Here is a 72,089-nt window from a genome sequence, read left to right as displayed (position 1 = left end):
GTGGACCTAAAGTCAGTTGGTGAGGTTCACACATAAGTGGCAATAACTCCCCATCCGTTAAATGGTAGATAATATTACTTTCCTACCTCACAAGGTTGTTGTGAGGATGAATACATTAAAATATTGTGAAGTGCTCAGATAATACAGAATGAGGGCCATATAAGTACTTACTATAGATAGACACAAATATTAGTATTGGGGCCTACAGTTTTTTCTTAATTACCACTTTACTTTGAAGATTTGAGAGTGCAAAAAGGACTTTTCTCTACAGAGCTCTCTAGTGTGGGTTTATGCATCAAAGAAAACTTAATACAGAGATGAAAGGACAGGCTCTAACAAGAGCTAAATAATCCTTTTTAGACTCTGCCTGAGTAAAACATTTATTTAATTTAAACTTCTTTTAAGGTTAAAGTAGTTTTTTTTCCCTGTCCCACTGGGTAGAACTATAAATCCCTGAATGCAGTCACATTTATACAAAGGAAACACACATAATTGTAGCTTTGTGATAAATATTTAAACAATTGTCATAATGTTAGTTGTCAAAATTCCTTACTCATATACTTCATTAACAGTTCCTTCTTTTTAAGCTTTACCTTTAGATTTCCAGCTGTCTGCATTCTATAAATATTTTAAACAAAAGCACACACAAATTCTAATATATTTTATAGCTGTCCACTAAACCCAAACACTTTCCTTCTATGGCCATTTACAAATGGTGTCCATATGAGTTCACTGGTCTTCACACCAAAACATTGCCAAAGACAGCTTTTAGAGGCAACATTAAACAGAGCAATATAATAAAGGTCTTAGTCCAGACATCTTGTTATCCTTTATGATTTACCTACAGCTTTATATAAAGCATAATATTTTCAATGAAACCATTTGAATGTATAATAGTCTTACCTTTTGGTTTTTCACTTTATCCAGTTTTACATAAATTGGGGTTGTCTATAAAATATTTAAAGACACGAACTGATAAGAACTAGCATATCATAAATTAGCTATAAAACAGTCTAAATTTGTTTGTTAAGAGTAATGACTATCTGAGTGTTGAGAATTAAGGCTCTGCAGATATTTACCATGCACTTTACTACTCATGCAAGTAGTACCACTGACTTCAAGGAACTCAAGATCATGACTCAAAGAATCATTCTTTTCAGGTTGAAAATTCTAGTAATTTAATACTTTGTTCTTTAATTTAGCACTAATCTGTCCTATTCTTTTCAAATTTAGATGTTTAACATTAAGCAACTAGGGCAAAATTTTCAGAAGTATCTAAGTGATTAAGTAGTTTAAGTTGTGTTTTCAAAAGTGATATAGGGTTAGATTTTCAAAGACATCTAAAGATGCACACAGGCACTTACTGGAATGTCCAAAAGTGTCTAAAGCAGTTTAGGCACCTGAATACCTTTGAAAATCTGACCCTATATCACTTTTGAAATTGGGAGTTAGGTTCCTAAGTCAGTCAGGTGCTTCTGAATTTTTTCCCCCTATATTGGGATTTTCAAAACTGAGTTGGGATTTAGCTAGACAGTTCCCATCAATTTCTGTAGGAGCTGTGTGCCTAAATCTCATAGTCATCTTTGAAAATATCAGACTTATTTCCTTATGTAGGCACCTAAATTAAAGTCTCTTGGTTTTCAGAGATGTTGAGCACCTGTCACTCTCATTGAACCAAACAGGGAGTCAGTAGGCTCAGTGCTTTTGAACTTCAGAGAGGTAAAGCAGCTCTGTAGAAAAAGTAGTACAGTCAGGGCTGTATTACCTTTCCCTAGTGTCTGCAAAGGATGGGTGAGTCCCATACTAAACCCACCAAGTTTCTCTATGCCCCAGTCTCACCCACTCTCCAGATCCTGACACCTTGAAGAGTCCTCCATTTGGGCCCAAGAAGATAAGTGATGGTGCCATGGAGGCAGCTGACCCCATTTCCCTTCCACTTGAAGTAAAGATGACCCAGGCGTAGAGTGACCTCTTTGCATGTGGATCTTATCCCATAGCATGACTCTTGACCAAGTACGTATATAAGCCTCAATTCAGGAAAGCATCCCTCTTCCTTGAGTTCCAGCACATGCTTGAAGTTACGCATGTATTAAATGCCTTTCATCAGTATGGGTGGAGTTAAGCACACACACAAGTGTTTTTGGAATTGGAGCCATAGCTAATGGGCCAAACTCTACTCTTAGTTAAACTTGTGCAACCCCATTGAAGACAACAGGCTTGCACTGGTGCAATTGAGAATAGAATTTGGCACAGTCCCTTTAAAGCTAGATCAAATTATTGCTGTTGGCCTACCCTTTGTGCTGTTTGCAATCTGTATGTGAGTTATTTTTCTTCTCTATCCCATATACTACACTAGTTCCATGAATGGAACTTTTACTAGCATAAATAGAAGCTCCACACACAGAAAATAAGCAATACAGTTCAGCAATAAGGCTCCAAGAAGAGAATTTTATCCATAATATATAAAATACACATTTATATATACAGATATATATCTATCTACCACTCTCCCATCTCCATTCTCCTACTTTGCCTGTTTAAACTCTTCCAAGATTTCACAAAAGAAACCAGTACCATTACACAAGGCAATAAGCCTAAACTAGTCCAGATGTTATCATCAGTTCATTAAGAAAAGACTGTATGAACTGTAATAGCGATTAAAGAGCTTTGTATGGCTTGTGTCAGATACAAAAAATAGGCTTTCCCCTGGATTTCTAACAGGTATTAGAAATCAAATGCATGGAAGTACAAGATAAATGAGTGTTGAGAATTTGTTGCATTCCTATTAGTTATGAGCCCAGATTCAAACTGTAGAATCAAGCATTACTAAACTTGTAAGAGTTCCAGATCCAAATCTTGGTCAGAACTTTGCAGGTACCCCCTATTTCTGTAACAGGCCAAATCAAAACCCTGATTATGACCTTTGCTACTCAGGATAACATCTAAGTCTTATGAAGAAAGAGACATGTCTTAAACTAACCAATGCTCAGTTCCTAATGTTTTCAATACAAGAGTTGTAGAAATCCATTGGCAGGGCATTTCCTTTGTTAAGCAGTCTCTACTTCTGATAAATAGCTAAATATCAGACAGGCCATATATTACAGTGATGAATTGCAAAATGAAGTCAGTATGGACATCCATGGGAAGAATTAGGGTAAAGTGGGATAGAACTGGAGGCTTCCACAATGAACTCTTTATCTCTGGCCCTCATAACTAATTCAATGCACCTAATGCAGCTCCGGTAACAGAATTACATTGGGAATATATTTGGCTGTGTGTAGGCAATAAGAAAAATGCAAGTCTATGTTGCAATTCCTTTTGTGTACTGGCCACTTAAAGACACATACATTAGTACTGATAGTTGTAGAATAGGATTCTTGTTTTGTGCTGTATTGGATTAGATTAACCATTATTAAGGATGATCACAATTACTTGTGTGATGACTCTGAATCAGAGGCAGTGCTAGTCCAATGGGGAATATTTTTGCCCACCCACACAACACATACTAAAAAATCGACTGGGGGGCCCCCTTGAGCTACTCGGGACCGTAAGCAATTGCTTAGTCTGTTTATGCCCAGTGCCGGCACTGACTCTGATAAGCAACGAATGAACATCGCATGAATGAATCATCCCATCGACTCCTGTCCCACTGACCTATGACTTTCTAGAGTGGAAGAGCAGACCCAGACCCTTTCCCCCATCAATACAGGCAGTAACTCTTTAAAAGGGACAGACCCAGGAAGGGGCCTCTTTCTGTCTCTGGGAAGACAGCAGTGGAGCAGGGTATGCTGTAGTTGAGCCATGTGGCAAGCAGGAAGGTGAGTAGGGAATTGAAGAGCCACAGGAGGGGCCGCCTCATCCATGGCAAGCTGGGAGCAGAGAGGGGAAGCTGTCATAGATGTGAGGCATGCAGAGCAGGAAGCCGACCAAGGGAGCAGAAGCTGAAAAGTCTTGTGCAGAGCAGGCTGTGACTGGCAGACACAGCAACAGGGTTCAGGCCTCTACAGAACTTGTGGGAAGGAGCAGAGACTGAGCAGGGGCCCAGCAGCCACTGGGCTCCTAGTGAGGGACCAGAAGGGGACTCTCTGGGTACATTTACACTGCATCTGAGACCTAGTCTCAAAGATTGGGTTCATAGACTTGTTTTAGTGAGGGTTTGCACTGGTTCTCTAAAAAGAAGTCATGTAGATGTTGTGACTCAAGCTGAAGCTTGAGATCTTAAGTCTGAGGGGTGGGGGAAAGGGGAACTGTGAGCCTGAGCCATAACGTCTACACAGCTATTTTTACCTCACTAGTGCAAGCGCCACTAGCCCAAATCTATGGACCCAGGTTGGGAGGCTCACCTCCAGTGCAGTGCACACATACTATCAGGGACACAGCCAGGGGCTAGCCCAGTCTTTAAAGGGGCATGAGACTGAAGACGGCTATTGCAAAGAAAGTGACCTACACACTGGAGATTAGCCTGGGAAGTGCTCTGACTGGACGTTGGACTCAAGAGGAGGGGTTACTGTCCTTGCAGAGATTATACTCAGCCAGGGACTGTTGGGTGGCCTTCCAGCCTAGCTGTCACTACAGTTGAAGCAGACTGCAAGCAGGAACCCTTCAAGAAGCACTGCCCTAACAGCTGGGGGATAACACAGAGGTCAGGCTGGATTGGAGAGTGTATCCCAGGCACTAATCAGTAGGGTTGCCAATTTTGGTTGGATGTAATCCTGGAGGTTTTATCACATGACATAATCTTTAATTAAAGATTAATCTTTAATTCCTGGAGACTCCAGGACAATCCTGGAAGGTTGGCAACCCTACTAATCAGTGGAGGAACTGCTGTTTTTTACCATGAATTGTAACTGCTTAAGCCAGTGGTTCCCAAACTTGTTCTGCCGCTTGTTCGGCCCGCGCCACTCCCAGCATCTCCCATTGGCCTGGAGCAGCGAACCACGGCCAGTGGGAGCCATGATCAGCTGAACCTGCGGACATGGCAGGTAAACAAACTGGCCCGGCCCGCCAGGGGCTTTCCCTGCACAAACGGCGGAACAAGTTTGGGAACCACTGGCTTAAGCCACTGTACCTGGGGTACTTATAACCTTCCCCTTCTTGGTAGACCTAGTGACAATGCCACGACCCAGTATCACAGCACTGAGAAACTGTAATAATTACACCTGAAAGAAATATATAGATTACGTCAATTCAGTATTATGGCACACTTCTGTTTGAAAAATAGCAGCTGTGGAAGGTCAAAGTTGCCTAAAGAAGGATTCCAACCTCTTGTGTGAAGGGAACGGAAAAAGTGTACATTGAGCAGTGCATCTACCCCAGGGGAAATCATCAGTACGAGTAACAGGAAGACACCCTACTTAGAGTAAAACCAGAACTTCATGATTATTAAAACTATAGGACACTTTGTCCTTAATTTAGATTCAAGATCCAAAAGCCAAGGATTATAAATGATTACGTTTCGCTCTGTTAGGGAATAACACCAAAGGGATCGATACAACATGGTACTGCAGATGAAATAATAAATTATATTTTAGTTTTATTCCCATTAAGTGATGCCAGTAGGAGTTTGCTCATTCTTCACAGTGGGAGTCCCTGGAGGTGCTATTTTCAGCTTTCCTGAGACAAAATGCCTCCAAGAGCTTCCTGTGTAGCATTGTAACTCCATCCCGGACTACTGGCTGTCCTAAATGGCACAACTGAACTCTAGTTAAAACCTTCAGGATTTGGCCCTGAGACATTATTTAGTAATAAGGAAAATTAAGAACTGAAGCCAGAGACTGGTCACCGTATCTGACAAAAAGTGTTTTATGGTTGTTTTTTATTTAAAGACGGGCTTTCCTGGCTAATATTTATGGTGTATTTAATCTGTATCCAGAAGGTGTATCAAGAATTATGAACATACGTGATGACCAGTATGTTGAATAATATTTACAATGTCATAACCAATATGTTGACTAATATTTATCATCTTCTTATAGTGTGTAATTTAATTCAGATAAAAGGAAGCAGTAATTTTCCCCCTAAGATTTTAGAGATTGCTTGTCTTCATGATTCATATCCACAGTCCCTAAGAGCTGTAAAAAAAAAAAAGAAAATGTAAGGTCCTTTTGAGAATACAACCAGCACCTGTCCATGCTTATGTATGTGAGAAAGTAAGGGGGACTTTACACTCTAAATAAAAAAATATTTAAATTGGAAAAAAGTTCCCTCTATGGCTGGATGAATACTAGGAAAAAATTATCTGCAAGAAAGAATTGTAAATCACGTTAGTTTTGGTTTTGTTCAAACGCCTTGTAACATTTGTGCATGTGAAGGCTGTTTCCATGTGAACGTTTGGGAAACGTGTATATTCGCACTGTTAGTTGTCTCCTCAGCTGGAAGCAATTCAAATAATGAATGCATAAATAAACCTCACCATTTCTTTGGGGACAATTCATGAACAGAAATACAGACTAAACTGACAGAAATTATTTGCTACTAAGAAGTCACCCAGCCCTATTTATTACTATTATTTTCCTGGCAATATTTCCATCAATACCATTTTCCTTTCTTGAGCACAGCCTAAGAGGCCAGTAGAATAATCTTTCAGAAAGATCATTTGGATGGAACATAAAACTAAAGTCTCTTGATCACTTGTGGTCATTAAAACTCCTATGGCATGTTACTTATTATCTGTAGTACTGTAATGCCTAGAGGTCCCAACTGACATGGAGTCCTTATTTTGCTAACACTGAATAAATACATCATAACAGACAGTCCCAGCTTCAAAGATGTTATGATCCATAACACCATCGATTTCAGCTAAGGGATAATTCTGGCACAAAAACAAAAAAAAATGACCATGAATAAACATAGGGGTGGAAATTAGAAGAAGGTTCCTAACCATCAGAAGAGTGAGATTCTGGAAAAGCCTCCCAATAGAAGTAGTGGGGGCAAACAAAACTAGATGGAGCTAGATAGGTTATGAACAGGTTTATATGATAGGGTTGCCTGTGATAGCAGGGGACTGGACTCAATGACCCAAGAGGCCTCTTACAGTTTTATGTCCTATCTTCCTATGTCCCTACTGATTCTAGTTTTAGATTGCCTAAAAGTGTCCTTGAATATATAAACATATTCTGCTTGATTATATAGTGAAAAAGGAATGTTGCCAAGGAATTAGTGGGTGTACGGTTTGGCTAATGCACTGATATTTTCACACATGCTATCTTGGGCTCAAAGCAAAAATAAACATGCCCAGTTTTTATTCACTTATCTTATAGTAATTCCTTCAAGACCATAGACATTTCCCGAGTTTGCTTATGAGAATGTCATGTGGGAGTGTATCAAAAACCTTACTGAAAATCAAGATATATTTGCAGGTGGCACTAAACTGGGAGGAGTGGTAGATACACTGGAGGGTAGGGATAGGATACAGAGGAACATAGACAAATTAAAGGATTGGGCCACAAGAAACCTGATGAGGTTCAACAAGGACAAGTGCAGAGTCCTGCACTTAGGACAGAAGAATCCCATTCACTGTTACAGACAAGGGACCAAATGGCTAGAAAGCAGTTCTGCAGAAAAGGACCTAGGGGTTACAGTGGACGAGAAGCTGGATATGAGTCAACAGTGTGCCCTTGTTGCCAAGAAGGTTAACGGCATTTTGGGCTGTATAAGTAGGAGCACTGACAGCAGATCGAGGGATGTGATCGTTCCCCTCTATTCGACATTGGTGAGGCCTCATCTGAAGTACTGTGTCCAGTTTTGGGCCCCACACTACAAGAAGGATGTGGAAAAATTGGGAAGAGTCCAGCAGAGGGCAACAAAAATTATTAGGGGGCTGGAACACATGACTTATGAGGAGATGCTGAAGGAACTGGGATTATTGTGTGCAGAAGAGAAGAATGAGGGGGGATTTGATAGCTGCTTTCAACTACCTGAAAGGGGGTTCCAAAGAGGATGGATCTAGACTGTTCTCAGTGGTACCAGATGCAGAATAAGGAGTAATGGTCTCAAGTTGCAGTGGGGGAGGTTTAGGTTGGGAAGCACTATTAGTGAAAAACTTTTTCACTAGGAGGGTGGTGAAGCGCTGGAATGGGTTACCTAGGGAGGTGGTGGGATCTCCTTCCTTAAAAACCTCAAAGGTCAGGCTTGACAAAGCCCTGGCTGGGAAGATTTAGTTGGAAATTGGTCCTGTTTTGAGCAGGGGGTTGGACTAGATAACCTCCTGAGGTCCCTTCCAACCCTGATATTCTACAATTCTATGATCTCTATAACTCCCCCCCCCCCGCCACCATCTATCAGGCCAGTAACCCTGTCAAAGAAGGAAATCAGCTAGTTCCTTAAGTACCATAGGAGGAATTTCATCAGGCTTAGCTAACTTGAATACATCTACCTTATCTAAGGGTATGTCTACACTACAAAATTAGGTCGAATTTATACAAGTCAATTTTTAGGAAGCAATTTTATACAGTCAATTGTGTGTGTCCCCACTAAGCGCATTAAGTCGGCTGAGTGTGTCCACAGTACCATGGCTAGCATCGACTTTTGGAGCTTTGCACTGTGGGTAGCTATCCCACAGTTCCTGCAGTCTCTGCTGCCCATTGGAATTCTGGGTTGAACTCCCAATGCCTGATGGGGCAAAAACATTGTTGTGGGTGGTTTGGGGTTCATGTCATCAGTCGCCCCTCCCTCTGTGAAAGCAAAGTCAGACAACCGTTTCATGCCTTTTTTCCATGCAGATGCCATACTGCTTTCAGCAGATGGTGCAGTAGGACTGCTAACCATCATTATCAAGCCACCACTTCCGCTGCAGTTCTGCTCTCCTGGTGCCATGAATCCACCTTGCAGATCCTCTCATCGTTCGGCATAAAGATCTATTCTCGTGGCATCCGTCATCATCCACCGCTTCCACTGCAACTCTGCTCTCCTGCAGATGCCATACCACGGCAAGAATGGAGCCCACTCAGCTCACCGCTGCTGTTGTGAGCATTGTAAACATCTCGCACATTATCTTGCAGTATGTGCAGAACCAGAACCTGCAAAAGCAGGCGACAAGGTGAAGACAGCACGATCATGATAGTGATGAGGACATGGACACAGAATTCTCTCAAAGCACAGGCCCTGGCAATTTGGACATCATGGTGGTAATGGGGCAGATTCATGCCATGGAATGCCGATTCTGGGCCCGGGAAATGCACAGACTGGTGGGACCACGTAGTGTTGCAGGTCTGGGATGATTCCCAGTGACAGCGAAACTTTCGCATGCATAAGGGCACTTTCATGGAACTTTCTGACTTGCTTTCCCCTGCCCTGAAGCGCAAGAATACCAAGATGAGAGCAGCCCTCACAGTTGAGATTTGTCTCAACCAAACAGGGATCAGATGCAGTACCTCCAGATCAGATCCAGTACCTTCCGTTCAGTCCATGATGGACCTCTTTTGCAATTCTAGAAATGCATGGTCACCTGTGCTGATGAGCTCTGCATGGTCACCTGTGCTGAGCAGCTTGCGACGCTGGTCAAACAGGAAATTAAATTCAAAAGTTCGCAGGGCTTTTCCTGTCTACCTGGCCAGTGCATCTGAGTTGAGAGTGCTGTCCAGAGTGGTCACAATGGAGCACTCTGGGATAGCTCCCAGAGGCCAATACCATCGAATTGCGTCCACACTATCCCAAATTTGACCTGGCGATGTTGATTTCAGCACTAATCCCCTCGTCGGGGGAGGAGTACAGAAATCAATTTTAAGAGCCCTTTAAGTCAACAAAAATGGCTTTGTCGTGTTGACGGGTGCAGGATTAAATCGATCTAATGCTGCTAAATTCAACCTAAACTTTTAGTGTAGACCAAGGCTAAATGTTCTTTAACCTGTTTTTTCTCTATTTTGGCTTGTGTTCCTTCCCCCTTGTTAATACTAATTGTATTAAACAACTGGTCATGATTAACTTTTTTAGTGAAGACGGAAACAAAATAGATAGTAAAAACCCTTGCTTTTTTGATGTCATCTGTTATTAGCTCTCTTCCCTACTAAGTGTAGGACATACACTTTCATTCTTCTTTTTCTTGCTCCTAATGTCTTTATAAAATCTCTTCTTATTTCTTTTTATGCCCCTTGCTAGGTGTAACTCATTTTGTGCCTTAGCCTTTCTGACTTTGTTCCTACATACTTGTGCTATTCTTTTGTACTCATTCACAATTAGTCCATGTTTCCACTTTTTGTAAGATTCCTTTTAGGTTTTCAGATAGTTAAAGAGATCCTGATGAAGCCATATTGGTCTATTACCATTCTTTCTATCTTTCCTTTGTGTTGGAATAGTTTGTTATTGTGCCTTTAATGCTTGACAAACTGCCCACTTTCCTGAACTCCTTTTTCCCCTTAAATTTTCTTCACATTGGAACTTACCTACATGTTGCCTGACTTAATCAAAGTGTGCTTATTCGAAGTCCTGTGTCTTTATTCTGCTGCTCTTATGCCTTCCTTTCCTTAGAGTCATTAAATCTATCATCTTATGATCACTTTCACCCAAATGGCCCCCAGCCTTCAGATTTGCAAATAATTCCTCCAACTTAGTCTAAAATGACTGTCCCCCAGTTACTTCCTCCACTTTCTGAATAAGAAAGTTGTCCCCAACACATTCCAAGAACTTACTGGACATTTTGTGGTTTGCTGCATTATTCTTCCAACAGACGTTTGGGTAGTTAAAGTTCCTCATTACTACCAGGTCTTGTGTTTTGGATATTTCTCTGATTCAGTCTAGAAATGCCTGATCCACCTTGTCCTCTAGATTTGGTGGTCTATTATAGACCGCCACCATAACATCACCCCTGATTTTTCCTCCTTTTGTCTATACCCAAAGATGTTCATCTGGTCTGCCTCTCACCTCTTTCTTGATCTCAGAACAAGTGCATTTATTCTTGGCATAAAATGCAACACCTCCTCCCTTTTTTCCCCTTGGCTTTTCTTCCTAAACAAGCTATACCCCAATATTGCAATCATGAGATTTATCTCACCAAGTCTCTTTGATGCCAATTAATTTAGTTTATGTATTAATACTTCCAGTTCTTGCATTTGTGTATAGACATCTAAGATGTTGAGCAGATTCCCCCACTGTTATCCCTCTTCTTGCTCTAATGATATTATTGTAACTTTCATTCATCACCAAGCTCACCAGCTAGCACCATGTCATGATTTAGCAATGGCATCCCAGTGTGAGAAGATGAGACAATTGTTCTAGTTAATGGACATGACATTCAGTTTACATGCCACAAGTGTTACCAAACTCATCACATCAAAAATCATGTCAGGTTCAAGGTTGGCCTTGCAACACTTTGTGTCTATATCTTGAACCACAACTTCTCTGAGATCACCCACCTATAAAACACACATGTGCATCAGACTATGTTAGCACTAGCACTAGCCAGTATGTTGTGTTTATCCTGAGTGCATAAAGATATTATTATACTGAATAATCTGTCAGTCAGTGCTCACTGGAACAACAACATATCTTTTGTAAATAGGTGACTAGCCCAGATGTGACTAATAGGGCTGGGGTTCTTCCACATACTGCTTTCTTATGGAAAAGTTCTATAGAATTTAGTAAGAATCCAGACTTCTTGGTTTCATAGAAATTACTCTAAAAACCTTGAGAAGATGAAACACTGAATTATACAGAGAAAGCCAATGAGTAACCCAACCAAGACAGTGTCCAGTGATAACAAAAGACACTACAAATAAAGTGTTTTGTTCAGAATCTAACTAACGGTAGTAAATAACTATCATGGAAGATTAGTGAGGTTCAAAGGTCAGTTTTTCTTATTTGACTGAATAACAGCAGCCACTACACTAGCTAGAACAAAAAAAACATATAAAGGTATCAGTTCTTGTGCTTCAGGACATAAAGTGATGGTTGCCTATAGTGAGGAAGTAAAGTTCTCCCAATGGTAGAATAACGAATAATGAGTTGCATTATGGAAGAGGTTCAATTTGTCATGGAGTATCTGGCACTGACCATTTTTCAAGATAGGTAACCAGACTGGAGCACCAATGGTAAGTTTGATTATAGTAATTCCTAGAATCTAACTCCAGGGAAGATTGTTATGGTCCAGTGACTAATTATAAATTATTTTGTAATTATACCAGTGATCGAATTTTCTCTCATAGTAACTAAGATCCCACAGCAATGGAACATAGTACAAAATTCTAAGGCAGAATTCTCCGATTCTATCCTGAAAGCAAAGCTAAATCTCAAGAATATTGTTATGCCTTGCTATTCTTTCCTGGTTTGCCACCTTCAGTTCCTTGTGTTTTGACTCCTGCATTCTTGAAGCAGCTTAAATTCCCATAGGAGTCAGTACAACTTTTAATTCAGAGAATGATGCTACATAAAGTGGAGAGCTGCCAAGACTGCACAGGGGAAAGGATTGGGCCCAGACTAGGAAGGAATCTAGTGTGTGAAAGAAGCTTATTGGAATGTCTCTGAGGGTGAGATATTACCTGTAATCAGTTTTTTAATGTATTAGGCTTACACTTGTGTGTTTTCTTTGTTCTGGCTGTTATTACTTGAAACCACTTAAACCCTACTTTTTATACTTAATAAAATCACTTTTGTTTATTAATAAACCCAGAGTAAGTGATTAATACCTGGGGAGCAAACAGCTGTGCCTACCTCTCTATCAGTGATATAGAGGCTGAACAATTCATGAATTTACCCTGTATAAGCTTTATACAGAGTAAAACTAATTTATTTGGGGTTTGGATCCCATTGGGAGCTGGGTGACTGGGTGCTGGAGACAGGTAACCTGCTGAGCTGTTTTTAGTTAAAGTCTGCAGTTTTGGGGGCGTGGCCCAGACCCTGGGTCTGTGTTGCCACACTAGCATGTCTGGCTCAACAAGACAGGGTTCTGGAGTCCCAAACTGGCAGGGAAAATGGGCTCAGAGGTCATTTCAGCACATCAGGTGACAATCCCAAGGGGGTCTCTGTGACCAACCTGTCACAAGCCCCTTAACTCCCAATACCAGGGGAGGGCACTGGGTTCCCAGCAATTATCCGGGGACCTATAGTGGAGGGCTGGGGGATGGGGTGATGGCAGGCCTGCACCAGGTGGAAATGATTAAGGATGGACTGATGACTTGCACTGTATGAGTTACTACTGGACCATTTTCAGCTGAGTTAAGTTAATAAAAGTTGTGACCTAATTAAACCACATCCCTTGCATCCTGTCTCTCTCTCCATTTGTCTGGAATGATGAGTGCAGACTGTCTCAGAGCTAGGGTAACAACATTTCTAGCTTTGTCTGTGAGATGGACACCTTTCACGTGTTTGGAAGCAAAAACACTATTCTGTGACTGTTCTTCATTTGAAAAAAAAAAAAAGAAAAGAAAAAAGAAAACCACTGACAATTGGATCTTGAGACTTGGACACACGGCCATGGCCATTTGTCATAATGTTAAATGTTCTTCACCCTGTTTCTGCTGTCTGTCTCTCCCTCTTGCTGTTTGAATCAGCTCCAGTGGGAGATGCTTCTCCCAAGTTTTGCTTTCAATAGGGCAATTTGCACAGTGCCTGGCATCTGTTCATGGCCTGCATAGTGGTTTCAGCAATTGTTAAAACAATTTAAAATGAGAAAAAATTCAGGGGGAGAAGAGATTGATCAGGGTCACAGATGTGAACAGCTGCTTTAAAAAAATTGGAGGAGGGAGGGAGAAGGGTTTAAAATATGTAGAACTTTGGAGTTCCGTAGAAACGTTCAGAATCACAGAATAGTTTAAAGTTTTCTAGGCTTTGGCTTGTATTTTTGTTTATATTGTAGCCTGGAAGTTAGATGCTATTTAGTTTGGAGTTTCCCTGTAACGTCTGCATTGACTGTACCTACAGGATAGATGCTGTTTTGTTTGCAGATAGTCCACTGTGCAGACATAACACTTACTCTGGATCCTAGAGATGTTAAATTGTCCTTTTACCAAGAAATGGAAACCTGTGTCCTGCTAAACACTGCACTACAGCAGGTACCATAGGGACTGACTCTCAGTTATGTGAAGGATCCTTTTCACACTCTGGCAATGTAAATGTGCCTTAAAGAGGGTGTAAATTACATTTATCTGCCAGAGCACTGTAAAGGTTTAAGTGTATAAGGAAAAAAAACCCCAACTCTCTTCTATGGGTATGCAATAAAACACAAGCAGCTGGCCTATGTCAGCTGACTCGGGTTCACAGGGCTCATGCTGTGAGGCTATAAAATGGCAGTGTTGACATCCAGGCTCAGGTTAGAGCCCGGGCTCTGGAATCCTCCTGCCTCACAGGGAGCCAGACCTTGGGCTCCAGCCTGAGCCTAGACATCTACACTATAATTTTATAGCCTCAAGCCCCATGAACCTAAGTCAGCGGACACCTGCCAGCTGCAGGTGTTTTATTGCAGTGTAGACCTATCCTAGGAGGCCTTAATCCAGAAAAAGAGTTGTGCCCATGCTTAGCTTTAAATAAGTGTGTAGTCCCATCAAAGTCATCAGGGTTGCTTATACACATATACTTAAATTCATGTTACAGACCATTCAGGGATCAGGACCTATATGTTGTATACTTTCTGGGCCTGATTCAAAGCCCATTGAGTCAATGGATAGAGTCCCATTGATCTCAATGGGCTTTGAATCAGGCTTCATATTCATGAACGGATCATTGTCATGGAGAGAGCGGATTAGAGAGCTTTCTTTGACTAGTTCTCAACTCCTTACCCAGAGTAAGTAGCTTCTTTATATGGTTTTTTTTTTAAATAGAAACTCTCAATGTATATGCTTCATTTTAAGAGGAGAACACAACTGGTAGTGCTATCAAAATGTATGAAATGTTTCCATCACGTTTGTTGGAGACCGTGAGATGTTTTTATATTTGTTAAAAAATATTGTTTAAAACTTAGAGGAAGGTTCAGTTAGTCTGGGATGATTTGTACGGATTATTTTGTGAAAGTATATCTGAGCATATTTAATAAAAAAATGAAACTACAATATAAACTTAGGTTTGTAATTAATGGTCGGGGGCTGATAAAAATGAAAATTCACAGTCTTGGATTTCAGGTCTAAATCTTTTTTAAAAAAAAATTGCAAATATTTTTCAAAGGAAAAATAGGATCATATTATTGCTTTGTTAAAAATAGTTTGTACAATATTTATTGCAGTTTGAGGCTAGATTGAATAGTTGTCTTGGAATTATTTGGCCTACTTTGAAAAAAAAAAAAAGTGAATTCTATCCCCTTTTCTCCAAAAGAAATGATCCTGCCTGGTTAAATATTGTTGTACATGCAGAGATCTGCCATCTTATATTTTAAAAATCAGGACTAGGGTTTTGTATGTGAGGAGAGACAAGCAGTGTAGTGGGTGCTAGTCGAGACAACCGGAAATGTTGTGGAAACGTAAAGATCCCTGTGGTTGTAAACTTTGAGTGATGCCAGCTGGCAATTGTAATGAAGGAACCAGCTTACTATAAAATGTAACTTAGTTTAACATGACATTTCAAGTTACCTAGATTTTTTCTTTTTTAGATTACATTTTGTGAACATTAAGCTTTTGGAAGATACAGCACTGAAAGCCCTGGAGACTGAAGCTTTCTATTTACTCAGAAAGCTGATACAACATGAGAAGCAGCACAGCAAGTTGCTGACCCATTAGTGTGCCTCTGTCTAGACCTGCAGGACTAACATCTCAACCAGAACTTAACTTTCCATGGTGGTGATCCTCACCTCAGATGCAATTACTCCTCACATTTGAGAGATGCAAGTTACAAAATCCTAGGCTCAGAAGCCCTTGGTTTTCATTTGAGCTTCAATGCACAATTTTGTTCCAACAAAAATTGCATTTGTGTCATCAGTGTCTGATTCAGATTTTTTTTTTTAAATCAGCTCTGGTACCATAAGGAAGTCAAATAACCAGAAAGAAAGCAGTAGGTTCAGTGATGGTATTGCTTACACTACCAAAGAACCTGCAGTTCAAAGGACTCAGTATAGGTGGATCCACTCCTGGAAATCATTAATTTCCCCACTAGACTGCAACATGCACACATTCTCATTCTAATATCTACCCACACAAGAACCCTATTGTAGGGGCACACTAGCTGGGCTCTTTGATTCAAAAGGACAGGGACTTAACTCAAGCATAATTAACTTCTGATGAACCAAGAAGTTTGCTATCACTAAAACTGAGGTCAAGGACTTGACCTATTGGTACAGCAGTTCACAGTTTTCATAGTCTGGTACAAGGTTCTTAAGCAATGAGTAGCTGCACAGGATGTGTGGCTCATTTTTGGACACTGGTTCATAACCCCTGACTAATAGAGGACATGCAAGGCACATTGCTTCAACAATTGTATGAAATAGTGTAACAGTCCTACAGAAGGTATCTACAAAGTAGAGTTCAGATGACCAAGGATGTCTGGTTCAGGATCTTAATGTAAACAAAAATTAAAAATAAAAACTTTACTTTTAATCTGAACTTCCTTCCCTCCCTTACCCAGCAAGACCTGTTTGCCTCCAAAACCAGACCCTGAAATAAATGGCCAAAATCTCATGAAAACAGCGATTCTTCTGAGATTCTGCTCCTTTTGCCTGGCCCTGACCTCTCATTCTCTCTCCAATTCAGGCTCCCCAGACCTCCCTCCCAACCTTTTCTTCCTGGCTCCCATTCACCACCACTGTTTCCTGATAAGGTGTTTCTCAGGCTTCTAGTCACAGTCTGCCTGCTTCTCCCCACCCCACAGTGTCTTTTTGGGACAGAATCTACTATCCGTGACCCCTGCTAATAGCGGTTTTCTGAGGTGTTGACATTCACATGTGAGTCAGCTCAGAGCAACAGCATTCCCTCTGTCAGTAGCCCAGCTCGTGGGAAACAGGGTACTACCTGATCCCATATACAAGCAGCTGTTTGCTTTCACATATGGGTTCCTAGCTAACTGGAGAGTAAACTGCTCTTTTGCTTGTCTCACACATACTTCTGCATCCTCTGTCTCCTGCCACCATATCTAGTAATAAGGAGAAACCTTGCTATTTGTGGATTGCTTGTTAGTCAAAGGTAGTTATACCTATCCGCCCATGTTTTTGGAGAAGCTGGATAGGTAAGAGTGCTCTTAAAATGTGCAGTTGGGAGTTAAGTTATATTCTGGTAGAAGTATAAGGAGTGCATACTTAGGTTCTCTCCTATGGGCCCAATACTAAAATCAGGGAATTAGCAATCACAATGAGTGGTGAAACTGTAACAGCTTCTCCTCAACCAGTGATGGCTGGAAAACAATCTGGCTCAGGCAGGGGCGGCTCCAGGCCCCAGCATGTCAAGCGCGTGCTTGGGGCGGCATGCCGTGGGGGGCACTCTGCAGGTCGCCGGGAGGGCGGCAGGCGGCTCCGGTGGACCTCTCGCAGGCATGCCAGCGTAGGGTCCACTGGTCCCGTGGCTTCGGTGGAGCCGTAGGACAGCTGACCCTCCGCAGGCACATCTGCGGGAGGTCCACCGGAGCTGCGGGACCGGCGACCGGCAGAGCGCCCCCCGCGGCATGCCACCATGCTTGGGGCGGGGAAATGGCTAGAGCCGCCCCTGGGCTCAGGCCACATTGGAGAGAGATGTACGTGCCAAATACTCTAGGACCAGATCATGCCCTCTCATGGGAAAGAGCTCCATCTTCTGTCAGGAGCGATTCCAAAAGAGGCTCCTCCCTGAGAAGGCCAGAGATATTTTTTTCTACCCCTCTGGCCCATCCAGTCTCCACATGCTCCATCCACACAGACCCCAGACTTAGGGAGCACATGTTGCAGGGTACGGGGACATGCCTGGAGTTACAGGGAAATACCACAGAGAAGGCAGAGTCCCTGTTCCTCAGAGGAGAAGGAAATCTCTGTCATAGTTTTGGAGGAACAAGGCATTAATTTCATTCAACATTATTCAAAGTGCTCTACATGGCTGCAGACAATACCTAACCCTACTGTTGGCAAATGACAAAATGGGAGACCTCAGCCATATGTGACTTGTAGAACTGTCACAAACTTCAGAAATATAACTCTGAGATGACAGAACAGATGAAGAAGGAACCGTTTACATCCAGAATACCTAACAACTGCAATTCTGTGTCTTCAACTACCTTGTCGTGCCATGCCTGGACAAATATAGAACCACATTTATTCCAGAGATACTTCGTTGACCATAGTTAAAAGTTAAGTGCTTTTTACACTGTTTGTAAGAAATGTTTACAGAAAGTTACAGAATAGGCAAGAGGAATAGGCACATAGCTAAACCGAGAGGCAGAGGGGAAGGGGAGATCTATTCAGAGGTTTGACCACATACCTTGAAAACCATGGGGCATCCTTCTGGAACTAACTGATAATGGGAGAGGATATGAAATAAGGACCAAAAGACATAATGCCCTGTTGTTCCTGCAACAGATATATAAAAAATAATTCCCTTCCATTGCCTATTCATTCTGAACCCTTCTCTTTATTACTCATAACCATTTCTTTGTCTTTTTAGATGATGTGAAATAATTTTGTTATAAGAAAAACAACACTAAGGAATATTTGGCTAGAACCTTTTGGAAATCAGTACTTAATATCTGAAAGTCTAGCCTCGTAGCAGAGCAAACTTAGCCATCTAGGTCTTTGTTTGGAGCACTGACTCTTGTAAAAACCACTTATTCCAATCATGACAAAAATGCTAAACAGTGATTAACAGATTTGGGGGAGCTCACAAATTCTGGTGGCTGTAGGTCATCATGTGTATTGATGTAAGGCAGTGACCTGACATTGCATCAACTTGTGCAATAGAACTTGTGCAATAGAAGAGAACAGTGATATGGAAAAACAGATATCAGAAATGAGTCCATGTCCCCAAGTAGGCCCACAGCAAGCCAAGGAAAAGTGTGTGGTTGCACATCGGGGTACGTCTACACAGCACACTAGTGAGGTGTGTGCAGGGCATGTGTATCTACATATTGCTGTGAAAATCAGGCTGTGTCCACACACAAGTGAAAGGTTCCGGTTGGAGGAAGGCAGCAGGTAAAGGCTCCAGAAGTAGGGAGCTCCTGGACACTTTCCCTACTGCCTCCCCCCTGCCAGAGCCTTTCCTTACTGCTGCAGCCTTTCCCTATCATGGTGAAAGGCTCTGGCAGCAGGGAGGAACTGGGACACTATCCAGCTAAAAATATCAGACTGCTTGAGGATAGAGAGCTGTGTAGGTTCCTACCCTAATGGTTCACATGTGTCTTTCTCCACTTGCGTATGCCATGTCTCACCATCTACACTGCAGTTTATATCCCTGCTGTGGGAGGTGAATGCAATCTATACGAAGCCATAAGGAGCGTGCCGAGTAGATGTACTCTTAGTGTGGAGCTGTATAATGGAGTGACTGTTGCACTCCCAACTATCCTCCCCACTATGGAATTCTAGGAAGGGAGAGGAAACTGGCATAGAGTCCAAAGAAAATTGAATGGCTGACTAGGAAGGAGGATGCCAGCATCAGGATTTCCATTTATCCCTGGAAGGAAGGAAAAACTGGAAGTGGTAAGCTCTCCCATCTTTTCCTCTTTGTGCTTCCTGGAGGGAACCAGCTGGGTCAGATCTTCCTGCAGAAGAAAGGAGGCTGATAGGGTACTCCCAACTTGGACAATTGTTTCTGTAACTGTGCCAGTATTACTCCACCTAAGGAGGCTTGGAACTCTATAAACTCTCCAGCCAGATAACAACTGGTCCTACTACTCCCACTCTAATCTCCATTTCTCCAGCCACTCAGGAGAAGGCAGCATGTTGCAGGGATCTCATTTCCCCCAAAGCCTGGAGAGGAAAAGGAAGGATGGGACACTGTGCTCCTTCACATCCCCCACTTTCCAATAACAAGGAGAAAAAGCTATAACTAATTTAGTACCTTTCACCTCTCTAATAGTTATCAGCACAATTGTTTTAGGTTTTAGTGGGGGAGGGTGCAAATTCACCCTGAGGCAAAATTTCAAGATGACAAGTTCAGCTGCCCCGCTGTTGACCTGCTGTCCATCAAAAACCTGCTTTGAAATGTTGTAACCAGCTGATGCAGGTGGACAGAGATTTGACTAGCTGAAATTACTAAAATGCAGCTAAGATTTTGGTGAATCTAACAGTGACACCTTTGAACAGGATAGGGCTGCATTATAAACATAAAAAGCTGAGAGCAAAACTAATCATGCTTATCAAAATGTTACAACTAAATCATTACCAGTTATTGTGCCCTGTGGTTAAGATAAGGAAAGAATTTGACTCCCTAAAATTCCTTCACTGACTCAGATTCAGAAAGGGAATAAACGATCCATACTTTGCCAGTGAAATATGTAAAAGTAGAATATTTTAACATAAAAATATCTGATTATAGATTTTTTGCTGCAGTCAGTAGCAGTAAAGGTGAATTGTTCCCCTGTGATTTTTTTCTACCAAGAGAATGCAATGAGAAGATTTTTTTTATCTTCTTTTTCAATCAGGCCAAGAGACTGACCTTCAAGTGTTTATTGTGATTCTACAAATTCAAACTTCTTTTCAACATCTTTTCACATTTCACAGACTTTGATTTCAGATTTGCACCTGGTCACAGCCTAAGGGCAAACAGAGAGGGTACAAGTCAAAACACAGACATAAACCTGCAGTATTTCGACAGGAGAGCCAACAGTATAGTAAATTTACACATGCTCATGTTGCTTTTAGGTTACTAAATAAATATGAGTAGTTATATTTGGGCTCTTTTTAGTATATTGGAGTTTTAAAAACAGCAGAGAACTGGATTTCAGCAATTGATGATATTTACATCAAATACAGCTGCAGATTACTAAATCAACTTATAAATCTAAATAGTGAGCTAGACACATCATCAGTCACATTTGTGTTCTATTAAAGCTCCACTGTAGTACCAAAAATGAGTTTAAGCTAATTTCCTTTCTGGTGAAAATGCACTTTTAAATCTGTTTATATGAAACATTTCTGACCACAAATGTTAAAATCATTCCACTAATTAAAACAATAAGCAACAGGCTTTTCATAAAATGTATGGAATTATATTCTTTAGCTAAACTACTTGGTTCATGCAATGGCTTTAACATTTGCAGAGGCAGGTTAGCATTTGTATAACTAGTTTAACTTAAGGCTATTCAAACTTTTTCTCTGCTGCAAATCTACATTTTGACTAACTCCAAGATTAATTTTTCCTTGAGTTATACAGACTATAAACAAGAAAAATAGCCAAACTATTTTTTCCAGTAAAGTCAATGATTCAGATAAGTATGGTTAAAACAGAAGGAAAAAAAACTCTGGTAAATATATGTTTTAGGGAAGTTAAGAAAATAAGTAAGATGAATTACAATCGAGCTTCTGTGTTGTACTGTACAAGCAGTTTGGGATCCTAAACAGATGAAAAAGAAATAAAGCAAATGAGAAAAAAAAGGGGGCTGATAAAGATTTTGGCTACAATACAGGAGACATATCATTACCATATGATCTAATGTGGGTGTCAGCCTGGATTGTGTTCATTGAGGGAAACCTTATTTTTTAACTGTGCTGTGGAATAGAAGCAGGAGGGTTTTCCACCAAGTGACAGTCACTGAGCAGTAAGCTACCCCCTCCTCCTTTCCACACCTGCAAGTCCTTTGCCGGGGCTGAATATTTAGTTTAATTACATCTCAGCTTTGAGAGCTCCTCTTGCAAATCCCTGGATTAAAAAGGTATGGTTTTCAATCATTGTCCTGAACTATGCTTCAGACTAATAAAACTTCAGTCAAGTTAAGAGCAAAAATGTTTGCATTTTACTGGGAGAAGCAAGAAAAATCCTACTAAATGTTTAGCAATCTTAATGTTGTACCCTGAACTTGTGTTGTTTGAGAACATGAGAAGCAGAATATGTTCTCAAGGACTGAGTATGTTTCCTATTGTTCATTTGATTGTTGCTGTCTTTTGTTTTGATGTGTAGAAGTAATGCTATATTCCTTTTTTCTTACTGTGAACCTTGGCAGCAGTATATTCTGTGTTTGTAGTCATATATTTAGAGTATATGATATAGTGTGTGCGGGGGGGGGGGGAAAGTGTATGAGTAGTTACATTTCTGGTTGCAAAAGACAGAGTGAAATTTTGCAGTCTTTCTTTCCAGGCATTTTAAACTTTAGTCGGAATATTTTCAGCTTCAAAACAATGTGATGTACAGTTATACAGACTTGATGAATGTCCTTACTTTTCCTTATTAGAAGGTGATATGTTAACATATATAAACAATGGACTACACCTCTTAGAGAAGGTGGCTCTGAAAGAATGGGTTCAAAAACAAAATTCCTACAGAGTTGGAACTCCTGTCAGTGGACATTCAGGCTCTCTTTAAAATCCCAACTACTGTGTTTTCACACCTATTGTTTAGTATACAGAATAGGTAAGACACGTGGTCCAGGAATTTTTTTTTTCCATTGTACATTTCATTCAAGTAAAATTTTGTGATATGATAAGAAACACTTCTGACAGAAAGTGGTCATTTTTTCATTAGTTTTAATGCAGGGTAACAAGACAGCTAGCAATACAGTGGTTTCTGGTGACGTGAAATGATGTAGCTTTTGCGGAAAAGTCTTCCTCATTGTGTACATATAATTAATGCAAATGTAAACAGTTTTGTGCTCTAAACCCAAATACCACATCGCAAACCATTATGAATTCAATTCAATCTATCTTTCAATCTTCCTTTCTAATGAAGTGTGAACATTTATTAATAGGACAATTTTCTTTTATATGATTTTTAAATGGTGGTTTTGTTTATATATATATATATATATATATATATATATAAAATCGGATTATATTCCTATCTTCCGATTATTTTTCATTAATATTATTTCCCCCCACTGAGTCCTTAATGCAATATATATTATCTAAGCCCCATAACATCCATTATGGCCCTAACCCTGCAGTTCTCACTCATGCAAGACTCCCATTGAACTCATTAGGAGTCTTGGCTGTGTAGTTAATACAGGTAAGGCCCTATGACAGTATTTAGCTGATATATGTCATCAGTATATATTAGTGTGCACGATTAAAATATGAAAAGTGCCTCTGTGTTGTTTGTCTGACAATTTATTTCCAGTAGAGGATCCTGACTCTGCTTTCTTTGAAACTAGTGGATGTTTTACCTCTGGGATCAATGGGAACAGGATCAAAATATTAATGGGTCAAAACCAGTTTACTTTATACCCAGGAGAACCTCTTTAAAATAGCCATAGAATGCCAGTATCATGGCATTTCTCTTGTGTATCTGATTCACATGGCATATCAAAGTTAATGGAAATTCAGAAAATTTGTTTTTGCTCTGCTAATTCTGTTTACAATACAATATGCTATGATAAATGGCAAGAAATTGGACTTTAATTCCTTATGCCAAGGAGCAGAATGTTTTTGGAAACTGTATTGTCATTTTACTACCCTCCACTCCAAAATTATAAATGTGTTGAATTAGATGAAGTAGTACTAAGAAAATGGTCATGGATTAATGCCACTTTGTTATATTTTTCTTACTTTCTCTCATACTTATAATTGTGCAGGCTCACCACACATAGTACTCCTTATTACTGGAATACCCGCTATGGGGATAAATTGGATTACTAGTGATGGCATGCTACAGAATCTATAGGAAAGGAAAATGCTTCTAATTAAAAGCCATATTGCAATATACATAATCACACTGAATAATACCTTTCTCCAGGTGAACCCTAAATCCCACTGAAGACAAAGGGATTATTTACAGAGTAAAATATCCTCACTCATATTTGATAGTATCATGATCTGGTCATAGAATGGCTAAATTAGAGAGGCCTTAGTTATATTTTTAAAATATTAGCATATTTTGTATGGCAGACTTGTCATCTGCTTAAGAAAAAGGGTAAAATATTTTGTGATGTTGCATTCTGGGAGTTACACTATGCAAATTATGTAACAGAGGCATAGAGCTAGATACATTCAAATCCATCTTGCCTTAGACTACCACCAGCTCTCTAATAGTACCGTAATTTGAAGTTCTAATATTCTGAAGAGAGGCCTCTATATACAGGGCCTGGTTTCTAGTTAATTCATTTCAGAAATGAATTTTTGTATTGCTGAGATACTGATTTAAACAATTAAATGAACACTTATTTTTTGTATATAGTTATAACTATACCTGGGACTACATTTACTAATGTAAGAAAAGGCTCCTAATGTGTCAACAAAAATTCCCTTCTTCCTTCATTAGAAGGCTATCACTAGTAATAGTTGAGTTCTTAGGTCCCATGAGGGATTTTTCAAGATAACTCTCTGTATATTGCATATGGTGAAAAGAGAAACTGTTCTGGGGTTAACTAATTTGTAATCACCTACCATAAAATATGAAAATTACTCAATATATTTCCCTCAACACTGAACAATGCGTGCCATATATTCTAGAACTTGCAGAAATTAACTTAGGGCCCAGTCCTAAAACCAGTCCTAGCTTTCCTCATTGAGTCCAATGGGACTACTCACATGAGCAAAGTTGCTCCTGTGGAAAAAAAAGTTTGCAGGATCAGGCCCCTAAGTCTCATTAGAAAATGTGCTGACAAAAAATAAGCATGAGTTCAAATGCTTACGCAGTGAAAAGCAAAAGATTTTTTTTTACACTATATAGTTATAAAATAACATACCCTAAGCCAAATAATTGGAAAGGAGGCCAAGAAGAAACCAACATGAAATGAAGCTTTAGAATATTCTTTAAACTGGGAAATAAATACAACTTAAGCAGCTAAAAGTTTTTTGCCCAATCTCTAGATCTTGCTCCATTTCCCAATCAGCCTCGTTGGGCTATAATTTAAAACACATACAACAGGCTGGCTCTTAAAAAAAATTACAAGACATGAAACATGCATTATGGTGGATTTGAGAATCTCAGGTTCATCCCCAAAGGAACAAACTCATAGCTAACAACTGCTAGTGAAAGCACACACACGCAAACTGCTATGGTGGCTAAGTACCGACAAATGGAAAACGTGGCTTATTGTGTTGACTGTTTTGTTTAATAATGTTGACAACTCTTCCTGTTCCTAATAAATACAAACAGATGTAGTTACAATTACCCTAAACCTCCTCTGTAAAAAGTGTTTTTGACAAGTATTTAACATTCTCCGACCCATGTAATATAAGTGGCCTATCTGTAATGAACAGTCACACATGTATGTAATTGGTAGACATGCTGTGTATCTCCTTAGGAAAGGAGCTTTGCAGAAATGATAGAATGCTACATTCTTTAAACCTTTGATTTGACTCCTAGGTTCACTGGTTCTGTTCTGAGTAGATGAAGTAAACCATGAAGGTGGCTGTCTTCTTCCTCCTGCTTCTGCCAGTATGCTGGGCCAAACCATTCCACCAAAAAGGCTTATTTGAGTTTATGTTAGAAGACGAAGCATCTGGTTTTCTTCCGACAGACAGTCCTGACATACCTCTACCCGGAGCAGTATGTCCATTCCGCTGTCAGTGCCATCTTCGGGTTGTTCAGTGTTCAGATTTAGGTAAGCTGTGAAGTAGCATCACAGAGAATCTGTCTATGTTTGTTTTATAGCTAACTGTTTGCAGTTACTTTAGATGGATGGCATAACTAGTGAGTCCTGCCACACTATAATTTGGTTGTTGTTGAAGATTTGCTTTATACAAAACACCTTGCTAAGGTTGTTGTTAACTAGAATGAACTTTATGAAGAGATCTATAAAGTCTAGGCAAGCTGGGGATTTGTGGTGATGACCAGTTAAAAGGTTTGTGCTGTATATATATTTTCTTGCAAAACCACAACCTCTGCAAGCAAAATCACTTTTCAAGGCTCTATAATTTATGTATCTCACATGAATCCAATGGGGTTAGATGGTAGAGATGGGAACATCTTAAAAGGCTCTAAATTTTATAGGCCAGATTTTGCTATCCTTATTCACACAGAGAAACCATCCTATTTATGTTTATATGCAATAGGTGTAGGTATATTAGAATACTTTTGTCTGTTGGCTTTATTGTGTGGATGGCTGGGTGGTGTTGGTGGCTTGTGACATACAGGAGGTCAGACTAGATGATCTGGTTGTATGTTCTGGCCTTACACTCAATGATTCTATGATGATTCAATGATTTCAATGGGAACGTTTGTGTAGTAAAGGTTTTACTCAATATGTCCGAAACCGGACCCTTAATTAGACTGGAGGTAGTTACTTGGACAAAAAAGTTCAAACATTTCAAAACATCAAAAAACTTCTAGAGCCATTTATAAAACATTCGACTACAAAATTATTCAGGTCCAGATTTTGATACCTTACTTACAATAAGTAGCACCTTTAATGGCACTATTTATGGAGTAACATAGCTTATTATTCAATGTGAGTAACGGTATCACAATTTGGGCCTCAAAGGAAATAAAAAGTTGTTTTCTCCAAGACAATTGGTTAGTTTATTGAGTTGATAATGATTTGATCAAACTCAATAAAGTAATAAGAAACACTTTCAAGACAACCAACAACTCAGCTATTTCAATGTATTGGTATGTTTTTATTGCTTTTCTATACTGCAGCTTTGTTCTTTATAATTATCAATCATTTGTAGTATGCACAAAGTGCACAAAGTCACCACTCAGGATTGGGGCCTCATTGTTTTTGAGCATTGCACAAAGGTCAAAGAAAAGACAGTCCCTTCCCTGGAGAGCTTTGTGAATAATTGAGCATGTCACATAATTATGAAACAGTGACAGTTTGGCAAAAAAACAGTAAAGAGAAAAATTCTCCAGCCTAAGTTGCAGATGTGAGCACAGACTTACAACCATCAGCATGTGCACCTCCCAGAGTACTGATCCCAGCAGAAAAGTCCTAGCACCAAGACAATAGTATAAAAAGCACTTGCTAATTTGGATGTTTCACGTGCCATGAAGTCCTAAGGTTTCTCTACTGTTGTAAAACTGGTTAATATGAAGCTTGAATTTAGGGAATTTTGGGAGCTGTGATCTCCCTCAACCTCTTCCTGCTCCATCTTACAAGGAGCCCAGGGATCTGCAGGAGGTTGGAGTCATTCACTCACAGGACCATGTCTGCACTTGTTCTGATTTCCTACTGTCCCCTCAGCTTACTCCCTGGTGATGCGGCTTCAACAGAGCTGTGGCACCAGGAGTCCCCTGAAACACAGCTGCTCCTGCATCCTGTTTTTCTCCCACCCAACCCCAGCAGATTCCATGCTATTAAGGGGTCTGAGTGGGAAAGGCAATATAGTCCCTGGACACATTTCTTTTCCTAGATAATCTCAGCAGGACTGATGGCAGAAGATGTGCATCCCATCCCAGCTTGCAGCCCACATAGTGTAGATCCTGGGAAGGGTGAGACTGTGCTCTTGAGGGGCTGACCCAACAATACACAACATCTTAGTTGAGAGGGAGGGGAGATGCTCACAGAGGGATCCCTCTATGTGCAGAACATGGAGACAAAATCTGGCCCATTTTAGAGTTTAGATATTTAAGGATACACATCTCAAATAATGGAAGCACATCCACATCCAGGGCTGGAAACATACCAGTGTCCAGTAAGTGCTGGCACAGCTGATGGGTAGCTGCAAAGGAGCTGTATGCAGCTCTCCAATCCTATTGTCCCATCTCTGTCCCAAGTGTATTTTAGAGCAGTCTCAGCCTCATCTTATAACAGCCCTTTAGGGTAGGGGAATCACTGAGCTTCATGTGCACTGGCCATATCCTCTTCAGCTCCCTATGCTGCGGGAAAGAGTAAGGTGCCACAGTATCTGGGAAGCCAGTTGTATGCTAACTAAGGAGTCGCCCATACTGGGAATCTGCCCTCAACTGCTCATTTATCTGGCCTCTAATCTGTTCTCAGTCAACCAAGCCAATCAGCAGCTGCCAGATGAATTGGGTTCATGCAAACATTGAATGGAACTGAGGTCAGAGAAATAACACATTGAAAAATCCACACTGAAACAATAAAACCCAACAATGAAAAATCCACCTCCACCCTAGTCACTGTCAAAGAGCGATAGTACTTATATAACTCTAGGCTTTTCACCTAGTCAAATAAAATACATTATCATCACATTTAATCATTTTCTCCAAAGGGAGTTTATATAGAATGGCCACAAACAGTAATAGGATCTTTGGAAGAATATATTAAGAATTAACCAGTTCCACCCTTGCCCACAGGGAAAGAGAATGTCTGGTTCACATATACAACTAAATATTTGTCATGAAAGGAGAGCCATTAGAGAGCTCCAGACTTGATTCATCCAGAGCTGGTGCAGACCAGTGCACAAGCAGCCCTGCTGAGGAACGTCTGCCCAGTATGGGAGTCACAGAGGGACAAAGCATTCACAATCCTTGCTCCACCAGGAGATCCAAAGTTTGCTGTGGGGAGAGCAGCAGTAGGTGCTTGGGGATGAACTGATTTGCTGGACAGCCTCCATTGTAAGGCTCCTGTGGAACCTTGGGCAGAATTTAACTCTTCCCCCTCCCTCCTCACTGACAGAACTTCTGAGGATTAGCAAAGTAAATGCTCCTGCCAGAGGATGAATCTGCACCTGCTGGGACAAGCCTTACAACTTGCAAACCTCTGCCACAACAGGGGTTAAACAATCCCACCATCTGGATTAGAATATTGTTTTACACCTAAGGAGCATTTATAGGGGAACTATCTGAGCTTGATTTATACCATATGGCGTCCAGAGACTAACTCTGTCCTTTTTCCCAGTACACTTTGTGTCTACAGCTGGGCACATTTAAAACAAAAACATCCAAATTAAATAAATAAATAAATACAACAAAAACAGGCATGGTGTTCCAATAACAGTCATGTCAGCTGTATTGTTGTATTTAAAAAAAAAAAAAGAGACCCGTTCACGCCCTCCTAAATCGATCCCCAGGAATTGATTTGTTCTGCCTCGGAGCCAAAAGATGAACTGTAAGCTGTAAGGAAGTAGCTAATTTTCCAAACTCAAAAATGGAGATGAGAAATGCACATCCATTTGTGACAAATGGCACATCAAGAGTGCGGCCCAATTAACAATTACCCAAATGCAACATGCCCCAGGGCTTTGAGCAGACAAGACCATTTTGGTATCTCATTATATAGGCTCTATATGCTCCAGAACCTGCCTTCTCTTGTCAAAAAGCAACCACAGTGTTGCATGTTATAATCATCTTTGTCACAATGTGTTGCATTCTATAAAACCTAGTCACATTCTATAAAACCTAGTCAACCTTTCCCCAGAGAATAGAGTCACCTTCACAATTAGCATTTAATCAGTGAGAGAGGATTACAACAGGGCCTGCTCTTGACCACAGCCTGCTCTGTAGGTATTAGTGTGCGTGTATGTACACGTGTATATAGATATAGGGAAGACATGCCTTCATCTATCCCTTTCTCCATCTGGCCACTGACTAATACAAGATCTGGCCAGGGGGCCATTTAGAGTCTCACTCCCCAGAAGCTGCTACAAGAGGAGTTCCTCCTAGGGCTCTCTAGTAGGCAAGGTGGTGCACATGCTTATATTGCCCTCTCAGCAGGTACAGTATGGTCCACTAGCCGTTCCATAGGGGGACAGGGCCATGGGCCTGCATCATCTCTGCCCATGTCTTGTGCCCAGGTGATACATGGATGGAGCAGTTCTTGCATCCTGAGAAGTACAGAAAATGCACTTGTTCCCAGCTGCCGCACAGGGCACAAAGTTGCTCCTTGAGCCCTCTCTCAGGGCTAGTCTACACTTACCGTCCGGGTCGACGCGGTGAGTTTGACTTCTCGGAGTTCGAACTATCGTGTCTGATCTAGACGCGATAGTTCGAACTCGGGAAGCGCCGCGGTCGACTCCGGTACTCCACCACTGCAAAAGGCGGTGGTGGAGTCGACCTTGGAGCCGCGGACTTCGATCCCGCGGCGTCTGGATGGGTAAGTAGTTCGAACTAGGGTACTTCGAGTTCAGCTACGCTATTCACGTAGCTGAACTTGCGTACCCTAGTTCGACCCCCGCCCTTAGTGTAGACCTGCCCTCAGGCACACCAATGGGGAAAATCTAGCCCTGAAATGAAGATGAGGTACAAGGAATGAATGCATAGTCAGTGGTTAAAACACAGGAAAGCCTGCAAATCAGATCTGGGATCTACTTCCAGCTCAGATTGTAGTGTTTCCTTGTGTGCATCACTTAACCTTCCTGGGCCTCAGTTTCTCCATTTGTAAAGTGGAGATAATACCTGCCTCAAAAAGGTGTGTGTTGTAAGGCTTAATTCCTCAGTGTGTCAAAGACTCTCTAAGATCACTGGATGAAATGCTCACAGAAGTATAATTAGTGTTGTATTTAAACAAAAACAAAAACTTGATACAGTTTCTCTCATAGAAATATATTAACTCTTTGACCTTCCATTCTGTACCATGGAGCCCTGACACAAATTAATTTGTCTGCTTGTTTCAAGTCTTCCAGCAACACCTAAAAGTCCATTCTATACTCATGGCTCAATGTGGGAATATTTACTCTGCTACAAAGGCTTCCAGCTGCATTGGCATGGATCTTGATTCAGACTTCTGTTTTCACTATAAAATCTGTCATGAGGAATGATATCACCTTCCTTCGTGTTGAGCCGGAATCTGCTGTAATGGGAGAAATATTCAAATAGTCTTTAGGTGCCTCAAATCAAACAACTGCCACATTTACAGAATATTTCTAACTTGAAAAAGTTGTTTTAGTTTGACTAGTTTGGAGAAAATAAATAGGGTCATTTTCTGCCATGTATATTTAGATTGAAAATCTCTACCTCTGTGCTTGAATTTTGACCTTCATTTCAGTAAAGGACTATTTCAAGACAAATACATAACTTGAATTTTTCACTGGGCTTTTAAATGGCATGCACACAAAATGTATATGCATACATATTCAGATAATGAGATTTAAAAAAAAATTATAGCCATTTTATTTGTCTTCTAGCTTTTGAATCTTTAGGATATGCTTCCTTCCTGTTTTCAAGATTACAACAATAAGAGCTAGAAGCTTACTCGTATTTTAAAATAAAAGCTGAAATTCTCATGCAATCCCTTGATTCCAGAAGCCAGGGTTTTAAGAAAAATAACAAATATGTAGAGACTCACAATAAGAGCATGAGATTTGGCAGCACTCCCGAGTAGTGATTTAATTGCTATCTAAATAGGTCTTTGGAACAGACCACGAATGGTAGTGGTGGATTCATCATCTCCTGAGGTCTTCCTATCAAGACTAGATGCCCTTTTGGAAGATATGTTTATGTCAAACAAAAGTTATTGGGTCTCAATACAGGGATAAATGGATGAATTTTAATGGCCCGTAACATATTGGAGTTCTGACCAGATGAGCTAATGGTCCAATTTCCTTCCTCTCCACCCACAACTTTAAACTCTATGGATCTATGAATATGGTCTTGCAGAGATCTGTTGAACAATTGCAGAGAGATTCAGTGGATGATGAGAATTCACTGGAAAATGTGGTCATTTCATATTTGTACAGCATGACTCTGGCACCACCAGCTGATCAGCACGTATCTTGCAGTAAATATACCATGGATTATATTATTTGTGGTGAAACCTATTGTAGATCTCTATGATCTAACAGTTTTTATGCATGTCTTGGTGTTGAATAAACAGAACACAGAACTCTGAACATTCTAAAAAGTTTCTGAAGTCTAGAATCCATGAAATTCTAAAACATCCTTGAAAATTGTCAAGAAAAATTGCTAGTGTTGGGCAAAAATAAATTACGTCCACATTGCAGTAAACATTATTATCAGCAATGTCAATGTAGTTACAAAGTAGGTTTCGTATATCATACATACTTGATTTGCTAATGTTCCGATTATCCTGTTGATAAGCTTCTGCTTGAGAATTACTCTCTTTAAAAAGTTAATTTTGTGTTAATTTTCCTGTTCAGAAATGAGATTTGCCATTTATTTGCATTTCCTGTGTCATATATGAGTTTTCTGTTTCAAGTTGGAAAAGCATATTTGAAAAAAGTTCAATGAGTGAAAAAGAGTGAAATCCCCACTCTACTGAAGTCAATGACAAAAAATCCCATTGACTTCAATGGAAGTCAGGATTTGACGTTTCCAAATTTAGCTGGCAGTTTTCTGGATCATGCTATATTAAGGATATGTTTATAAAAATGTATATCAGGTTAAGAAATGTTTAATAGATATTTTAATGAAAGGTTAATCAATTGTTATAGAATCCAACAGGACAAGTTTCTTATAGCCATGATTTAGCCATCAATAAAATACTCTACTAATAGTCTCATAACCAGCTATAATGCACACTGCTCATGTGTGTAATATCTTACTGCATCTAGTAATCATTTATTAACACTTTATAAACTATATGTACTCAACATGAAGCATGTCTGTGTCTAGACTGTACTGCGTAATGGCCTCCAAAGACTCCAAACCAATACTTTGAAATAGTCAAAGAGAAGCTACATTCAGAGTATCCATCTCAGTTTTTACACTGAACCCAATGCAAGCCAGGATGGGATTTTTAAAGTTTAGAGTCTTATTCTGAACCCACTGAAGTCAATGAGAAAACACTCATTGATTTCAATGATGCCAGATGAAGTCTTTAGGGAGTACTGGGTACTCACACAGGGCCTAGGTCAGCAAGGTACTTAAACTGCATAAGGTTGAGCACCAGATAAGTACTGCTTTGAAGGGAAACTCTCCACTCACAGTATCTTCAAAAGCTGATTGAACAAAGATGTTCCAAGCCAGATATTTTGATGACAGTTTACTGGCTCACTGTATCCATTTAGGTGTTTCCCAGAAAAGATCTTCGGGGCGCCTGCAGCAGCAGAACCAGGAAAAGACTACTCTAGACTAGGGGTTCTCAAACTGTGGGTCAGAACCCCAAAGTGGTTTGCAACCCCATTTTAATGAGGCCACCAGAGCTGGTGTTACACTTGCTGGGATCTGGGACCGAAGTCCAAGCCGCACTGGCTGGGTCTGAAGCCAAAGCCTGAGCTGGCAGCGGGGCTCAGATTACAGGCCTCCTGCCTGGGGCTGAAGCCCTTGGGCTTTGGTTTTAACCCCACCACCCCACCCCCAGGGTGGTGGGGCTCAAGCTTTGGCTGTGGGTCCCCGCACCTGGGGTGACCAGGCTTGAGCAGGCTTAGGCTTCCGTTCCCCCTCCCAGGGTCAGGTAGTAATGTTTGTTGTCAGAAGTGGATTGGGCTGCAATAAAGTTCTCTAGACCCACTGTTGCTCTATATGTCAGTTACTTTATTCAGAAGTCTGATATGCTCATGCCCACCAAGTGTTCACGGGGAAGTGGCTCAAAAGACGGTAAGCAGGTAGTAGAGAAAAGCTGTCTGTGTTTCATTACATCTGGTTTTGCCATTTTCTGTAACAAAGTTCTCCAATAGTACAATGTCTGATTAGGCAGTTTTACCAATAAATACTTTACTGTACACTCCATTTTTTTTAATTTAGCATTTTCTGTGCTTGATGAGCTTGGCCTTGCAAACAGTGTTAAGAAATGAAAAAATCGCAGCTCTCTCCAATTGCATCATATTTAAAGTTTTGTCCATTCAGTGCACTGTATGCAACAGAAAATGAGACCAGATTAGATGGAGTTGTTCTGCCTTGATTGGATAGACAGAGAGGAGAGAAATTAAAACACAGAATCCAGAATACAAGGAAATCATCGTCTCATTTCAAGACAAATCATGGAGACTATATCACAGAGACCCAACCCTGAGTCTTGAAGAGCCTGAGGCAGAATCCTACATGCATGCACTGAATGGAGAAAGCACCTGGGAGAAAACTGTGTAGCTAACTGTTTACTGTTAGATTGGATCAGTTTGGGTTGCTTTGATTTTGCTAATGAACTCTAATGAGTGGATGCTGTCAGTTTCATTCCAATAAGAAGCAGAGCCCCATGGCCTATAAGTAAAATGGGAAATTTACCAAAAGACATGGAGTGTGAAAACTGAAAGCTCTTAACAGAAAGAGAATCACTGGCATTTACATGCTAAATAGGTACATGCTGCTTCCATAGAGAGAGTGAGTGAGTGAGTGTGTGTGTGCCGGCTCCAGGCACTAGCCCAGCAAGCAGGTGCTTGGGGCGGCAAACGGAGAGGGGCGGCATGTCCAGCTCTTCGGCAGAAATTCGAAAGCAGGTCCCTCACTCCCTCTTGGAGCGAAGGACCAGCCGCCGAATTGCCGCCGAAGACTGAAGCAGTGGCGGTAGAGCTGATTGGGATCGTGGCTTTTTTTTTTTTTGCTGCTTGGGGCGGCAAAAACACTGGAGCTGATGTGTATTATAGCACTTACCACCAGCCAATCCGAGAGCCAACTTTTGCAACTCCCTGAGTTGTGGGAGTCAAGAATAACCTCACTTTTCACATTAAATGTGCTTGACTGTTGTCATTGTAATGATAGCCGAGAATATAGACGTTAAACACTGGGGCAGAAATCTTAGCAAAGTATTTTTTTCCTAAGAGTTAAATTTTATTCATGGTTCCCACTATTCTAGGACTGAACTTTAAGGCCTTGGAAATTAATGACTTGCAGTCCCTCAATTTCTGGAACAACTTCCGGAGAGTTCACAGAAGTGCCATGGAGGAGTGTTACATGGATTTGTGCCACATCAAGTTCCTCCCAGCTGCCTGTAGATAAACTAGGTCCTTTGAGGATTAGCTCTGGCTAAAAGGAGGGGTATGACAGGCAGCATGATAGTGGACTAAGCAGAGGACTGAGCTTTGTTAGCTGTGATGCCAACTTTATTAGCTTAGTCAAGTCATTTAGCTTTTTCTGCCTTAGTTCCCCCCCACCCTAAAATAGAGATAATCAGATCTACTCATCTATCTCCTACGGGTTTTGTGATGATTATTAATAATCAGTTAATGTTTGTAAAGTGATAAGATGTAGCACCACAGAGGGACAATAAAAGAAAGAAAGATGAGAATGTTGCCAGCAAAAGGGGTAAAGGCAGCAAAGAGAAACTGATCACAGCACATAAGAGAGAAAGGGGTGGGTAATATAAAATGGTATGACTAGGAAAGGAGAGGAGATGCTGCTTTTCAAAGGAAGATGATGAGAGAAAGGAGAATAAAAAAAGAAACCCAACAGAAAGAAAGAAAGAAAGAATAGTCTGGAGATGTACAAAACAGGACAGAGATAAGAAGGGAGAGGAGATAAGGAAATGGAAAACAGGAATAACCAAGAAACAACTTTCTGGTTACTGATTTACATTTCCCAGAACCCCTGTAGCTACAGAGTCCCAAGAGGATCATACCAATGTAAGGATGATCCTCCAGCAGCAGAGAACACCACATCTTGGGGAAATGACCCATCAATGGCTATTTTGAACAACAACAGCTAAATCTGGAGATCTATCATTAAATAACTTAAAAAAAATAAGCCTAACAACATGCACAAAACCCTCCAGCAGAAAATGGGAGGTTCCTAGTGGCCACTTACACCCCCATTTTATTTGGAAAACTGTCTTTTGACATTTAGGAAAGTGTTGATAAATATGCCAATATTCCAGCATAGCAGTTTGCTTCCATTTTCCTTGGATTAGAATGGGCTGGTGATACCCCAGGGATCCTTCCCATTTTATGAACAATAGCCAAATTAAGTTTGGGAGCCCCTAAAAACCTTACTAATGACATGCCACAATACCCCTCCCCCCAGTCATAAAACTGGTCCTGTGCAGAGGAGCATGGTCATAGCGGACAAAAGTCAGTTTGACAGAAAGCAGAGAAGAACTTAAAAATGTTTATTCATGCCTGCCCCAAAATAATAATGACGACTCTGGCAGAGCCTGTAGTAAAAGTTGCAAAACAGTTTACAGTAATCTGTTTCCAGATGCTTAAAACAAGAGCTAAGAAAATATTGGGAAATATTGTCCCAGCTATTCATTCAAATTTTAATTTCAGTTTGGCAGTGCTCACATCCCAAATACTGGAGTGCTCATGCTTTACTAATGTAAATACTTGTGAGAAGGGTATTTTTACCTTTGACAAATGATATTTCTGAGAATATTCAACTGTATAAACAGTTGTCAAACTCAAAATGCACAGTCCTACTTAGTTACAGGAATCCTGGGATATCTTTTCCTGAGTGGATGATTTAGATCACTAGCTACCACCAGCTACAATGAAAAGAGGAGTCATAGCTCAGTGGTTTGAACATTTGGCTGGTTAAATTCAGGGCTGTGAGTTCAATCCTTGAGGGGACCACTGAGGGATCTGGGGCAAAAATTAGTACTTGGTCCTGCTAGTGAAGGTAGGAAGCTAGACTTGATAACCTTTCAAGGTCCCTTCCAGTTTTATGAGATAAAAAAAATTAATGGAAATATCCTATTATTTAAGTATCGTCAGCTTTTGCACATTTAACATGAGTCTTATGATATTCAACTTTTCACTTAAAGCCCCAGCTCCTGGAAACACATGATTTAATGAAATCTAAGATTCTCATGTAAAGTAAATTTCTAGCTCTCTTGGCTCTGGAGAAAACTTGAAAAACGTGACCCAACTGAGACCCTACAGGATCAAAAGACAAGAAAAATACCTCAAACTTTTTTTTTGGCAGTCTTATGATTTTTAATTTTAAGCAAATCTCATGTCTTTTGAATACTGCAGCTGGCAATAGTGGAAGTGTGACTACCGTAATTACAATTAAATATACATTTTGAAATGCATACCATGTTGGTTAGTTAACTATCAGAGAAAAAGGTCACTTCATACAGGTGCATGAAGGTGGGAAAGAGCACTCAAGAGAGACCCCTTCATTCAGAGCCTGCGCAAGCAACTGTATCAATTTTTATCACTGCAGTATCTGAGAACTTTATATTTGACTGTGGCACATGCAGTTTCACCTTTGTCATTCTCTGTGTTGGGAAGTAGCAATGTATAAGTAAATGCAGTATGAAAAAAAGAAGAGAATGTTATTTACAGCTGCTTTAGCAGAAGGTGGCATTTAGTCTGTTGCAAACATTTTTCCATGGGGAGGCTCAGAGCCTCTATTCTTATTTTAAAAAACAAATCAGAAAACAATGGTTTGGGCAAAAATAAAGCCAAAGTGGATCTTCATGGACCAAAAGTCTCACAAGCTGAAAAATGAACACACTTGAAAAAGGTTTGCAGGTCACCTTTACAAAGAAGTTGCTGGTAACACTCTAATATTCTCAAGGGCACTTCAGCTTTTTGCATGTAAAACAAAACAAAACCAATGGATAATCTTTAAAATAAAATAAAAAATAAAAAAAACCCACACAATCAGACTTTGAAGTCACTTCAGCACCTCTGCAGATGTTACCCAATAGCACAAGTGACTTAGTAGCAGAAAGTGACATTTTTACAGAGGAAAAGTATGGGAAGGGAGTTTTGGATATTCCTCAGAATAATTTCTTATTTCATGTATCAGAGGGGTAGCCGTGTTAGTCGGGATCTGTAAAAGCAGCAAAGAGTCCTGTGGCACCTTATAGACTAACTGATGTATTGGAGCATGAGTTTTCGTGGGTGAATATACCCACTTCATTGGATGCAATAATTTCTTATTTCATATATCACAGGAAGCAATTAATAAACTATTGCCATACAGGATAGAACATATTTTCAGTACACTTTGAAATGCATAGTTTCAGAATTCAAAAATCATGAAGCAGACTTCCACCCCCAAAAAAGCAATCCCCAAGTCCAACTATTTCCCCCAAGTTAGGCATTCCATTTCCCTTCTCCTTGCTCCATCTCAAACTCTCAGGTCCTCCAGACTCCACTTACTGCATCATTAAGGGGAGGGGAGGTGCTGGTTAGCTCAGTGGTGCAGTCTTCCATATTCTCTCCCTGTTGTTGCCAGGGCACTTCCTGGCTCTGCATGTTCTCAAAGCACAGAGCTGCCTGCACAGGAAATACAAGCAGCTGCTGCAGAGACCTACTCAATCAGGAGAGCAGCCTCTGATGACCACAGCTGGGAATCACAAGTGGCTCAGCCCAAATACCTCAGCTGTCTACAATCTAGAGCAACATTTTAAAAGAGCCTTAAATGATGACTGTTGTGACAGTATTGTGACACTGACACCTGAACCACAACATTCATCTCTGTATTTGGATTTTGGCCTCTGCTAGAGTTTGCGGTAGAGAGTTTATTCAGGGATTTGGTTCAGGCTCATCTCTGTTTGCTATAGTGCATATATATAATATAAAACATCATGTACCATATTGCTCAGTTACAGCTGTAATAGAACTTTATGATTTTTACTGCTTAGGGTTGCCAATTTTGGTTGGATGTATTCTTGAAGATTTCATCACATGACAATCTTTAATTCCTGATGATGCCAGGACAATAATATATGGAGATATACCTATCTCATAGAACTGGAAAAGACTGAGTCCAGACCTCTGCCAGCAGGACCAAGTATTGATTTTCACCCAGATCCCTAAGTGGCCCCCTCAAGGATTGAACTTGCAACCCTGGGTTTAACAGGCCAATGCTCAAACCACTGAGCTATCTCCTGCATGCCATAATTTATATGAAACAGACTTTTGATGTTACTTTAAATTTCTCTGTTTAAAAGAAAAGCATATGAAACATTTACAAATTCATTTTTATATTGCTAGTGCCAAAATTACAAACAGATGTTTGATGATTGTACCAAGGTTTGCATCACACGTGTCACTTATGATTCATTTTAATTAATCCAAAAATATTTCCCATTTCTCATTCATACATGAAGCTTGAAGATGTAGATAACTGATATTTGAAACTTGAAGTATTCAGTCTGAAAATACACCTGGAGGTCTAGTCTCTAGCAAGTAACCCCTTCAGTGGTAATACAAGCATACCTACTGAGCATGTTCCCTGGCATTGGATAATATTACAATTGTATGGTTTCTAGTGTGCCAGACCTCCCTACCATAACTGATTAAATCACACATACAATTTTATTTAAAAATATATAGCAGTCCTTTATTGGCAACTATAAAGGTACCAATATTACTAGGAATACAAACGATTTAACCATTTTCATATTTGTGTAAAAACCTGATAAGCTTTGTTTTACAGTAAACCCCTCTTATGACAAAATTGTTTCAGCTGAAAAGTGCTATTTTAGCACGTATTCATAGTCATCAGAGTTGTCACTACCATGCCTCTGTCTGAAGGCAAATTTGTATCTGAACCAAGTAACATGATTAATGCACTGAGGCCCTCATCCTGCACCCACAAAATCAATAGGAGTTTTGCCATTAACTTTAATGGGAGTGGGATCGAGCTCTATGTTAGGGATAATGTTTTTAGCAGCAAAATGTGGAGAAGCTAATGCTGTATTGGGCAGTTCCATGCCCTGAACACAGATGGAAGAGTATATGATGCCAATTTGATTCTTGCCAGTGTGACAGGGAGTGCTCAACTCCTCAGTGCCTCTTGTTGCTGGGATGTAATGCTGCAATCTTTTTTCACTTGCTGCTGGCATCCTCTGTAGGTTGCTGACCTTGCTAGGCACATCTTCAGTGGCTCGGCCCTCTGGCTACATCACACAGTCAAATGGATGAACCCCTTGCAGGCTTCTGAAGTCCAAAACAAAAGTCTTTCAAATCCTAGCTCAAGGTAGACTCAGCCCCTCCTTCCTGAAGGTGCCTTCTCTCTTCAACCCCTCCTCGGTGCCTTTAAATCCAGCTCTCTGATCAGAATTCTAAAGGAGCCACTTAGGCTACTTCACTACTTCCAGTGGGGGAACCCAGACCCATCCACTACTCCAAGTCCCAACCCACGGACCCTATATACAGCAGCCACGTACCACTGCCTCCAGTTCACTGCTGCTATTCCCTGGGACTTTTCCCATATAGCCCCATCCCATTCACCCACTAATTTAAGGTTACAGATCTTAGGTTCTCTCATTCCCAGGGCCAGTAAATCAGCCCATCACACACTTCTGGTCTGGTCTGGTCAGATCCGATCCGGTCCGATCCGATCCAAGCCAAGCCAAGCCAAGCCAAGCCAAGCCAAGCCAAGCCCCCTTCCTCAACTCTCTGCTCCCAGCTAGGGCCTGATATGCACAGCCCCTACAGCTCCTTTTATCTGAGTCTATAGGGCTATGATTGGCTGCTTCTATGCAGTCTCTCTAGGCAAGCCTGGAGGACCCAGCTTCACTGCTCTTTTCCTGGGGTAGTGTGTGGTAGGGGCCCTCAAAGGGCCAGTTACACCCATCACAGCCAGTCATCTTGTTCTCAGGACATAGCACTCATAACTCATCTCAAGCAGGATGGATCTGTTGTACAAAACCTTTTGGATGTTAATGTAATTAAAAACCCATTGATTAAATGTATATTATGCTTAGTTTTGATAAATTTCAGAGCCAAAATATTTAAACTTGGTTACCTAATATTAGGCAACTTTCATGTGGATTTAAAGGTCTAAAGTTAAAAAGCCCAAATCTGAAACCTTTAGATTGGATGTTTTATGTTTCTGGTTGGCAATGATCAAACAATGTCTTGATATATAACGCAGGATCTTTATAAATAGTATGCTTAAAAGAAGCCAAGGCTTAACAAAAATAGGTGCCCAAAATTAGGCCCCTAAATCCATATTTAGACACCTAAATAACTAGCCTGATTTCCAAAGTTGTTGAGCACCCATAACTGCCATAGAGGTTAGTGGGACTTGCTAGGTGCTCAACAGTTTTGCGAATCAGGCCACTCATGTCCCAAAATAGGGGTTTGAGAGCCCAACTTCAGGCATCTATTTTTGAAAATCTTGGCTAAAGTTTGTAATTAGTCCTGTGTGGAACATTCATGGTAGTACAAGGATGATATACAGCTATGTGACCCCCTCCATGATCTGGGACATGCTGGATTTGTGAAAGTAAGTGACATTTTGGTTCATGGGGCTGAAAGTGAAACACACCTACCTGTATGTTTGTTAAGAAGTAAAAGTTAGACAAAAAGGCACCTTTAACTGGAACATCCACAGGATCAGGGATTCCCACTTCTTGTTGGCTACGATGGTCACCATTAACAGTGCATATTTATCCACAATTACATAAGAATGGCATAACCACAGTTTATTTTCCTAGGCTAAGAATAGGGAAAACTTGTTGTTTTAAGTTGAATGAAATAACGGTGCTATCTGAGATACCACCATTTGTGGTAACTATTGTCTTTACAATGGTGGCCACTCTATATAAATATCCGTAGCTCATGTTCCATGCACATTGGGACTGAGATTTGTGAATACATCAAACCCACACCAGTGCTGATGTGGAAATTCTGCACAGCCTTAATTCAAGAGTTAAAAGAGGAACATAGAACACATGAGATCTTCAATTATCTGAAACTCAAAAAAGAGTCCTACAAAAAGTGGAAACTAGGTCAAATTACAAAGGATGTCTATAAACAAAGAACACAAGTATGTAGGGACAAAATTAGAAAGGCCAAGGCACAAAACAAGATTAAATTAGCTAGAGACATAAAGGGTAACAAGAACACATTCTACATATACATTAGAAGCAAGAGGAAGACCAAGGACAGGGTAGGCCCATTATGCAATTGGAAAAGGCAGAAGTGTTAAATGACTTTTTTGTTTTGGTTTTCACCAAACGGGTTAGTAATGATTGGATGTCTAACATAGTGAATGCAGTGAAAATGCGGTAGGATCAGAAGTTAAAATAGGGGAAGAAAAGTAAAAAAATGACTTACACAAGTTAGATGTCTTCAAGTCACCAGGGCCTAATGAAACACATCCTAGTATACTTAACGAGCTGACTGAGGAGATAACTGAGCCATTAGTGATTATCTTTGAAAAAGTCATGGAAGATGGGAGAGATTTCAGAGGACTGGAAAAGGTCAAATATAGTTCCCATCAATAAAAAAGGGAAATCAGGACAATCCAGGGAATTACAGACCAGTTAGCTTAACTTCAGTACTCACAAGAGCAAATAATTAAGCATCAATTTGTGAATATCTAAAATATAATAAGGTGATAAGTAACAGTCAGCATGGATTTGTCAAGAACAAAATGTGTCAAACCAACCTAAAAGCTTTTTTTTTTTGACAGGGAAACAAGTCTTGTGGATAGTGGGAAGCTGTAGATATGGTATATCTTGACTTTAATAAGGCTTCTGATACTTCTAGGGTGACCAGATGTCCCGTTTTTATAGGGACAGTCCCAATTTTTGGGTCTTTTTCTTATATAGGCTCCTATTACTCCCAACCCCCATCCCTATTTTTCACACTTGCTGTCTGGTCACCCTAATAACCTTCTCATAAACAAACTAGGGAAATACAACCTAGATGGAGCTACTATAAGGTGGGTGCATACTTAGTTCCCAGAAAGTAGAGAGAGTACACTTGTAATGATTGCAGTTGATAGCAAGCTTGGAGGGGTTTCAAGTGCTTTGGAGGATAGGATTAAAATGCAAAATGATCTGGACAAACTGGAGAGAAGGTCTGAAGAAAACAGGATGAAATTAATAGGACAAATGCAAAGTACTCCACTTAGGAAGAAACAATCAGTTGCACACATAAAAAATGGGAAATGACTGCCCAGGAAGGAGTACTGCAGAAAGGGATCTGGGGGTCATAGTGGATCACAAGCAAAATATGAGTCAACAGTTTGACACTGTTGTAAGAACAGCAGACAAACAGGAGTGTTGTAAGCAAGACATAAGAAGTAATTCTTCCGCTCTACTCCACGCTGATAAGTCCTCAAGTGGAGTACTGTGTCCAGTTCTGGGTACCACATTTCAGGAAAGACGTGGACAAATTGGAGAAAGTCCAGAGAAAAGCAACATACATGATTAAAGGTCTAAAACAGAGGTGGGCAAACTATGGCCCGCAGGCCACATCCGGCCAGTGGGATCGTCCTACCCAGCCCCTGAGATCCCAGATAGGGAGGCTGTGCCCAGCCCCTCCCCCGCAGCCTCAGCATGGCCCACCGCTCCTGCCAGGCAGCGTGGGTGGCATGGCTGGCTCTGGCCGGGCAGTGGGCTCCTGCTGCTCTGAGCAGTGTGGTAAGGGGGGGTTGGATAAGGGGAAGTGGTCCCAGGGGTAGTCAGGAAACAGGAGGGGTTGGATAGAGGGTGGAGTCCTGGGGGTGGTTAGGGGTGGAGGTGTGGATAGGGGTCGGGGCAGTCAGGAGCAGGGAGCAGGGGGTGGTTGGATGGGGTGGAGGTTCTGGGAGGTCAGGGGATGGGGAATGGAGAGGATGGATAGGGCAAGGGAGTCCTGGGGGGGGCCATCAGGGGGTGTGGGTGTGGATAGGGGTCGGGGCAGTCAGGGGACAGGGAGCAGGTGGGTGGATAGGGGGTGGGGCCCTGGGGGGGTTGGGGCAGGGGTTCCGGGAGGGGGTGGTCAGGGGACAAGGAGCAGCGGAGGTTGGATGGTTTGGGAGTTCTGAGGGGGGCAGGAAGTGGGAGGGGGTAGATAGTGGGCAGGGGGCCAGGCTGTCTGGGGAGGCACAGCCTTCCTTACCCAACCCTCCATATAGTTTTGCAACCCCAATGTGGCCCTCGGGCCAAAAACTTTGCCCACCCCGGTCTAAAACATGACCTGGAGGGAAGATTGAAAAAAATGGGCTTGTTTAGTCTGGAGAAGAGAAGACTGAGAGGGGTCATAACAGTTTTCAAGTACATAAGATTGTTACAACAAGGAGGGAGAAAAATTATTTGCCTTAACCTCTGAGAAAGAAGAAATGTACTTATATTACAGCAAGGATGGTTGAGGTTGGACATTAGGAAAAACTTTGTAACTGTCAGAGTGGTTAAGCACTGCAATAAATTGCCCAGGGAAACTGAGGAATCTCCATCACTGGAGATTTTTAAAAGCAGGTTAGACAAACCCCTGTCAGGGCTAATCTCGATATGAGTGCAAGTCCCTTCCAGTGCTACGATTCTATGAGGCTGTACATTGTAGGATTCAGGTGTGCAGGGCACTCTAGTCTACTCTACCCACTTATGCCCTACACCACCATCTATACTTCTATTTATGCCCATGCTAGCTGGGCGTGCAATGTGTGTACTCTACACATCAACGCAAGTGTAGATTTACCCTATATCGGAATAAAGTCTCTACAATGGTTACATAAATTATCTCTCTCTCCTTGGTTTCAGGCATGGCCATTCATTATCCAAAGTTTGGCAGGTAGTGCTGGAAATGGATGCAGTTAGCAAACAGAAACATTTTAAAATAACAGTGATTGTTATAAAGCTCTATTAAATATATTACCAAAGGAATGCCTCTTCTGATAGTTTGCCACATCAAAGTAATCTCTCTCTCTCTCTCTCTCAAAAGAGGCATTCCTCCATACATAAAAAAACCAAGACTTTTCACATGAAACTGGATTTCAGAATAGAAACACAGGCTCCAAACCTGCAAACATTTATGCATATGACTAACTTTAAGCGTGTGCTTACGTGTCTACAGGATCAGGGCTTAATGTTGCAGAGTATTTTTTTTAATGTTAAAAGAAAAAACATGAAAAGAAAAATTGTTCTTCATCAGTTTGCAAACAACATAATAACCAGAATTTATCACCATATTGGAGACATACCAACAGAGTGACCTTTCAGAGACAACTCAGGACTGGGTCAAACTAAAAACAGCCATTTAAGAAGTTCAAATCCTTTCTGAGGAGATTTCACATATATTTTATATTAGTTTACAGTATTACTGATAGAATGTTTGTTCTAAACAAGTCCACAGTTCTACTTGTTAGTTGTGCATACATAGACATTATTAATATTTATAAATTATCTCTGCCCTCTCTTGTACAATATTTTGCATTTTGTTAAAACCAGACTCAATAGTTAGGAAAGAAAATAGGTAACTTTTATATCCGTTGTGAGGTTTTCATCAGACTAAGTCATAGTATAAAAGGAAAATTGGGTAAAGCTTGTAATATTTAAAACTAAGTAATTTTATTTCCATTACTTCATCGGAGCTACATATCAGCTATTCAGAAAATGGTCCCAAAGAGAGTCTTTAATTTAAATTGTCTGATGTTCTTTTGGCATTCCTGCATTCTGGCATTTTGGCATACTGAAACCAAGAGATCTGTTCTCCATAAAACTTGGATGTAGCTTCAATTTAAAGAAAAATTTCTTTTTTTGTTTTGTTTTGTTAAGGTGGAGTGGAGATATTGTCAACTTTACTGCAAGTTTGTTCAGTCATTCTCAGCTTCAATAGCCTTGATATTTTGTTTGTATATAGGAGTGATAGAGGTGAAAATGCAAACTACTAGCAGCTTCTGAAATTAAGTTCTTATTTTTTCACCCATTAAAATCTAGGGTAGTTTTTGCCTTTTACTTGAATGGGGGCAGGATTGGGCCCATCTAACATTTATTGGAGATTTCATTTACAGTTGAAGTAACTGTAATTAAGCATAGTTTTACCTCTAAAAATCTAGCATAATCTCAGTGTTAGGAATGGTTTCTGTTCACAGAAGCCATGTATACAGTGAAAATAACAGACAGAAATCTAAGGCCTGATCCAGCTAACCTGACTCTTAAAGCAATTTACTAAAGCCAGGACAATTCATTGGATTAGAAAGGGTTTGTGAAATTTGAGTCCCTTACACTCTATAGAATTATAGCTTTGAAAAATTCTTTAAAAATGTTGGAGTGGAAATGCGAATAAATGTATTTTGACATTACATGACAAAATTAAAAGCATGGCCCCTTTTGACTGGATGGGGACAGAAAAACTCTAGGAAAAAATCTACTTAAAGCCTCCTATGAAAATGAATCCTAGAGAGGGTTGGTTTACTGAAAAATTAAATATTGCCAAGAAAAATCTTGGCCCTTCTTCAAAGCTGGTTAATGCTTTTGGAGCTGATTGCTTCTCCTCTTCTTGCTCCACAGGCCTGGATAAAGTGCCAAGGGATCTTCCCCCAGACACAACTCTGCTCGATTTACAGAACAACAAAATTACTGAAATAAAGGATGGGGATTTCAAGAACTTAAAGGATCTCCATGTAAGTAAATAATGAATTGACGGTTGGTGAAAATGGGAGGAGGATATGATATATTTTAGAGCTGTAATTTAGAGAAAGAAACTTGAGACATATTAATGCTATATCTTCTATACTTCACACTTACACTGTGAAATCAAGCAGCAATACCCACTTCGCTTCCCATTCAGTAAGTTAGGAAATGCTGCTGCTGAGATCATATTCTTTGCCTGATCATGTCACTGCCCCTCTTTGAATAACTGGACTGGCTCCCCCTTCTTCACCACATCAAGTTTGAGTTTCTTGTCATCAGCTTCAAGGCCCTTCATAACTCTTTCTCCACCTGCTGTTCTTCATCCCTTCTGCTTTGCTAACAATGCCAGCCATGATGCCCTATTTGTCCACTTCCCCATCTGTGCTCCATTTGTCCACACCATCATCTATGGGACTGCTTATATTCCTCACAGAACATGTGCTTATGTGCTTTGCTGGATCAGGGCCTTACTGAAGTGCTCTACAAGACCTTCTCCATCTTGTCATTCAAGTTCTTTCTTACTACTTCTTTATTACACTTCTGCCATGATGCCTACGTAAATAACCCAATGAAGATATCCATTTAATAAAGAGAAAAAAGTCACTAGATAAAATCTTGGCCCCATTGACATCAATAGGGTCAGGATTTCACCCACCATCTTTGTTAAACATTATGCTGTGCATTAATCCCCAGTGAATAACTCTGTCATCTTATTTCAGAGGGGTAGCCGTGTTAGTCTGTATCAGCAAAAACAATGAGAAGTATCAACCGAGGGAAAATTACTTTTTGTAGTGACCCAGCCATTCCCAGTCTTTATTCAGGCCCAATTTGATGGTGTCAAGTTTGCAAATTAATTCCAGCTCTGCAGTTCTGGGTCACTACAAAAAGTAATTTTCCCTCAGTTGATACTCACACCTTCTTGTCAACTGTGGGAATGGGCCACATCCACCCTGATTGAATTGGCCTCATTAGCACTGACCCCCCACTTGATAAGGCAACTCCTATCTATTCATGTGCTGTCTATTTATACCTGCCTACTGAATTTTTCACTCTATGCATCTGATGAAGTGGGTTCTAGCCCATGAAAGCTTATGCCCAAATAAATGTGTTAGTCTCTAAGGTGACACAGGGACTCCTCGTTGTTTCTGTCATCTTATTGATGTCCCATGTTTTTTTGTAAAACCACCTTTATTTTCCTGTTTCCCCCTTGTTCCCGCATGTCTAATTGAATTTGTAAACTCTTCAAGGAAAGGTTATGTCTTCCCTTTAATTCTGAGAGCCCCCAAAACACATTTGGGCACCAAAAGAAAAAAATGCATAAAACTAATACTAAAAATTACCTTAAACTGAGTTATTTTTCTGTTCACAATTAGCTATTAACATAAAAGGGGGAGAATTGTGTTATCCTTCCTGAAAAAAAACACACTAGTGATATTATGTGCCCACTTGAGTAGTCAGCATCATTACACCCAGTAGGCATTGCTCCTCACCTTTGCTGGGCCATTTAGATTTTCTAGTTATAGATTTTCACCTGCTGCAATTAAATATTTCTAAGGGTCTTATTAAAAAACACACTTATCTACCTGGTGAAGTGTATCTCAGAGATTATGATGGTGACATACCTCTGTACAGCTTGTGGATAATCAATAAGTTATATAGCACAGATATTTCTCTAACTGTGATGCTTGGGAAATACTGATATTTGACTGGCTCTTGTCTCACACTTTATAGTGTGGTATTCAAATGGTGTTGGTACACTGCATTTACTATATAGTAAGGACCCATATACACTACAGTCACAAGCTACATTGTTCCAAGGCCTAAGCAAAGCCACAGTACCATGCAGACTACTGCATGAGGCAACCACCTCTATTTAGATTGCAAGTTGTTTGCGGCAGAGCTGTCTCCTGTTCTGATTGTACAGTGCCTAAAACAATGGGGCACTGTTCTCAGTTGGCTGCTCCAGAGTTGCCAACTCTTACAATTTTATCACAAGTCTAGGAATATTTGTTGTTTTTCTTAAAGCCTCAGCTCCTGGAGAGATGGGATTAGGTGAGAATCTCAGCATTCATTCAAAAAAAGGTTGTGAAGAAAAGTTTGAAAATGTGACCCGAGTGTGACCTAAAGACTTAAAACACAGAAGTTAGATCAATACAACTCCAATATTATTAATTTTTTAAAAACCTCATGATGTTGAAGCCATATCTCATGATTTTTTTGGTGCCTGAATCATGAGTTTTGTATGCTTGGAGTTGGCAACATTGCAGCTAGGCACTACCATAATTCAATGATCTAATAAATTGCTTATGAAATTAAAGAACTTTCATCAATTTAAAGAAACTACTTTTACTTTTAAGTCCTCTAAGAATGTGTTAGAGATTTAACATCAGATAAGGATACCATCATGGGCTGGCAAAAACAGCCCTGAATAATATTATATTATCATTTATTATGGCTGATTATAATTTGAAGACCTTTTTACAATCCACTCCTAATTTTAGTGAATAACAAAGAAAGTCTCTGAGGTGGTAGTTTCTACATTGTTGTCGCATCATATGTGTGCAGTTTGCTAGTCCATATTTTGAAATCTTAACCACTGCCTTCTTGCTCTGGAGCTGCAAACTCTTAAAATAAAAATCCTAGCCCTGTTGACATCAATGGCAAAACTCCTATTGACTTCTATGGGGCCAACATTTCATCCTGCATCTATCCCATTCAGATAGTGATTTTTGCTCGATGCGCTGACCTAAGATATATTTAAAAATGAGAATAATGCTCTTTTTGTTCTGTTTTTGTACCACACCTAGCACAATGGTAATGCCAATAAATAATACATAAATAATAAAATAATAATAATAATAAATTCATCTTTCCATAACATTGATAATAGATAGGATAGCTGAGTCATTCTCTTTGTTCTACTTCTGTGCTTTGTCAGAACAAATTAACTTTGCTATAAAAGTTGGAGGGACTGATTCTCATTTACACTTAAGCCTCTTTACGCCACTTTGCATGGTGCCAAGTATCAGAGGGGTAGCCATGTTAGTCTGTATCCACAAAAACAACGAGGAGTCCGGTGGCACCTTAAAGACTAACAGATTTATTTGGGCATAAGCTTTTGTGGGTAAAAAACCCCACTTCTTCAGATGCATCTGAAGTTTATGCCCAAATAAATCTTAATCTTTCAGGTGCCACTGGACTCCTCGTTGTTGTTACCCCACTGTGGCAGTGTCCAGGGACCCTAAAGTGAGCAGAAATGTAATTTACACTATCACCCATAAAACAAAGAAAATGGAAGTTTAAAATACAAAAACTTTATGAGATTGCTTGTTCTCTCAATGGTTGAGGTGAGAATCCAGCAAAACTCTAATGAAGTCATGGGAGTTGCTAAAGGTTTACATGTCAGCACATTGAAAGCACATACTCCGTTTTTACTCATTTTAGGTTTGCTTTCTTTTTCTTGTTTCAGTGGAAAGGGTCATTATGAATGATTCATTTAGCTGCAACTACATTTAGAGAACCATCATACAGATGTTGAAAATATTGTGGGTTTTTTGATCCAGTATCGGACATTGCAACCCACAACATCCATATTACCATTGATAATAGCATTGCTTCCTATTGAAGTCCGCTATTGGACAAGAAATCAATCTGTTTCTAGCTGAACATTAGAAAGAAGAAACAATGAGAGGCTTTACATATTATAATTAAAGCTGGACTGTCACCATCCAGCCTCCATTTTGTTTTCATGTAAAATTTGCAAATAACACAGACTCAGTAATTGTTGACCTTATTATCCTATTTGCACCTGAAAATCCTCATACATAAAGTGAAGGTAGGATAAGAATTTGTCTCTAAGGAAATAATGCACTCAAAAAGGTGCCTGTTTGATATTCACTCCTGAAGTAATGTTACCTCCTTTCCTAGTTAGTAATCTGTGCCTGCAGTGAAAGACAAAACTATCTCCTGCACATACCACGGCCCACTAAAAGGGAAAAGGGACTTATACAAGGAAGAAGGTGATGGAAGCACACTTTCTATGACTTATATAGAGAATTGTTATAAATTGTCAGCCACAGTTAAATGGGCTTTGAGGAAAGATAATTCTATCTTGGAAGTGGCTATGACACCAAGGTTTAGTTGTTCCTCTTTATTTTCTCCTCTCCTCCTGACTCCTTTCTGCACTATTGATGGTCTGTGCTTAGGTATCCCAATGTCCATGCCAAGCAACTGCTCAAACTGGGCATTATGGGAAAGTAATGGTATGCACCAACTTTTTCTCTAACTTCTGTGTGTATGTTTAATATTTATCTTTCTTTCAGACCAGTAATAGAAAGTGAGTCTCACAGAGATCTCACATAACCATCAATACCTCAACCTTGTTCGAGCATTGCACTAATCTGTTACCTTTCTTTTTCCTTTCAAGTGGCTCCATGCTAGGCTAGAGTAGACCAGGGTCAGACATTTTCAGCACCTTGTCATGAAACCTGAAGTGTACTCATCTCCCTTCTAGCATTTTTGATTCTGCACAAAACAGCAGAGTGCATTTGTGATTGTTTTTGAGCTAAGTGGATATAATCCCCCATCACGAGGTTGATTCTTTTTCAGGCTAGCTGGCCCATGTGGTGTGTGTTTGGACGTCATCTCCCTCCACATTAGCACTGCCTGCAGATGTTTTCCCTCAGCTTTTCTCCTTCAGTTCATGTTTTCACTGACCCCTAAACTCTCACTAGGTTGTCGGGGTTTTTTCTGAACTTTTGTTACAAGTAAACCATATGAGGCACATTCAGAGAAAAGTCAACATTACCACTCCAAGGCTAATTACTTCTTTTTCTCTGAGTACCATATATAATAGAGTTATTGTGACATGGAAAAGAACACATGGTTATGGCATTGCCAGGTGCAGAACAGGTATCTTAATCTCAGACATTGTTGTTGCTCTGAGGCATGCCAAAGCTTCTGTTGCAGATTCTGTGCTGCACTACATAGTAAAAAATAACGTATGTTAAATGCCAAAGGCAGGGGTCTTCAATTGGGGTGCTGACCCGGCTGTGACCACCCTAACTTTTCCCTTCCCTTATTGTTAAATGGGGCGTACTAGCTAGTCTTTAAATCATGAGTTGAGGAATCCAGTAACTCAGCCAGGAGTTATGGGTCTATTACAGGAGTAGGTGGGTGAGGTTCTGTGGCCTGCAATGTGAAGGAGACCAGTCTACCTGATCTTGATGGTCCCTTCTGGCCTTAAAGTCTATGAGTCTATGAGATGAGGGGCAGAGTCATGGTAGAGAAAAGGTTAAGAACTATTGGCATATGGAATATACCTTCCACAACACCCATCTTCTTTCCCACAATGTAAATCTTTGTAAAAAGGGCCTTTTTATAACTAGCCTGATTTGAAAACTGAGAAGATTTTGTGAAAGTTTGCAGAAATTTCCCAAATAGAACATTGTCATACTCAGCACATAATTTTCATAAGCAGAACACAGTTCGGCCGAAGCAATTTTGACTAGAGCCATGACTAAGAGTGCTGCTCCTAGGGGCTCTGCAGATTCTGCTAATATCAACTAGATAGATAAGTAAAAGCAGCAAAGAGTCCTGTGGCACCTTATAGACTAACAGACATTTTGGAGCATGAGCTTTCGTGGGTATTCACGAAAATACCCACGAATACCCACGAAAGCTCATGCTCCAAAATGTCTGTTAGTCTATAAGGTGCCACAGGATTCTTTGCTGCTTTTACAGATCCAGACTAACACGGCTACCCCTCTGATACTAGATAGATAAGATCTGGGATAAAGAGAGCTACTCAACATTATAATAAAACCTGTGGCTGTTTAATTCTGGCCAAAACTACCTCCAACACACTAACAGTGAATTTTAAAGAAGCTGATAAGGATATAATTTAAGTAAAGGGCAGCAAACTTAAAACAAATTAAAATAAATATTTGAATTTTTTAGTTAATTCATGTTACTCACTAATGTAAGGTAGGACTTCGGATAAACTTTTCAAAAAGCACCTAGGGGTACATCTCCACTGTACCCTTCTTGCAGCGACAGGTAGTGTACATCAGTGGTCTCCAAACATTTTTGATCGCGTACCCCTCTCAGTAAAACTTTTTTGAGCATGCACGCAGGGCCAGCTCTACCATTTTTGCCACCCCAAGCAAAAATAATAATAAAAAAGCCGCTCAGACTCCCGCCTGAACTGCCGAAGCAAAAAAAAAAAGCCCCCTGAACTGCCCAAGCGGTGCTGCTCCGGTGGCGCTCCTCATGCTGTGCACCCCGAAGGATCCTCTTGTGCACCCCCTGGGGAGCGCGCACCCCACTTTGGAGACCACTGGTGTACATCACCACATAGCCCCCCTTGCATGGGTTTAAACAGCAATGTTGACTGTGAGGCACAGCTTCAATAAGTACAGTAAAGACATGCCTGACGGGGTTGGGTATATACTCAAGTACATACCCTACGTGGCTCTCTACTTGCCCAAGCTCTGCCTCCTTGTCAACACTATTTTTAGCAGTGTAGTCTCCTGCTGCCTCCTCACTGCTGGAGCCTTTCCCCTCCTCAGGAAAAGATTCCCCCAATAGGGAAAGGCTCTGTCAGAGGGGAGGCAACTGGGAAGGATTCCAACAGCTCCCCACAGCTGGCGCCTTTCCCCGCCACAGGGAAATGCTCTGGCAGTAGGATGTCAGCTGGGAAAAGATTCATCAGTGGGGAACTGCTGAAGCCATTCCCCGCTGCCTCCCCGCTGCTGGAGTCTTTCACTGGCATGTACTACACACCACAGCATGTACTCAGCCTGCTCTTCACTGCAGTATGTAGCCACACGTACCAGTGGGTGTGTAGTGTAAATATAGTCTTAGTGTGCCTTAGGAGCCTAATTTCCACTGAATGTCAATGGGACTTAGGTGCCTACATCACTTAGGTACTTATACAAATATCACCATTGGTAAAAATCAACAAAAATATACATTACTAGCAATAACCCTTGTAGTTACTCTGGTTACATGGCATGATGGCATGCATCTGATGAAGTGGGTATTCACCCACAAAAGCTTATGCTCCAATATGTCTGTTAGTCTATAAGGTGCCACAGGACTCTTTGTTTCTGGTTATATTAAAAATGATAAAGGGCATTAAATCATCATGATTCAGGGCATAACATTCACCACTAGCTGATGACAAGAAGTGTTGTTCCTCTTTGTGCTAATATTGTGTGGTTAGCTGTATTATGCTGGGGATGGGATTTACAGCGTCCTCCAAAAATTGTGACATTGGTTATTTTCAGAGGAAGTTCTTTGCATTAGACAGAACATTGGCCTGTTCTACTTGCAGTTCTTATGACTTATCAGTGTCAAGAGAGTAAGTAAGAATTATGACCATATCTTCGATAAGACCGTTACAATTATTTTGGGAAAGGATTATTGTCAGTGAACTAGTCTGTTGAACTATGAGTGACCTCCTCCCAACAATCTGGTTGCTGCTGGCTAGTACACAAAATTAAAAGCAGATATATACAGCTATGTGTGTATGTTGTAGAGCCATCTATAAAATATACTACTCGATTTATTTAGGGTGAATTGAAAGGGGAATACATTAGGGAAAAATATACAGTGCACATACATATACACACTGTTCAAAACTATCATTCCACTTTTCTCCTCTCAATTTTTACTCAAAAGAAGTTACTGCCACAGACACTTATATCCTTTCGGTCACTTATTTATTGCCTAACCGATTGATGAAAGACTCAAACATTCAGCTTTTCCCCATTAGATATACTGGTAACTGACAGAAGTTTAATTATGGGAGGATTAAGAATTGGTGAGAAATATATTGGAATGGGACCAAAATATGTGGGCTATCAAAACATGTGGAGTGAAGGCATCTGTTTTTTTTTCCATTCCTACAAATAATATGGTGCAGTAAGTGAACAAGAATGCCCTAGAACTGTGGTCTGCTAATAAATATAAAAATAACGATACTTTACATGTACATAGCACTTTCTATCCAGTACTCTCAAGGCATTGTACAACCATGAATTCACTTAGCTTCATAATACTCTGTGAGGTGCATAAATAAATGGGTGGAAAGATGGAAGGAACCTCATGTGGATTCACTGTAACATATAACACTTCTTATCTTAAATTTATTACAGTCCTCATATTAATGATTGGCATAGGAACTTCTTGTCTATTTATTACATTATTGTTTGTTAAACAATAACAGTGTGATCAGTGCTGTAAGGGTTACAAATTAAGACATGATCCCTGAACTATTGGATTTACAAACCAAAATGCTGATCTTGCAATTGTTACTAAAGTGAGCTGTCCTTACTCATGTGAGTAATCCCATTGACTTCAAGGGCCACCCTATGTGATTTGTGATTTGAGTCAGACAAAAAACTAACAAGTACAGACTGGAAGACCCAAAGGATAGTTATAAAGTCATACGTATTAGTAGGCTAGATTGTGCCCTTTCCTTATGCAGTCATCACAGATTTTCTTCCTTGGAGAGACCGGGTAGAATGTGAGGAGAATTGGCTGGCTGCATGGTGGTAGGGACAAAATACTGCAACCCAAAATAGGTATTGCAAATTACTCCCCTCTCCTATTCCCATCCCCATCACACCCAGGGAGCCCTAAGTGACACAATTTGGCCTATTGTTATTATTACTGTAGAGACTGAGGTGGTGATGCAGTTATGTTTATGTGAGTTGCCTCTTCTCCACTGGTGTCAAATGAAAGGATTATATTTTGTCCTTGGAGGTAGACATGATTCTTATGGACACCAATGGGAGCTGCACATGCACCAGGATTTGACCATAAGTAGTTGTATAGGTATTTTTGTAGTTATTTATCTTTTGCTAATATGTGTTGTTCTGATTTTTTGAAATTCTGCATTGCATATCAGCACAGCTAACACAGTGAATCAGTGGGTTTTTTTTTAATTCTTCAGTCTTAATGCAACTTCACCCTAAATTTATGCCCACAGTGGATGTAACAAAATCTCCTGCTTTATTATTTTACAGGCATTGATCCTTGTGAACAACAAGATAAGCAAGATCAGCCCTTTAGCCTTTAATCCACTGAAGAAACTGGAGAGACTTTACCTTTCCAAGAATAACCTGAAAGAACTTCCAGAAAACATGCCTAAAAGCCTTCAGGAGCTCCGTGCCCATGAGAATGAGATCACTAAGCTGAGGAAAGCTGTCTTTAATGGACTAAATAGTATGATTGTCGTAGGTATGCATCATAAGAGATTTTTGCTAAAGTAACTTGATGCAGTATATATTTTCTAGATATTACTCTTAACTCACTGTACTTGAAATAATTTTTACATGGGTAAGCCAAGAAGTGTCTTGATAGTCTACAGCAATTGGCCAAATTATCGATGATTCATTGAAGGAAAAACTGCTCTTTTGTTTAATATTTATAAATGTAAACTACCGGACAGTTCACAAACATGTTTTGTTTGCAGAACTGGGCACCAACCCACTCAAGAGCTCAGGAGTTGAAAATGGAGCCTTTCAAGGGATGAAGAAGCTCTCCTATATCCGTATTTCAGATACCAACATTACTAGTATCCCTAGAGGTAAGAACAACTATGAGCTTTTAGAAGATTCAGGCATGTGAAATACACTGATCAGTAAGACTTCAAGGCCATGGTCAAATTCCACCAGAAGACAATCAGAGCCTTTTGAGTTAAATCTGGGCACTTCCAAATATTGACTGGGCTAGTACAAGGGTTGTGCAATTTAATATTCCATTAATGGAGCTCTGCATGAGATTCAGTTACAAAGGTAAACCAGTTTATTTTGGCTTTCTTCCAGCTCAGAGAGAAAGTGGGAAAAATGTTTGTGGGCCTGATTCTGATTGAAATTACACTGGTGTAAATCAGGAGTAACCCTGTTGAACTCAGTGGCATTAGATTGGTGTAAAACCAATATAAATGAGATGAGAATCAGGCCCCACGAGTGTGAGTGAATGTGATCTTCAGGGTCAAAGAAACATTCATGTGCAAAATGGAAACGTTTGCAATTTTTTTGAATAATTCTTTGTATATTATAATAAAAGATCTCTAATGTAACCTATGCAAAAAGGATTAAAAATATACGAAATGGCTCCAAACTGCAGGAAATGATGGTAGCTATATTAATGTTTTGTCGAGTAAACTGTTGCAAAAATGCACACAATTTCAGAAAGTTAATACCAGAAGTTTTTTATTTAGTATTATTCTCCCCCTCACTTTCTGTTATGGCTATTCTTGTGTACATACTGCCTAAAATAGTCAAAATATTGTGTCCTGAGTGTTTTTCTGTAATAAATGGGATTTTCAGACTAAGATTCATATTTAAATATGCTCTATACAAAAGTAAAAAGAAAAACAGTATTTTTCATTTTTAAAGTAATTCTTTTGCCACTGTTGTTAACTATCAAAGACATCTAGGTCCAAATTTAACAAGTGCATGAGTAAATGTGTGCAGGCTGAAATTCGCCTCTGTGCAGAGTCCCCTTTAAGCTGTTTTGAAGATTTATGTGGGATTTTGGTGAATGCTGGCCCCAAGCACAGGGTTAGCAGTTCACTTTGAGTGAAATGTATTTGAAAATCCTCTGTTTTCAAGTTCTCCTCATTGTGAAAGTTCTTCTTTAATGTCTAAAACAAATACTTTTCAAAGTGCAAGTTGCAAGATTCCTGATTCTTCTCTGATGTGTCCATGCTCCAAAATCATTGGGCCTGATTTCAGTTATGCTAAGGCCCTTTCACACCACTCTAGCAATATAAAAGACACATAATAGAACTGAGAATCAAGCCCATTTTTTATGTTCGCGTTATACTGAAAACTTTTTTGGGACACCTTCTATTTCAGGCCTTCCTCTGTCCCTTACGGAGCTTCATCTTGACGGCAACAAGATCACCAAAATTGATTCTGAAAGTCTATCTGGACTCGCCAACTTGGCTAAGTAATAATGTTTTCACATAACTTACAAGTATTATGTAAAAACAATAGCTGCAATACACACAATAGGAAGAAATCACTCTATAGTTAAGAAGGGTGATAATCTTTTAGCTTGAGATGTGCCAAACCATTTAGCAGGAAAAGTTAGAGCTTGTCTACATGGTGTGGCAATGCCCATTAAGGGAGTGAGATTTCTAAAGCACAATCAGGGCCGGTGCAACCATTTAGGTGACCTAGGCGGTTGCCTACGATACTAGGATTTAGGGGGTGGCATTTTCTTCGGCAGCGACTGTGATGGCTGGATCTTCGGCCGCCTCAGTCGCCGCCGGCATTTAGGTGGAGGGAGCTGGGGCAGGGGAGCGTGGGGCGGGCCGCCTGCAGCAAGTAAGGTGGGGGCGGCATGCAGGGGAACTCCCCGCCCCAGCTCACCCCTGCCCCACCTTCTCCCCGAGCATGCCGTGGCTGCTTCACTTCTCCCGCCTCCCAGGCTTGCGGCGCCTAAACTGATTGGCGCCGCAAGCCTGGGAGGTGGGAGAAGTGAAGCAGCCACGGCGTGCTCGGGGTGGAGGTGGAGCAGGGGTGAGCTGGGGCAGGGGGGTGCCTTAGGGTGGAGGGTGGGGCATGGGGAACTGCCGCAGGGGAGGCGCCTCAGGGTGGAGGGGGAGAGCTGCCGCGGGGAGGGTGCCTCAGGGTGAGGGCTCGGGGACGGGGGAGGGCACAAGGTGGAAGTTTCGCCTAGGGTGTGAAACATCCTTGCACTGGCCCTGAGCACAATAATGTGTTGTGTGTTAATTGGCTCATACGGACCCTGCTGGTGCGCACTCAAAGTTCCCTAGTACACTTTAACTTAGTGCTGTTTGAAAGAGTACCAAGTCAGAGTGCAATCGGGAACCATTAGTATGCACTAGCAAGGTCTACATGGGCGAATTAATATGGAACATGTTAGTGAAGTTTAGAAATCACACGGCCATGATGTATATTACCCACCATGTAGACAAGGCTTAGTGAGAACACATGGACTTTGCCACTGAGCAATTCAAACAACTTTTTTGAAATCTAAGGAATTTACCAGGCAAAAATATTGTTACCCTGGAATGAATGTTGAACAGACCTAGCAAAAACCTGTTTTGGAAAATGCTCTCAAATTTTGAGGATTAAAAAAAAGGAAACTTTAGTAATTTAGGAACGCCAATGTTTATGATATGCTGTGCAAAGCTGTCCAGTACGGACTATTGCTACGATTCAGCAAAGCACTTACACTGTACGTCAATGTAGGATGAGAGAAATAGATAGGAACATAGGAATTACCGTTCTGGATCAAACCCATTGTCTATATAGGCCAGTATCCTGTCTCTGACAGTGGTCAGCAGCAGATGCTTCAGAGGAAGGTGTAAGAAGAACTGACAGTAGGTAGATGTGGCAAAATACATGTCAGGACAATGACTGAGTGAACTGATTGAAAATATCATGTACAATATTTTGAATATGCGTTGTGTATATGATTCTCACTGCATTGTGTACTCATATACATCAGTATAGATTGCATGCAAAGTAGGTGTAAAATACTGCACTTATGGTTCGGTAACACTTTACAGCAACTCTTCACTCACTTTACACTGGTGTAAATGAATATACAAAGCTATGAGAGTCAGGCCCTGTGACTCTCATACCGATGCAGACTAGGGGGTTTATGAGGTAAATCTTGCACTGCTCTGGGTCAACAGCACAATGCAAAAGAATCATACTCTGTGCAGGAAGGTGTGTTTTCTTCCTCTGAATAATGGTATTTTGTGGTTCCTCTAGTTGCAGGAAAATGTAGGGTGATATCTAGTACTTCAGTCGAGGATGCTAATAAACCAGTAGAATTATTCATGGGTTACCGCTCAGTAACCATCCCATCAGAGAGTAATATGGACCCAGTAATGTGTTACTTATCAAACAGGGCCTTTAGAAGTTATAAGATTATGATACTTTATATTGCTTTACGAAGACAAATATTTAATTTATCAAGGCCTTTTTTGTCATCGAGATAACTTATATGTCTATCATTTATCTGATTGACCGAATGAAGGCAGAGAGGAGAGACAGTTGGAAAACGTACTAGAAGCTAAGAGAAGCTGAATTTGTCCCTCTATTTACATTAATTTGGCTTGGAATTAAATGCACTGAAGTAAATATAACTGGTTGAAATGATGGTTCTTGGATATTTTAAATGTGGATAGTCCCTTTATTCTTTCTTGGAATCACTCTCTCGGAAAAGCTTTTGCGGGCTTTTAAAATCCAAAGAGAACATTTCAGTAATGAAAATGTTCAGTCCTCTGCTGTATGTCTCATTTCGTCACCACGTGTTATCATAGATACACCTTCACCCAGAGAGCCATACACTTATTGGAAGGCTCCTGAATTTTTTTGTAAACATATGAGAAAAATAAAACTACTTATGAATTAGGGACCAGGAAGCAATACTTTTAACTGCAACCATTTAGTCTAAAGTTAGTGGTTTGTGTAACAACCTTCGTAGAAATTAATGGAAAAACCCTTCCAAAACAAAAATCCTACTATTTTACTTTGAAGTGTGGGTCCTGGCATTTTGCTTTCTTCCCCACCACCATTGGACTATCCAAATATTTCAAACCAAATATAGTCCAGAAGAGGAACTACATGTTCCAAATTCCTCATTCTGAAGAACTACCATTTTACCTCCTTTTCACCCGTTTGCTTCCGATGGGTATGATTATGGCTTTGGCCAATGAAAGAAGTGGAGAAGAGGCCACCACCACTTCTTTAATCAGACAGCTGGAGCTCTTGTAGAGGGCAGAGGTCTTCAGAAAGACAATCAGTTTTTTACTGGGACTCTAGATTAAATCTACTGGTTTGGGAAGAGGGTGGTGCCAAATTCATACTACACTACAGCACGCTGCAGGATTATCAAACCATGAAGCTCAGTCAATCTGGTTTTAAATTTAGATTAATCATGGATTAGATTAGTGGGGATTGGGCAGAGAGAGGAAGGCTGAAGAAAGAGGAGGGAAAGCTAGGGCCATTGGGAGAGCATCCCCACGGGTGTGTTGAATAAAATACAAGAGCCAAAAAAAAATGAGAAAAAAATTGAGCTACTTTCATTTAAGTGCCTAAATAAAACTGTAGGTACTTTATTGTAGCCACCCAGTTAGGCTAGAATTTGACTTCACATCTGCTGGAACATGTCATGGTTAAACAGTTTAATAGCTTCCTTAAGCTGCAGTTAACATTTCAGACACAGGCCAGTTTAGTGTATGTCTGTGTTAGGACATTTTGGTATGGCAACTGTTCAGCGTGATGACTCTTCCTAGTTCTACTGTTTACGCTGCGGTGAATCTTTGACTACTAGCAGAACAGCAATGTTTTTTTAAAGTTTACTTTTAAGTCTCCTAAAACACAGTTCACACAAAGCTACAGCAAAACCTCCCCTCTAACTTGACAAATGATTCTGTAGATTGTATATAGTATGGAGTTCCACAGGAGAGTGCATAGCCTTTAGTACAGTCATGTACCTAATGCATCTCCCATTAAAAGTCAATGAGAAGTCTCCCATTGGATACAGTGGAAGTTGTATCTGGGCCTAAATGCTAATTTTCAGATTTGTGGTGTTTGTGTAGACCATATGACAGCAATATTGGAAAGAGCCAGCAGAGGGGTTAGAGCAGGGAGGGCCAACCTGTGGCTCCAGAGCCACATGCAGCTCTTCAGAAGTTAATATGTGGCTCCTTGTATAGGCGCCGACTCCAGAGCTGGAGCTACAGGTGCCAACTTCCCAATGTGCCGGGGGGTGGGAGCTCACTGCTCAACAGGACCTGCCCCCACTCCATCCCTTTCCACCCCCGTCCCCTGAGCCTGCTGTGTCCTCGCTCTCCCCCCTTCCCCTCAGAGCCTCCTGCACGCCACGAAACAGCTGATCAGGCGGTGTGGGGAGGCGCTGATCAGCGAGGCTGCCGGTGGGCGGGAGGCGCTGGGAATGGGGAGGGGTGTAGCTGATGGACAGCTGCTAATGTATTATTGTGGCTCTTTGGCAATGTACATTGGTAAATTCTGGCTCCTTCTCAGGCTCAGGTTGGCCACCCCTGGGTTAGAGACTAAAGAAGCTGAACACATCCTTTTGAATTACAATACAAATGTTCATTTCTATTTTTATATATTGTTTCTTTCTTAGTCTTCACAAGTTATTCAGTGATGAAACTAATACAGCTAAAACATCTGTAAAACATTTACAAATATGAAAAGCTATTATATCAAGAACCATTACCCAACTTCCTCCCCTTCTAACCCTACAGAAAAAAAGAAAAAAGATGAAAACCATACTCTGTTCTAACACTCTAAAACTATTGTATGCCACTTTTTCATCTCTGTCAGTATACAAAAATAAAAGCCAATTCTGCTGTTCCCATGGAATGCTCTTTATCTTAGACACGTCTGCTTAGAAACTTGTATTTGTATCCAAATTATGTTTTAGATATGTGTTCATTAAGATTTTGTACAATGTTTTGCCAAAATGACCATATTTTTGACACGTCCCCAAACATCCTGTGTGATACACATTGCCAAAGTTTTCTAAACAATTCCAATTCGTTATTTGCTCTTCAGGCCAAGCTAATTATATGAAATGAAATCCTGAAGTCTTTACTTAGTTTTTATGCACTGTAATCATTGGGAACTTTGTTTAAGTAAGAACTTAAGTGAAGTCCTTAGGATTTGACACATACCAAGTTTCTAGTAAAGGTAAGGGATCTTTTGAACTACATTAAGGTTGATTCTTTTAGGAGTAATGTTACCGTCTTATCAGTTATTTAGGGCTTAATCCAAAGCCCACTGATGTCAGTGGGAGGCTTCAATAGGCCTTCGTCAGACCTTTAATAGTTTTGTAGAGTTATAATAGTTTTGTTTGTAGTTTAAATATAGTGAGTTGTACTAGTTGTTACAATTACTCTTTCTTTGCATGTTTATTTTATTAAAGACACTCTGCACAAGGGGTTCTACTCTTGACTGGCATCAGTTCTGGGAACTTCTTTATGGCTGTGAAGTCTAATCAGATGTGTTCAATTGTGTTGTGTGGTTACATATTAGTTCCAGAATCTGGCTTCTGTACCTGGTATAAACTATACAGCATTACCCTAGCAGATTGTCGTGAAACCGCCTTTCTCTAGTAGTCTTCATCTATAGTAAGTTGTACTGTTGCTAGAGGTTCTGATTTACATCTATACAATTCTTGGGCTGTTTCTTGGAGTTGTATAGTTAAGAAGTCCCACAACAAATATATTTTCCTGAAAATTAAAAAGCAATGCTTTAGGTTAAAGGATAAAGCCGACTCCTCCCTACTAGGTATATTACAACAGATTATTTTACAGGATCGCATTCCTGTGAAGAACAGACTATTTTAACTTGGATTACCAGATCCTTTAAAGAAAGAAACTCATGAATTTTAGTGATTTCAGACCTGAAGGGCAACAATATGCAAATACACATAGGACCAGATTTTCCAGGCTGGACACAAATTGTGCTAATAAATCCAGAATGTTCATACTATTAAAAGGAAGGATGGTTATGTGATTAGAGCCCTTGGCTGCAACTCAGGAGCTCTGGGTTCATATCCTAGCTCTCACACAATTCCTGTGTTTTGCTGGGCAGGTCATTAAATCTATCTATGCCTTAGTTCCCCATTCGTAAAATGGATATAAATACATCCGTATCTCCCAGGGATGCTGTCAGGATAAACTGATGCATGTTTGTGAGATGCTCAGATACACTGTAATAGGGTCACATAAATAGAAAGAGAAATTTATAGTCTGGAGCCTCAATATTCCACCTGTCAAACAAGAAGATCTTAAGGTGAACTTTAGGAAGTCAGTTTTGATAGCCTGGTTCCTACAAAGATGTGAGTGTATACAAAAATACATGCTGTAGTAATAATAAGCAAGTAATTCAGAAATACAAGGTGAAGTGGAAACAAATTGAATTATGCAACGATAATTCTGGTAGCTCAAGTCATGGAATTTCCTGCTCATCCAAATGTATTGTGGCTTTGTGATTCTGTATCCCATTAGCAATCCACAGGGCCCATGGTGTGATAAATGTGAAAAATCACGTACTTTGTCAAGAACTGAAATGGCAACCACCTGTGAGAATGTGTTGTTTTGCTAATGTTTACCTCGTGTCATTTCCTCTTGCAGATTGGGTCTCAGTTTCAACAGTATCAGTGCTGTTGATAATGGCTCTCTTGCCAATATACCTCATCTGAAAGAACTTCACTTGGATAACAATGAACTTGTCAAAGTACCTGGTGGGCTGGCTGAACACAAATACATCCAGGTAAAGTATATCTTATGGACTCAGATGTGCAATAATTGAAAAAGCAGCAAAGAGTCCCGTGGCACCTTATAGACTAACAGACGTTTTGGAACATGAGCTTTCCTGGGTGAATACCCACTTCGTTGGATGCATCAGATGAAGTGGGTATTCACCCAGGAAAGCTCATGCTCCAAAACATCTGTTAGTCTATAAGGTGCCACAGGACTCTTTGCTGCTTTTAAAGATCCAGACTAACACGGCTACCCCTCTGATACTTGACAATAATTGAAAGGGACTGAAAAACATGTCCACTACTATTGATCTTTGAACAGTACAGAGTACTGGCCATCCTATCTTTTTCATTTGTGCCCCCAAACTGTGACTTGAGGCAAGCCTCATATCCACTGTATGTTAGTAATTGACTAGACCAGGGGTTCTCAAACTTCATTGCGCTGCGACCCCCTTCTGATAACAAAAATTGCCACACAACCCCAGGAGGGGGGACTGAAGTCTGAACCTGACTGAGCCCCACTGCCCTGGGTGCAGGGGCCAAAGCCCAAGCCTCAGTGCCCCAGGTCCACAGGCCAAAACCAAATTCCAAGCGCTTCAGCCCAAGGCAGGGAACCTGTAACCTGAGACCCACCACCCAGGGCCGAAGCCCTGGACCCCAGCAAGTCTAAGACAGCCCTGGCGACCCCCACAGTTTCAGAACCATTGGACGACACCATTGAATATATGTTGGTATGTAAAAGAAAGTAGAGCATATTAGAGGATTGACCTTTCAATTCTAATTTTGAGTATATGGACATGGAGGTACATAGTCCTCTTAGTGCGGAGGTCCATAGACCCATAAATGTGTGCGCAATGGAGATAATAAATTTGATAAATGTATCATGTTCATTTTGCTGCTCTTTGCACACTTATTTGGGATGACCTATATAATAGTTGCTTTATAAATAAATAACTCAATTCTTAAAATAACGCTAATAAAAATACAGATACCAAACTAACACCCTCAGGTATTTTATACCTCCATAGCCAAGTGAGTTATAATTTTGAACCCCAGCTCTGTGTATCTTGTACAAAAGAAAAATATCATCAAGCTTGACTAAAGCATATAACCTCTGTCATAGGCTGACCAGATGTCCCTTTTTTAAAGGAACAGTCCCGTTTTTGAGGCCTTTTTCTTATATATGCGCCTATTACCCCCCATCCCCTGTCCCGTTTTTTCACAGTTATCTGGTAACCCTAATCTGTCATAAATAATGGAATTAGACATTGCAGTCATTGGTGGAAAAATAGTGCCCATGCTGTAGTCAACCTTAAAATCTGTATAGTTGCTTTTGGCAAGGAGTTAAAATTATCACAATATTGATGATATTCCCTATACTGAAGCAAAAGACCAAATAGAAAACAGTCTCGGTTCACTTTGAAAAAACAACAAACACACACTCTCTCTCTCTCCTTCTGCGCCTATCCATTTTTGTAACAAATATGTTGGCCAAAGGAATTATTATGATTGAAAAATGTTTACAATCAATAATGATTATATCACAGTGCTATAGTTTTGCTTTAGTTTTTGGGTTGTAGTCTCTTATTCAGCTAGATAGTTAAGCACAAGCCTAACTTTAAGCACATGAGCAGTCCCAAATACTTGCTTGAAGTATGGCATGTGCTTAAGTACCTTTCTAATTGGGCTCTTAGATTAGAAGGGACACAACTTTATTTGACCAGTCTTCAAAAGTTATTAGCAGGGATCCTACAAATCCATTTGCCATGGAAAAATGTGGAAAAAGTGCAGAATTTGCATTTTTACAGAGAATCTTTAGATTTACATTTTGTGAAAAAATAAAAACATATATAGTAGAACCCCATTTATCCGAGCCTCTATTATGCAGCTCTCTTTATTAACTGAAGAGGGGCTGTCAACCCTGGGTGGCAGGGATCAGGCTGTCAGCCCCATGTGTCAGGGCTGAAGCTCTCCAGATTATCCAAATTTTTGATTACCTGATCTGGCCCCAGTCCCAATTAGTTCAGATAAACGGGGTTCCACTCTATCAATAAAACATTGTGTTCAATATATATTGTATCTAGGGAAACTAAAGTTCAGTATTTCATTTTAAGTGTGGAAAAAGGTGTCTTTTTATGTTTTTTTTAATCAGAGATTTTTTTTTTAAACACAGAAAACTAGGATCCTTGGTTATTAGCTATGGCAAAGTTCAGTTACATTTTTAGTAGCTCAAGACAATGAGCATAAAGTATCAAATGAGAATGTATTTAGAGGAGCAGATAGATTACTATGCTGTGATGTACTGTACGATGTTTACTGATGTTCTGAGATATCCAGATTAGTTCCGTACTTTGGCAGATTAGTCTGATTTCTCACTTATACAATTGTATATATTTCAGGTAGTCTACCTTCATAACAATAAAATTGCTTCTGTTGGCCCCAGTGACTTTTGCCCTCCTGGATACAACACCAAAAAGGCTTCCTATTCAGGTGTGAGTCTTTTCAGCAACCCTGTACAATACTGGGAAATCCAGCCATCTACTTTCCGATGTGTCTATGAACGTTCGGCAATACAGCTTGGAAATTACAAATAGAACCATAGAGATGGGGCACGGTTGTATTTCAGCTACAAATACCTGTTGTCATAAGCCTGTTTAAAAATTGTTAACAATTAAAGCCAAATACTGGAAACTTCACTGAGTGGATATCACCCATTGATGTAAAATAAGTGATTCTTTAAAAGTGTATAAGACAAAACATACCATCAAAAGAATTGCCAGCTATACTCTATTTAGACTTATTTCAGCCATCATTTTGTCATAATGCTTTCTGTGGTATCTTTCAGTTAGCTGAACACTACAGGTTTTCACATTCCATTGTATATGAGATTCGGGGTAAATATTTGTCAAATCTTTTGATATTAAAAACAAATGATAATGATTGAGGGTTGTTGGGTTTTTTTGGTTTTTTGTTTTTCTAGCCACTCATGGAAATTGGTAGAGTAAAAAGGAGATGAGACTCTATTTTTTATTCTTGGGCACAGCTAGCCCCTTTAAACTTAAATCAAGCCCTGGTGGTTTAAAAATATTTGCTATAACATGTTTAAAGCCTAATTCTGAATGTATCTATTTAGCAAAGGCAATATAAATTGTTGCTAATGTCATTATTTTGGTTAAACAAAAAAAATAATAAAACAAACTCATATTGTATACATATTTCCTTTTCTAAGTGTTTACAAATCTACCTGAGCAATTCTAGTCAAGGTTAGCAAATAAGAGTTTTGTTGCCTAAAAAAATAAATAATTTGCAGTACAAGACATTTGTCATATATTCCTGTTCTTCACTACTTTTGGATCATGATGACTACCATTATTTGGGGGCGAATCCAGCACACCTTAATCACATGAGCAGTCTCATTGTCTTCACTGGGCCTGCTTGTGAGAGTGAGGTAATTATGATTTAGCCTTCTATATTAATCCACTTATAAAAACTAAAAACTTCAACATTCTTCACTGATTCTGTATTGTACACTAGTCGACTCTCTTCACTGTTTTCAGTTTTTAACTATTTTTTTTAAAGTCAAGTAGAGATATGCAGCCTGCCTATCTGAAGAAATGGAGGTATTCATGGAACTTGGAATATCAGCTAACTCATACTTCTGGGAATGAGAATAAATCACTGGACAGAACTGGGACATCATTCTTGGAAATCCCTTCTTCTTCTAAGAGTGGTTTGAAAGCAATCCATGTATTTGGGTTCTCCAGTTGGTATGAGAGGGTAATAGGCGTGGCAAAGAAAGGCTGCACATTTCTACTTCCATTGTCTACAAAGTTCTTTTTATACTCATTCCAATTGTCATGTTAAAAGAACCTTCCGAGGCCACTTAATTCTCCAAGTCAATCTTTTCAATTTGTAAAACTTGTATGGCTTTTATATTAAAGAATGCTGTAATACAGGCAAACTCCCAATTCCTCGTCTTTATTATGTAGTTTATGTAATCAAAACAGACAAATTGTCAGAATTATAATCCTGGATGGGTCCACAAAAATAAAACCTTTTATACTCAGTGACAGCTAAAATAAGCACAAATTGTCTCTTATTCCCCAAAGAAATTAGAAAACAAAACAAAACCCACTTTCCTATACAGCAGTCTTCTACACATTTCTTTTCTTGAGAAACAAAATGTTCTTTTTGTAGCTGTCACTACTGTAACTAGCAGAAATGAAAAAGACCCATAATATTCATAAAAGATGGGGACAGAATTTAATTGCATACTTATTTCATGTCTTTTCCATGCATTCAGACAAATAATCTCCTCATTTAGTTCTGGGTATCTGGGAGTTTAAGATCAGAATCTTTACTTGGCAGGATGTCAGCCACCAAAGTGTATTTTTTTCTATAGGAGCTTTTGGGATATTTGACATAATTCACTGGGGAGAAGTGGTGCAGAAAACTACAAAAATAGCATTTCAGCAAAGGATACAAGGATCGTCAACAGCCATAAAGACTTCACACAACTAATATGTACATTGTTTAAATAAATGGCCACAACTTTTGTTAATGTATTACCTAAACATCTACATGTGTATATAACCAAAACATTCCATTTCTCCCTACCTGGCAGTAGAATCTAGTGCAATCCAGTTCCTTTCTTTCATGCTGTGGTCGTATGTCTCATTTGGCTGAAATCCTGTTATCTACCACATCTGTGGGATTCAGTCCATGCTTCCCATCTGCATACAAGGAACTGGGTCCTTACAAGATAAATGTATGATTAATGTTAAAGCAAATGCTGTCCCCAAAGAATACATCCCTCATACAATCCAACCACTGCTAATATAATGTGGCCTCACTGCCTCTTAGACCTGTTCTTTAGGTTGGAATAAATAAAGGGCATGATAATACACCCACACTCTAGTGGGCTCATGCCAAATTAAAGCTGGTCCAAAATGAGACAACACTTGAACACTTGACCGGTGTATCATCAAATATATGAACATCCCCAAACCATTCTACTTCACTGGCCAATGGCCCTACAGAGCCTAGAACAATCTGAAAATAACCCCCAACACACTGTGGTTGTCAGCCTGCAATGAGGAAAAATTCTTTCCTGACCCCAAACCATTGGGAAGCCCAGCACTATCGAAGCACTGTTTTTCCATACAAATCAAAACCAGGTTGCCTCACATTAGAGGAAATGAGAAGAAAAAAAAACATATATCAAACAGGCAGAAATGAGTGAGAGAAACGGGCAAGAGCAGAATGCCTTCTGACCAGGCAGCAAAATATAATCTCTTCCCCCCTCCTCCCCCCCGAGTTGTGAAAAGGTAAGGTAACCCATAGACAACCTCTGGGATTCAAGCCCACCAGTAAGGGAAGAAAATCCATGTCTCCTTGGTGCAGCCACAAAGCACGTCTGCCCTCCCTGGCAACTGTATTCCATGGAGAGGTGGGTTATAAGGAAACGCTATGATCTTCTCCTTGGGCAGACCTGCACAGTGGAGGGCATTTTTAGAGAATCAACAATGAAACTATATGCTTACAATTGCTTTCATTTGCCACTTCAGGCTGGGAGAAACAGCAATACTGAGGGGAAAAAGTTTAGAGCCAGATCTTCAGCTGGTGGAAATCAGTGTAGCTCCATTGAAGTCAAAAGAACTACACCAATCTACACCAGCTGCTTACTTCGTTCAAAAGTTTTATTAAATAAAATCTGGCTACAAAAATCCTATCCTATCCTCATTGTCCTTGCTAGCCTTTGTTTCGCACTCTCTCTCTCTCTCTCTCTCTCTCTCTCATTAAAGGAATAGCTATATTGAAAAGCTCCCTAGAATTTTGCAATAAAGAAGTTGTAATAATATAAGTTAGAGATAAAGCAAGCCTTTTGTATTATCAGAATCTAACAATGGTAGTGATTCAGCAAAGCCCATAGGCACACACCTAAATGTGAGCACATGCTGAAGTGCTCTGAAGAATCAAGGCCAATGTTTCCTGCTAACTTTTGCAATCATGGTGCAAATATATATGAATTCATCTCCATTAATAAATTCCTGTATAACAGTTAATGAAAAATCTGTGTAAGAGATTGCAAAAGGAAACCTTCTCCCTTTTCTTCATACTGAATCGGCAGTGAAAGACTAGAAATAAGAAAATTGCTATCGGTTTCTAATGTTCTTGCATCTTCCCAAATGCTTATTTCAATCTCTGGTGACAATACTGTAAATCTGTTCCATTGCTTCTGTAATCTACTTCCAGTAATTTTTAATTATGCCTCATAGGTTTAGGATTTTCAGAAAATACACACATATTCTTTCTTAGCAATACCAAATATCCACAGAGAGTGTTGCACTTTGAATGTCAACCATAGTAAGTGGAGAGTAACTGAAAAGAAAAATAACCAGTTAAAGATACACAGTTTGTAGATTATAAAGCAAAAAATGGCCATTATGATCAATTGCAGAGCTGACTATTTTCTCTTAAAGTGCACCAGGTCATCTGCAGATGATATAAACTTCCAGACTGATATATAAACAATATCGACAGTTCTAGTCTCTGAGTCTCAGGAAAGGATCAACTCCAAATTCCCTGAAGTCAAATCAAGATACTACACAGACCATGCTGTTCCAATTTCCAGCTTCTAAAGACTTTCTTTAGTTCCCCTTTGATTGTTAGTCTGTGTCCAGAATCTTCCAATCTCAGAGTCTGGCATCCGATCCTCGTCCCAAACCCTGCATGTTCTGACCTGCCAGTGAACCTTCTCTCTCATAGCCTTTCTGCGCTTATGCTTTGTTTCTTTGCACAGATAATTTTACCTAGTTCAGACATGCTTATTAGACACAAATTAACAGAGGGATAAAGAGCTAACCCTCTATTTCAGATTAATGTTAACTCTTTACCACTGTAATATCATTAAAACAGCCATGAAAGATTCCCAAAGGGTTCATGACGCATAACTATTCCGAGGTGCCATCTACTGACAGTGAGTGTTGCACAATTTTTTTTCTTACTCTACTTCACCTACTGTTAAGCCAGAAAAAAATTTAAAAAATTAAAAAAAATAAATAAAAAAAATAAAAGGGCTGAGCAAAAGGAAAAAAAAGGCAGCAGTGGCACAAATTAACATACTTATTCTGTTCACTGTGTGTTGACACTGTAATCAGAAAGCACAGCTAGGAAACACCCAACACCTTCTCAACACCTATGTTCAGATATTCAAAATGTGACCCTTGATCTCTATGTTCTTTTTTGTCACCCAGGATTTTTCTCATTTATAATGTGATTTGCACACAGAAATTTGCACTGCAATCTAAGCTCTGACAGCAGGGATGAATTATGCTCTCCGTCATTTCACTGAACATTAGCAGCCATATTTATACAATGGTCAATGAGAAATTATTTCCTTCCCATTTTAAAGGATGAACAAGTGCATTAGCTGGCTCTAACTTGCTCACTCCTAGTTATCCAATAATAAGCAAAGAGAAATTAAAGTAGTCACATCACTGAAAAGCCAGCTCAGCATTTAACCAGGGGAAGTGTGGCATTAGGAAAGTGTACATTAAGTGCACCCTCTTTATGAACAAACATTTTTACACAGAAGGAGAAGTAAAACTAGTTGAGGAGCATGAGCCATTAAGTTGTCTAATTGTGAATGGAAGACATCTCCATCATCCCACAGGATCAAATGGAAGAGAGTGAGAGGACTGTGTGCTCCCCCCTGGCTCTGGAGAATGCCAACCACAGTTTTAGAACCTGTTTTAAAAAGGAACACAAGTAGTTGGTTTCATGCCATGGGACAGATTTTATCCTCCTTCCCCCCCATACTGCTTGATCACTTTATAAGGCCTGTTAATGCGCTGCAAGGGGTTGAGGAGCAATCTTGGGGTACGTGCAGTGTAGAACTGCTTATTGTAGCTCTACACTGGTTCCCCTCACGAGCCCCACTCTTCTGTGTCCGAGAGGTTTCAAAGGGTGGTTCTGGAAGACTTTTGTGTGAGGTTATTCAAAGCTGCCTTGTCATTTCTCTTATTCAACATATTTATAAGGCCTCTGGGGGACATACTCAGATGATAGGAATGTGGTGCTAGTAATATGTGGATGCCCCTTAGCTTTGTGTCTCAGAATTCAGCCAACCCAGATGTTGCACTATTAGCGATTTCTCAGTGCCTAGCCAAGACTAGGACTTGGATGAATGAACCTGAGCTGTCTGAAGTTTATTCAACAGAAGATAGAAGTGATGCAAGTGAGCTAGAAGAGGGATTTGGAGGGTATAGCAAAGGCAATTCCTGCCCCTGTTTTCTTGTATTGTCATTACAAATAATTGTACTAATATAGTTTTACAGTATCGTAAATATTAAAAATATAGTATTACAATAACAAAACCAAGGAATATATGCAGACAGGAAAAAGGGACATTCAGATTCTGAAATCCATATTTAGAGCTACACAAAGCAAAACAAAATACCATTGCAGGTGATCAGATTAAACATTTTAACAAAACTACAAAAAAAACCCCTTACTTAGGCTCAAGCCTACAAACACTTCTGCATGTCCCTAGCTTCATTGATTTCAATTAGACTATTCAGCGTGTTCAAAGTTACTACTGTGCATTCAGAGTTGCAGAAACAAACCCACTCATTGTTTTCCTTGTCAAAAACTAAATGCAGCTTTTGAAGGGGAAAAAAAACCTGTATCTTCACTCGGGCATGATTAAAAGCCTGTTGAAGTCAATGGGAGTTCTTTTATTGACTTACTGCCTTCGGATCAGGCCAGGGCCAAGGTAGGAGAAGACAGCGGAGAGGAAATGTTACCAGTTTTGTCATGAAATGGGTGAGATCTTATTTGGTTAAAAAAAATTGGTCTAG

General features: G+C 40.2%; 1 protein-coding gene across 1 annotated transcript; it reads left to right on the top strand.

Annotated features, from left to right (window-relative positions):
- Positions 1-21,491: 21,491 nt before the first annotated feature.
- Positions 21,492-67,189, top strand: DCN (decorin). The gene is made up of 8 exons (XM_044980539.1): positions 21,492-21,675; positions 25,263-25,500; positions 45,814-45,926; positions 54,969-55,182; positions 55,418-55,531; positions 56,808-56,901; positions 63,101-63,239; positions 65,628-67,189. Exons 2-8 carry the CDS (start codon positions 25,299-25,301, stop codon positions 65,820-65,822), a joined length of 1,071 nt encoding a protein of 356 aa, XP_044836474.1. The 5' UTR covers positions 21,492-21,675; positions 25,263-25,298; the 3' UTR covers positions 65,823-67,189.
- Positions 67,190-72,089: the final 4,900 nt, after the last annotated feature.

This window comes from Mauremys mutica, chromosome 1, assembly GCF_020497125.1.
Source record: "Mauremys mutica isolate MM-2020 ecotype Southern chromosome 1, ASM2049712v1, whole genome shotgun sequence".
NCBI classification, from domain to species: Eukaryota; Metazoa; Chordata; order Testudines; family Geoemydidae; genus Mauremys; species Mauremys mutica.
This window is presented reverse-complemented; position numbering and strand designations above follow the sequence as displayed.

Bases quoted from the DNA above. Each gene is read 5' to 3' on its own strand.
- DCN (XM_044980539.1), top strand. From the start codon at position 25,299: ATGAAGGTGGCTGTCTTCTTCCTCCTGCTTCTGCCAGTATGCTGGGCC. The intron at 45,927-54,968 runs GTAAGTAAATAA...ATTATTTTACAG, and splicing joins AGAACTTAAAGGATCTCCAT to GCATTGATCCTTGTGAACAA. The intron at 63,240-65,627 runs GTAAAGTATATC...TATATATTTCAG, and splicing joins CTGAACACAAATACATCCAG to GTAGTCTACCTTCATAACAA.